This window comes from Triticum urartu, chromosome 5A, assembly GCF_056163025.1.
Source record: "Triticum urartu cultivar PI428250 chromosome 5A, HENAU_Tu73, whole genome shotgun sequence".
Lineage (NCBI taxonomy): Eukaryota > Viridiplantae > Streptophyta > Magnoliopsida > Poales > Poaceae > Triticum > Triticum urartu.
The window spans coordinates 506,626,153-506,698,241 of NC_141877.1; the positions used below are offsets into that span (position 1 = coordinate 506,626,153).

Below are 72,089 nucleotides of genomic sequence, written 5' to 3' on the forward strand. Positions count from 1 at the left end.
GACGCGCGTCGCGGAAATGATAGTATATGTGTGTGTATGTATTTGTGAAGCATGTTTAAACAAAAGCCGTAAACGCATCACCCATCACATCTCATCCAGCTAAAGCTTGAAGAGCAACCAAGAGATGCGCGTCGCGGAAATGATAGTAAAACAAATAGGGGCGCGCCATGAAGCTCCCTTGTGCTCCGGTGCAAGTGTCAGCGTGAGAGTGTGACATACACATACTCCTTCTCAGCCACTTGCCATTTCCAGGAAACCACCGCTTGCCTTCGCCTATATATGCTCCCCGCCTCCATTCCCCTTCTTCTCAAACAAGCTCCATCCACCGATCCATCAAAACCTCCCAACACAGCCGCTGATTCTTCCAGTACTCCCGCTCCACACCTCCCACGAGCGTCTCCGCCAGCTCTCGACTCAGATGGACGTCGCCGACATCGCCTCCCCGTCCGGCCAGCAGGAGCAGGGCCACCGGACGGTGTCGTCCGAGCCGCCGAAGCGGCCCGCGGGGCGGACCAAGTTCCACGAGACGCGCCACCCGCTGTACCGCGGCGTGCGGCGCCGTGGCCGCGTCGGGCAGTGGGTGTGCGAGGTGCGCGTGCCCGGGATCAAGGGCTCCAGGCTCTGGCTCGGCACCTTCAACACGGCCGAGATGGCGGCGCGCGCGCACGACGCCACCGTGCTCGCGCTCTCCGGCCGCGCCGCCTGCCTCAACTTCGCCGACTCCGCCTGGCGCATGCTGCCCGTGCTCGCGGCCGGCTCCTTCGGCTTCGGCAGCGCGAGCGAGATCAAGGCCGCCGTCGCTGTCGCCGTGGTCGCGTTCCAGCGGAAGCAGATTGTTCTTCCAGTCGCCGTCGCCGTCGTGGCGCTCCAGCAGAAGCAGGTCCCGATCGCCGTCGCCGTGGTGGCGCTCCAGCAGAAGCAGGTTCCGGTCGCCGTCGCCGTGGTGGCACTCCAGCAGCTGCCAGTTCCGGTCGCCGTCGCCGTCGTGGCGCTCCAGCAGCAGCAGATCATTCTTCCAGTCGCGTGCCTGGCGCCCGAGTTTTACATGTCGTCCGGCGACCTGTTGGAGCTGGACGAGGAGCAGTGGTTTGGCGGCATGGAGGCCGGGTCGTACTACGCGAGCTTGGCGCAGGGGATGCTCGTGGCGCCGCCGGACGAAAGAGCGAGGCCGGAGAGCGGCGAGCAGAGCGGCGTCCAGACGCCGCTATGGAGCTGCTTGTTCGACTAATTTAGCGATACTGTCAAGTTGTAGATAGTCGCCTTCTTCTCGATTTGGGAAAAAGCAGAGTAGTACTAGAGGTATTTGTCGAGTTCCCGGCTTCTACTTTTGGGGAAAAGGGCTACTCCTATATTTGCTTAATACAGAAATTATTGGTACTGAACTCGAGTGCGTACCGTGCACTCCATGAATCCACATCAAATATATATTTTTACAAGGAAAGCAGACAAATCAAAGGACGTCACTGTTCGTTGACAACCTGTGAAAATGATGGATTTGGACGGCTTTGCAAACAAAAATCCCTTCACTTACGTTTCCAACCTCAACAATGGTATTTTTTTTTTCATACTAGATTTTAACATCGATTTCAACTAGGATTTCCACATGGTGTTACAAAATGGATTTGAAAACTGGTCGTTAGTTAGGATATAATGACATCAATCGACATTTTTTTACCGGTAGCACCTTCTTAAAGCAGCGGAAGATCGGTTTAAGATAAAAAGGTTGGGGGGGGGGGGGGGGGGTGGTCAATGGCCACTTAAAAAAGGCGGCAACTGTTTAATGGGTACCAACTTTTTATGTGTTGCTCACTTTATTTTTCATAAACAAAAACATGTATACAAAAGTTAAACACAAACTAGAATAAAATCAAATAAAAGTTTTTCTAGGTAAAATGAATAAAAGTCATTCACATTACCCTTAAAAATATGAAAATATATAAAACAAATGATGGAAAAAACTTAGATAAATTGCACAAGAATTGTACCATTTCACAATATGACAATTCGCAAGAACAAGCACATGGCTTTACATTTTTTTTGACAATGGTATGTTGCATAGTACTACTCCCTCCGTTCCAAAATTCTTGTCTTAGATTTATCTAGATACGGATGTATCTAATACTAAAATGCGACTTGATACATCCGGATTTAGACAAATCTAAGACAAGAATTTTGGGACGGAGAGAGTACTTATTAGTGTACGATGGAGATTAATTGTCATATTTCATGTTGATGGTATATGACAAGCGCACCCACACACTCACACAAGCCCACATGCACGAGACACAAACATACACTCAAAGAAAGAATATCCGAGTAGAAAAAGAAAGAAAAAACAAGCAAACACACACACAAAAAGGAAAAAAAATGTGATTGAACTAAAATAATACTCCCTCCTTCCCTAAAAAAACTCTCTCGGTCCAAAATAAGTGTCTCCAGTCTTAACTTTAATACGAAGTTGAGACACTTATTTTGGGACGGAGGTAGTAATTCAGTTGGCCGGATGATACAAAAAACACGAAAATAATGGTTGTTGATGATTCCAAAAGTAGATCCTATCCATTCATACGTTGTAACCATATGAGGCCCCGCTTGGATTGTGTGTAAAATTAGAGTGTTCCCTGGTATTTAGCTTAAGATTGAATTGAATATTGGGCAGCACACAAAATTTACATCCAATCTAAAGCGGACATAGGCGGCAAACCTCAACAATGACATTTTTATCATACTGGATTTAACATCAATTTCAACTAGGATTTCCACATGGTATTACAAAATGGGTTTGAAAAAGGATTATAATTGCAATTCGAACAAACTAATAGTAAGATCCTCTACTAATTGAACCATATACCCGAAACAGTATCAATCTGGACGTTAATTATGGATATTATCGTCAAGCATTTGATGTAATGATCACTACAATATGTGTTTTAGGGGTGTAAGAGCATCTACAACCACATATGGCAAATCCGCCCCCCTAAACGCCCGCGCGGGCGCGTCCGCGGGTAGTGACCGGGCACGCCTCAAATTTCACTTCTTGCATCCGGACATCTCATACTAGATTCTTATATCCATACAAAGACATGCAAAAGAAGTAGAACCTACGTACTACGTCAATCTTACCTACTCCTCGTCGGAGATCACGACGATCTCCGTGCCCGGCTCCGGCAGCATGTGCGGCAGCTGCAGCTCCGGCAGCATGTGCGGCAGCTGCAGCTCCGGCAGCATGTGCGGCAGCTGCAGCTCCGGCTCCTCCGTCTGCTCCACTTCGGCCTCCTCCGCTCCGGTCTCCTCCGCCTCTATCTCCGCGTCGAGCTCGTCGAAGAGCGCGTCGGTCTCCGCCTGCTAACGCCGGAGGAACGCCCTGTTGGCCATCACATAGGCCTCATCCTGGATGGACTCCAGGATGGTCTGCTGCTCAGCCATCTCGTCGGACTGGGCGACGGCGAACTCCGCCTCCGCCTGCTCCATGTTGAAGGCCGACACCTGCTGGTCTGGCTCCTCCGCCTCCATCGGAGACATCTTCTCCTCCTCCTCCGGCTAAGGTGAGTCTGGAGGCAGCCCGACAGCGATGTGGGTGACGTGCGCGGCTTACCTCGCCCGGATCTGCTGCTGGATCTCGTAGCGGCGCACCGTCGTCAGCACGACATAGTAGGTGATCTTGCTCCGGACCATGGTGGAGTGCCGGAGCGTCTACAAAGCGCTGGAGCGAGAGTGGGAGGACGTGGAAGGGCTCGGGCTGGTGGCGCGGAGAGGGGGGTGGGTTAGGGTTGCGGGACGCCAGCCGGCTTAAATAGCCGGATGTCGTCTTGGGCGGCGAGCCGGAGCGACGCCACGCAGCGTTCCCACCGCGCCGATGGACGCAACGTCCATCGAACCGCTGGGTTTCCGGGCGTTTTCGTGTGGGGCCACGCCGTCAGGCCGACGTGGCGGGCGTGCCCGGGTGCGCCCGGGCGCCCTATTCGCCCCATGTTTGGGCTGGATATGGGAGCCGCCGATCAGCCCGGGCGTTTGAGGGCCGTTTGAGGGGCCCGTCTGAGTCTAAATTTCATGACCGGGCAGCGACCGGGCGGTCTGCCCGGACGTTTGAGACGGGTTTGAGGGGTTCGATTGTAGATGCTCTAACACTAGAATATATGTATGCCCTCGTTGCAACACACGAGCAATTAGTTAGTTAGGATATAATGATATGAATCGACATTTTTTAACAGTGGCCCCCTCTCTATACCTAAATCCTGGGCGGCCACTGTTTAATGGGTATCATATTTTTATGTGTGAGTCACTTTTCTTTTCTTGATAAACAAAAACATGTATACAAAAGTTAAACACAAACTAGAATAAAATAAAAAAAACTCTAAGTAAAACGAATAAATGTCATTGGCACTACCCTTACAAATATGAAAAATAATAAAACAAATGATAGCAAAAACTTACATAAGTTGCAGAAGAATTGTACCTTTTCATAATATGACAATTCGGAGGAAACAAGCACATAGTTGTACATTTTTTTGACAATGGTCTGTTGCATAGTACTAATTATTTGTGTATGATGGACGTTAATCGACATATTTCATGTCGATGGCCTTTGTCCGAAAATACTTTTCATCAAAATGGATAAAAAGAGATGTATATAAAATTAAAATACATTTAGATACATCTTCTTTTATTCATTTAGATGACAAGTATTTCTGAACGGAGGGAGTATATGACAAGCGCACCCACACACTCACACAAGCCCACATGCATGAGACACAAACATACACTCAAAGAAAAAATATCCGAGTAGGAACAGAAAGAAAGAACAAGCAAACACACACAAAAAAGGAAAAAAAATATGATTGAACTGAAGTTGAGAGTTGAGACACTTGTTTCAGGACAGAGGTAGTAATTCACTTGGCCGGATGACACGGAAAAAGCAAAAATAATGGTTGTTGATGATTCCAGCAATCGATCCTATCCGTTCATGCGTTTTGACCATATGAGGGTCCGCTGGGATTGTGTGTAAAATTAGTGTGTTCCCCGGTATTTATCTCAAGATCGAATTGAATATTGGGCAGCACACAAAATTTACATCCAATCTTCCCACACAAAAAAATATACATCCAATCTAAAGCGGACATAGGCGGTAAACTTTGATTGGTTCATTATGTGTGACGGAGGAAGGTGGGCCAAAGTAAGCTTAATTAAATGGTCGACAGGTCGATTGAGGCCCAACCAAATCAGCCGCGGAACCTCGGGGATCTTATTCTGGGGTCATGTCTAAATCCTGGTGAGCTGTCTGTGGAGGCCGGTGAGTGTGAGCCATCAGGGCATCTTCAGCCGCGCTCGAAGGCCTCCTCAGACGATTTTTTCGCGCCGGCGCCAAAAAACGATTCAGTCATGCTTTCAGAAGCCTGATTTTCGCCGGGCTGAGCCGAAAACAGCGTGGGCGAACCCAGGCCAAACCCGGCGCGCTGGGGCGCTCGGGGGCGCCGGGGCGAACTGTTTTGACGCGAAACAGCCGCGGGCCCGCCGCGTCAGCGACATGGCGCCTCAAACTAGCAAGACCCACTCCATTGGTAATTCCATCAATAACACCCTTATCAAAAAACTCCGTTTGGACAAAAAGTTTTTCCGTCATCCCATTTTGAGGACTTACAGAAATACCTCGCTCTGAATTTGGAATCCAAAAATGTTGGGATTGTATTAATGGGGATCAAAAACTGCTAATTCGTATAAAGCCATTGAGCCAGCCCAACCAGAAAAGTACAATTCCAATCGAAACTTAAGAAACAACAACCAAAATTTAAGAAACAACAACCGGAACTTAAGTTCCGATTGTTGATGTTTTATTCGAAAAAAGTGGATTTCTATTCACAGGCTGCAAAATTCAGAATAAATTGGAACCGTTAACTAGAATTCTCTTTTTTTTATTGCAGTAGTGAACTACTCTTAAATCGGTATTATTCCTTAAAAAAGAAAGAGTACGGGAATGATGTCCTGAATAGAAGAAGCGGGAATAGGAAGATTTTTTATTCCTTTTGTTACTCTTTTTTTTTAAGCAAAGGACGCCCGAATATACCATAAAATTCAAAGTTTTCGAGATCTTTAAAAAAGTGGATTAATCGGACGAGGCTAAATTTAACAATTCCTGAACCCTTTTTATCTTTTCTGTATCGGGGATCGTCAAAATAAGCAAAAATAATAAGTAAAAAAGAAGTAGGAACTAGAATGAACAGTGCAGTAGCAATAAAAGAAGGGCAATCACTCGTTCTTAAAACCAGCATTCTTAAGATCAAAGAGTCGGGCGGAAAAAGGGGAGAGCTCCCCGTTCCTGGTTCTCCTGTAACTGGATTCCCCGGAACCACAAGAATCCTTAGAATGGCTCCATCCCTTTCCTTTTGACATCCCCATGCCGCCACACCACAGGGGGAAAGTAAAGGCCCTTCCCCCTTTGGAAGGCTGTGGGCGAGGAGGGATTCGAACCCCCGACACCGTGGTTCGTAGCCACGTGCTCTAATCCTCTGAGCTACAGGCCCAGCTGTCTCCACTGGATCTCTTCCCGGGGGTACAACAAAAGAAAAAAAAGGAGGTATTTGTTGGCAGTAGATGGATTTTACTAAATTGAAAAAGGGAACGGAATGCTCAAACCAGAACTGCTAGAGGAACGAATTTTCAATAGCATAACTTGGGCTCCTAGAATATGGCGCCCCCCAAACTTTGGTAACTCCAACTTCAACTTCAATTTTATTAATAACTACTTATGAGACCTTTTTTGGCACATACCCGTTATCTCAAGTTTTTGATCAAACGAATCCATTGACACAAACTGTTCATGGGCGTCAGCCTATAGGTTTTCTGGTTTTTTTAATTTCTTCTTTGGCAGAATGTGAAAGATTACCCTTTGATTTACCAGAAGCGGAAGGTCAAGGAAGTTGGTGAACTGATGACAGGGAAGCCGGCGACCGAAGCCCCGGTGAACGGCGACCGTTATAGTCTTCCCCCAACGGCCTCGGTTCCCATGGGGAATCAATGCCAAAACTGCCGCCGGTCAGTCTTGCCATTGATTCCTCACGGGCGGCGCGTCACGGGACGGCGCGCCGACGCCTCCCCTCCCTCGCACGCGTACACACGGGTGCGGCGCGGCTATATAGCCGGTGGCCTGCACTCGCCTGTGCCCACACCAGCCCCGCCCCTCGCCGCCGCCCAGCTCCTCCCTCTCCCTACCTCTCCCGAGCGCCGCCACCCAACCCCTCCCTCTATCTCTCTACCTCTCCCGTCGCCATGGCGGAACGCTACCCCGGAGACGAGGCGGCGGCCAACGGCTTCGGCCGCCGTTCGCTCCGCGAACAGGAGTCCTGGCTCCTGTTCCAGGCGAACATCCCGACGCCGCTGGACAAGCGCGCCGGGCCGACGGGATGGAGGCTCAGCGCCGGAGGAGTGCCCATTCCCCCGTTGCCCGACGCCGTGGCGAAGCCGACATACTTCGCCGAGGAAGTCGAGGTCGTGCGCGCCTCCCTCACCGACGCCCAACTCTTCCTCCCCCAGTACGCCGCCGACAACCAGGCGGCTTGGGCGGCGTATTTCAAGCGCCGCCAGCAGCAGTGCTTGGCGTCCATCAACGGCGCGCCGGTGGTTGGCGGCCGGCAGAACAGCGAGGGGCGCCACCTGTGGTGGGGCGTCCCCGGCCGCACACTCGAGGGCGTGCTGACGTACCTCGAGGGCGGCAACGACCCGCCGTTGGCGTACCCAGCGAGGGCGGCCGCCCCGGCGCAGCACCGACGCGCTGGGCCATGGGCGCCAAGGAGGTTCGGGTCCTCCTCCTCTTCTTCCTCCTCCCGATCTTCATCGCACTCCTCCGGCACTCCGGCCCTTCTCGGCGTCAAGGCCGAGCCCGCGGCGGAGACGCCGGCGCACCCGCAGCACCGGCATCGTCATCAACGAGGGCGGCCGGCGCGCCTCCTCGTCGGCTCCTCCTCCGCGCTTCGTCAAGCCAAAGACGGAGCCGGGGCTCGCGCCGGTGAAGACGGAGCCGGGGCTTGCGCCGGTGAAGAAGGAGCCGGCCGCGCCGGTGACGATGGAGCTCGACGACGACGAAGTGGCCCTGAAATGGGCGCGCAGGGACTCCATAGCGATGGAGAAGGAGCGCCTGGAGAAGGCGAAGGAGCGCCAGCGTGCCGCCCTTCTTCGCTTCGCAGAACGTCGACGCGGCCGCGACGAAGGCGGAGTCGTCGTCATCTACGACAGCGACGACGACGACGATGCGCCGCCACCAGTCCGCCATGGCGACGCCGGGCAGGGGTCCAGCAGGGGCGCCCGCGTCAAGGAGGAGAAGGCCGACGACGATGATGGCGGCGACGGCGGCGACTTCAGCCAGTTTTTCCTTTAGATTAGTTTATGTATATGTGCTATGTAATGAAAATCCGCGAACTTCGCTGAAATATGCCGAAATTTATCGTGTTTGGCCGAAATTTATCGTGTTTGGCCGAATTTCATCGTGTTTAAGCCGAACTTCGCCGAACTTTTTTTATTTTAAAACATGTCTGGGGCGGTCCTGTGGCCGGTGGCTGGGGACTAACTCGGCCCCAGAACCAATTTTTTCGTTGGCTCATCCCCAGACGGTGATTTTAGACGCCCCTTAGGATGTCAACGGCTGAAAATGCTCTGAGAAAGCATACACTCGTCACGCTCCGCTCCCCGCGGCCTCTCCAACCTAAATTAATTCCGGTGGCCAAGTGGCAAAATGCCAGGATATTTTTCTTCCTTTTTCGGGAAACAATGATGCCGGGTTGACACGGAGTGATGCGACGGCGACGAGGAAATAGTGAAAATTACTATATTCTCTTTTGCCCATATTAATTGACGCTGTTTAACACAACGTTATACTGCACTAGAGCAGCGTAAATTAATATGGATTGGATGGTGTAACAAAATACAACTCTGGTAGGCCGGTGAGAGTGAGTCGCGAGGAAGCAGGTGCTGAGTGCACTTATCACCCCGGCCCTCTCCATCTTAGATTAATCATAAAAGAAATCTTAGATTAATCTGGTGAGATGACAGGCTGGCAAGTGATGTGCCCCTTAAGGTAGTACTCCCTCGAAGTTAAAAACGCTCATAGGCTGGTTATAGTCGGGAGTAACTTAGACTAATGTCATACATATGATACTAGTATAAAGTGTCATAGAAGTAGTATCATAGTAATATGGTTGCATTTATTAGCTTATAGACTCAACATTTTTTGGGAAGCGCTATGTGATGGTAACATAATATGTTACTCTAAACACCTCTCTTCTTATTAATTAGGTGCCATATAAGCAAACTTGTCTTGATATGTGTTATGTTACGAGCTAAGTTACTTTCATTATGACTAGGCTTATATTACGAGATGGAGAGAGTAATAGATATTTATACTATGGATGACTGTTTCTAAAAAGAAAATGGGTCTTGTCTTTATGATGAAATTCTTAGAAGAAAAGGATAAATCGAAACATTGCGACTACGGCAAAACTCGGGACAAAGTACCTATGTGGTTGTATTACGTATACTTACATGTTGTGCAATGGGTACATCATTCATCCGGGTTTATAATTTTCTTCATATTTTGCGTTGAACTTTTGACCAAAAAATTGACCAGTGTTGAATATATGGTTTTGTGAATGTATATTATATAGCCTGGCTCACCTTCTATTTATTGTATAGTTGAGGTTGTAGCTCACTTTATACTTCATATATACGTGCGTTTTGCACCGATCAATATATCATGAAACATTGCCAAACTCTCGTTTTCAACATGATATCATACCTAAGATCCTAACCTTAACCCTGTGCCGCCGCCGACGAACACTACCGCCGCCGCCACCACCCGCCGCCGTCGCCGCCGCGTACCCCACGCTGCCACGACCGCCGCCCCGCTTCCGCCCCCCAACCCGCAGCGCCGCCCTTCGGCCGCGCCGCCTCCCATCCACCGTGCCGCTTTTCGCGTGACGCCGCCGCCCTTGTCTCCCCATGGCCTCCCCTGGCTCCTCCGGCACCACCCGCAGCCGCCGCATCAATCCGTTCGAAGGCCCTGATCCCGTCGTCATCCGCAACCTCAACATCCTCGCTCAGGTTCCCGTCGTCCTCGACCACCTCACCTCCACCTACTATGCATGGAAGACGTACTTCTCCCTTGTGTTTCGGGAGTACAACATCTGGGATCACATCGATGGCACTGTGGATTCCCTCTTCATGCAGGACGATGAGGAGTGGATGTCCATCGACGCCACCCTCATTCGTTGGTTCTACACCACCATCTCGAAGGACCTTTTCCACACGGTGGTCTCCGCCGATGATGATGCTCATGCCGTTTGGACCAAGCTCAACGGCCTTTTCACCGACAACGCGCTCCAACACAAGGTTTTCTTGCACGACGAGTTTTTTGGGTGCCAGCAGCTTGACTCGTCTGTCGATGATTACTGCATGCGCCTCAAGAAGCTTGTTGACGAGCTCCGTGACCTTGGTGAGAAGGTCTCCGACGAGCCTGAGCGACGAATTCAGGAACGCCGCCTCCAACATCCCCCTCATCACCAAACGGACGTTCCCCAAGATCGTCGCCTACCTGAAGTTGGGAGAGAAGCGGATGCGGATGTCACGCGCCCGGGCCAGCCACACCGCCCTCACCGTCGGTACTCGCGGCGGTGCGCCGCCCTCCGCTCCGCCGAGGCCCGCCCCGGGCCCCTTCCTGGCGCCGCCGCCACCCGGGTTCCCCTACCCGCAGCCGCAGCCGGCTCCTGCCGAGCAGCAGCAGCAGCGCCGCGGGGGCCGCCGTGGCCGCAAACAGCAGGAGTAGCAGCAGCCGGCTGCGCCCGGTGGGGCGCCGCGCCAGCAGCTCCCCCCGGTGCCCTGGCAGGCCGGCCAGAACCCCTGGACCGGGGTTGTGCATGCATATTCCATGCCTATACCGCGTGCCCCCGCTCCGGGCCTCTTCTGTGCCCGCCCGACCGCTCATCAGGCGCTTCACGCGGCCCCTCAGGCGTACCAGCCCGTGCCGCTCTACGGCCCCTCTGCGGTCTATGGGCTGCCTTCGGCCGGTGGGTTTGTGGCGCCCCCGCCTCAGCCGGCGCCGTCCGCCCCGGCTCTCTCACCGGTGCCTTGGGACCCCGCGCTCCTTGTGGCCCTCCACACCGCCCCCACGCCGCAGCAGTACACTGGCATTGGCGACTGGTATATGGACACCGGAGCTACGGCTCACATGCCCGCCAACCCCAGTAACCTTCTCGCCGCTCACCCCATTCACACCGCTGCTCGCATTACCGTGGGTGACGGTTCTTCCATGCCTATTACTCATGTTGGCCATGCTGCTTTTCCTTCTAACTCCATGCCATTATATCTTTCTAATGTGCTTGTCTCTCCTGACATCATTAAAAATCTTGTTTCCGTTCGTTCTTTTACATGTGAAAATTCTGTTACCGTTGAATTTGACATGTTTGGCTTTTCTGTTAACGATGCCCGTACCCAGATGGTGCTCCACCGATGTGACAGCCCTGACGAGCTCTACCCGATCCACTCCTCTACCTCCTCCGTCGCTGCACCCATGGCGCTTTCCGCCGAAGTGGACCTTTGGCACGCTCGTCTCGGTCATCCCAACACCGCCACCCCTCGTCATATTCTCCGAAGTTTTTCATTCACGTGTAATAAGATCGACAATCACACCTGTCATGCCTGTCGTCTCGGCAAACATGTTCGTCTTCCTTTTAGCACTTCCTCGCATGTTGCATCATACCCGTTTGAGTTAATTCATAGTGATGTTTGGACCTCTCCTGTTGCAAGTAACACGGGCTATATTTATTACCTTGTCATACTTGATGATTTTTCGCACTATGTGTGGACCTTCCCATTGCGGCGAAAGTCGGACTCTGTTGCCACTCTCACTGCTATTTACTCCTATGTCTCCATGCAGTTTGGACGTCCCATTCATGCGTTGCAAACAAACAACGGGAAGGAGTTTGATAACCTTGCGATCCACAACCTTCTCGCCTCACACGGCATGATATTTCGTCTCACTTGCCCATACACTTCGCAACAAAACGGCCGCGCTGAGCGTGTGCTTCCCACTCTCAATGATTGCGTTCGCACCCTCCTCTTTCACGCCAACATGCCACCACGTTTTTGGCCCGACGCGCTTGCCACCACATCACTACTCATTAACATTCATCCTTGTCGCCCTCGCGGGAATTTTGCACCTCATCACCTCTCGTTTGGCATGCCACCTTCCTATGCTGAGCTCCGCATTTCGGTTGCCTGTGCTACCCCAGCATCGCTTCCACTGCTCCTCATAAGCTTGCCCCTCAGTCTGTGGCCTGCATCTTTCTCGGCTACCCCCCCAACACCAAAGGCTACCGCTGCTATGATCCTATCTCACATCGGGTGATCACTTCACGACACATTTACTTTGATGAGATGGTTTTTCCGTTTCAGCAAGTACCTTCGGATGTTGCGGCTTTGCCCGCTCTCGGTGACGGTTGCTCCCGTGCCTCTCTTGGGCCGCCTCCCGGCTTTGAGGGTGCCCCCCCGCGCCACGGGTCGAGTTTCTCCTCGGTTGGCTGCCCTAGGGGCCGCACCTCCCTCGGCGCCCGCGACGCCCCTGGCGTCCCCGGCCTCGACCACTCCAGCGGCCTCGCCCGCCGCCTCGCCGGCGGCCTTGCCCGCCACGCCCTCGCCCACGGCGGTCTCGGAGGAGGCGGGCTCTTCTTCATCGTCGCCCGTCTCCACTCCGGACCCGCTGCCCCGCCTGATGACTCGCTCTCGGGCTGGCACTCTCCGACCGAGCACGCGGTACCCCAGCGATGAGTACCTTCTTGCTGCTTCCGTCTCTGAGCCGTCTCCTCTGCCATCGTCAGCTCGAGCCGCCCATCGGGATCCTCATTGGCTTGTTGTGATGCAGGAAGAGTTCGACGCGCTCCAGTGGAACCGTACCTGGCAGCTCGTCCCTCGGCCGCCCCGTGCCAACATCATCACGGGCAAGTGCGTCTATCTGTTGGAAATATGCCCTAGAGGCAATAATAAAATGGTTATTATTATATTTCTTTGTTCATGATAATTGTCTATTGTTCATGCTATAATTGTGTTATCCGGAAATCGTAATACATGTGTGAATACATAGACCACAACACGTCCCTAGTGAGCCTCTAGTTGACTAGCTCGTTGATCAACAGATAGTCATGGTTTCCTGACTATGGACATTGGATGTCATTGATAACGAGATCACATCATTAGGAGAATGATGTGATGGACAAGACCCAATCCTAAGCATAGCTCAAAGATCGTGTAGTTCATTTGCTGTAGCTTTTCTGAATGTCAAGTATCATTTCCTTAGACCATGAGATTGTGCAACTCCCGGATACCGTAGGAGTGCCTTGGGTGTGCCAAACGTCACAACGTAATTGGGTGACTATAAAGGTACATTACAGGTATCTCCGAAAGTGTCTGTTGGGTTGGCACGAATCGAGACTGGGATTTGTCACTCCGTATGACGGAGAGGTATCTTTGGGCCCACTCGGTAATGCATCATCATAATGAGCTCAATGTGATCAAGTGGTTGATCACGGGATCATGCATTACGGTACGAGTAAAGTGACTTGCCGGTAACGAGACTGAACAAGGTATTGGGATACCGACGATCGAGTCTCGGGCAAGTAACGTACCGATTGACAAAGGGAATTGTATACGGATTGATTGAATCCTCGACATCGTGGTTCATCCGATGAGATCATCGTGGAGTATGTGGGAGCCAACATGGGTATCCAGATCCCGCTGTTGGTTATTGACCGAAGAGGTTTCTCGGTCATGTCTGCATGTCTCCCGAACCCGTAGGGTCTACACACTTAAGGTTCGGTGACGCTAGGGTTGTAGAGATATTAGCATACGGTAACCCGAAAGTTGTTTGGAGTCTCGGATGAGATCCCGGACGTCATGAGGAGTTCCAGAATGGTCCAGAGGTAAAGATTTATATATAGGAAGTCCAGTTTTGGCCATCGGGAAGGTTTCGGGGGTCACCGGTATTGTACCGGGACCACCGGAAGGATCCCGGGGGTCCACTGGGTGGGGCCACCTATCCCGGAGGGCCCCATGGGCTGAAGTGGGAGGGGAACCAGCCCCTAGTGGGCTGGTGCGCCCCCCTTGGGCCTTCCCCTGCGCCTAGGGTTAGAAACCCTAGGGGCGGGGGCGCCACCCTTGCCTTTGGGGGCAAGGCAACCCCTTGGCCGCCGCCCCCCTAGGAAATTGGATCTCCTAGGGCCGGCGCCCCCCCTAGGCACCCTATATATAGTGGGGGGGGGAGGGGGAGAGGGAGGGCTGCGCACCAAAGCCCCTGGCCTCTCCCTCTCCCTCCCGTGACACTCCTCCGTCTCCCTGTGCTTGGCGAAGCCCTGCTGAGATCACCGTTGCTTCCACCACCACGCCGCCGTGCTGCTGGATCTTCATCAACCTCTCCTTCCCCCTTGCTGGATCAAGTTGGAGAAGACGTCTTCCCAACCGTACGTGTGTTGAACGCGGAGGTGCTGTCCGTTTGGCACTTGGTCATCGGTGATTTGAATCACGTCGAGTACGACTCCATCAACCCCGTTCTCTTGAACGCTTCCGCGCGCGATCTACAAGGGTATGTAGATGCACTCCTCTCCCTCGTTGCTAGATGACTCCATAGATTGATCTTGGTGATGCGTAGAAAATTTTAAAATTTTGCTACGTTCCCCAACACTATCGGCACAAGACTCGTCCGGATGGCACTCTCGAGCGCTACAAAGCTCGCTGGGTGGTTCGGGGTTTTCGGCAATGCGCGTGCGAGGACTTCACCGACACATTTGCCCCGGTTGTTAAACCGGGCACGAAACGCGCCGTGCTCCAGGTAGCCGTGTCCCGAGCTTGGCCTGTGCATTAGTTGGACGTGTACAATGCCTTCTTGCATGGCCACCTGGCTGAGCAGGCGTTCTGTGAGCAGCCCACCGACTTCGTCGACGCCACACATCCAGATCATGTGTGCTTGCTTTCCCGTTCTCTCTACGGGTTGAAGCAGGCACCTCGGGCCTAGTACCAGCACATCGCCGCCTCCCTGCAGACGCTCGGATTTACATCGACTCGCTCCGATGCGTCCCTCTTCGTGTATCATCACGGAGTTGACACGGCCTACTTGTTGTTGTACGTCGATGGCATCATTCCGACGGCATCCACTGTCGCGCTCCTTCAGCGGCTCACAGCTCGTCTTCGTGATGAGTTTGCCCTGAAGGATTTGGGTCCTCTGCATTACTTCCTTGGCATTGAGGTCGTTCGGCGGCCAGATGGGTTCTTCCTGCATCAGCAGCGATATGCCCATGAGCTTCTCGACCGAGCTGGCATGCTTAACTGCAAGCTCGCTCCCACGCCCGTCGACACCAAGGCCAAGGTTTCCGCTTTGGAGGGTTCGCCTGCATCTGATGCAGCATTCTACCGCTCCATTGTGGGTGCCTTGCAGTACTTGACCCTGACGCGCCCCGACTTGCAGTATGCTGTTCAGCAGGTCTGTCTTCACATGCATGCTCCGCGTGACTCTCACATGGACTCTGGTGAAGTGTATCCTCCAATACATACGCGACACCTAGTCCTTGGGACTTACGCTGACGGCCTCCGCCTCCATCGACCTCGTCGCCTACTCTGATGCGGACTGGGCCGGCTGCCCGGACACACGGCGCTCCACCTCGGGGTACTGCATCTACCTTGGGCCGTCCCTGATCTCTTGGTCCTCCAAGCGACAGCCCATCGTCTCCCGCTCGAGTGATGAGGCTGAGTATCGAGCAGTGGCTAACGCCGTTGCTGAATGCTCTTGGCTCCGTCAGCTGCTCCAGGAGTTGCTTTGTGATGTTCACAAGGCCACAATCGTCTACTGCGACAACGTCTCCGCCGTCTACCTCTCCGCCAACCCGGCCCACCATCGTTGAACGAAGCATATTGAGCTCGATATACACTTCGTTCGTGAGCAGGTGGCTCTTGGGCGCATCCGGATCCTCCATGTCCCAACGGCGCAGCAGTTCGCCGACGTCATGACAAAAGGACTGCCTACTTCTGTCTTCGAGGAGTTCAGGTCCAGCCTTTGCGTCTCCGGCGACGCTTCGACTGCGGGGGGGGGGGGGGGGGGTGTTGAATATATGGTTTTGTGCATGTATATTATATAGTCTGGCCCACCTCCTAGTCATTGTATAGTTGAGGTTGTGGCCCACCATGTACTCCATATATACGTGCGCTTTGCACCGATCAATATATCGTGAAGCATTGCCAAACTCTCGTTTCCAACAACCACCAAGACACAAGTCACAAAAAATATATTATTGAATTTGCATTTGAAATGAAGTTTACAGTGATGATATTATTTTTAGTATTATAAACCGGCCTTCAAAATATAGAACTCTCTGAAAAATTGGACAGAAGTTCTTAACCAACTACCAAAACAAAAATTTACGCGTGGGTGGATATGAACGGAAGAGCTTAGAGTACACGTGTAGCTCGGTGAGACAAAGGACGTGGAGCACACGCGCTTTTGCTTGCGGATGCAGGTGGGTGATTAACCCTGGCTGGCCGGTTACCCGCCACCGCCAGTAATCATCCAACTAAACAAGCGGTGAGCGTTAGCAGAAATTACTATAATAATAAACCAAGAGAGGAAGTGGAACGCGCGCCATGAAGCTGCCTCCTTCTGCTGGCGCCAGGTAACCACCTACGACCTGCCTATATATACTCCCCCCTCTCAGTTCTCATTTTTCTCAGACAAAACCTCCACCGATCCATCGATCAAACCTCTCTACACAGCTGCTGATTCTTCCAGTGCTCCACACTTGAGAAGCAGCAGAGATCTCCGCAAGCTCTTGACCTAGATGCCGTCTGGTCAGGAGGAGCAGCGGCACAGGACGGTGAGGTCGGAGCCGCCGAAGCGGCCCGCGGGGCGGACCAAGTTCCAGGAGACGCGCCACCCGCTGTACCGCGGCGTGCGCCAGCGGGGGCCCGCCGGGCGGTGGGTCTGCGAGGTGCGCGTGCTCGGGATGAGGGGCTCCAGGCTCTGGCTCGGCACCTTCGTCACCGCCGAGATGGCGGCGCGCGCCCACGACGCCGCCGTGCTCGCGCTCTCCGGCCGCAAAGCCTGCCTCAACTTCGCCGACTCCGCCTGGCGGATGCTGCCCGTGCTCGCGGCCGGCTCCTTCGGCTTCGGCAGCGCGCGGGAGATCAAGACCGCCGTCGCCGTCGCCGTCCTCGCGTTCCAGCGGCAGCAGATCGTTCTTCCAGTCGCGTGCCCGGCGGCGGAGCCGGCCGTCGCCCCGAGCGGCGCGCTGTTCTCCATGTCGTCAGGCGACTTGCTGGAGCTCGACGACGAGCAGTGGTTTGGCGGCATGGTCGCCGGGTCGTACTACGAGAGCTTGGCGCAGGGAATGCTCGTGGAGCCGCCGGACGCCGGAGCCTGGCGAGAGGACAGCGACAACAGCGGCGTGGCGGAGACGCAGACGCCGTTGTGGAGCTAATCGTTCAGCTAAGCAGACCAAAGTTTTACTGTACATATTAGTTTGGGAAGAAACAGAGTAGGCAGTTTGTTTCTTCATTGTGTATAGCAAGTTTCCGCTTTCTATTTTTGGGAGAAAGGGCTAGATTGCTTATTTACACCCATCAATTATAATTGTCATGAATCCAAATCAAATAGTAATCCTCTTTTCTAAAATATAAGAATGTTTTTAACACTATACTAGTGTCAGAAATATTATTATATTATGGAACGGAGAGTGTAGTTTGAAAAAGGAAACTTATTAAATATTTTATCAAAAGAAAATGATACATCGAACAACGTCACTGTTGGTTGACAACTTGTGAAAATGATGGATTTGGACGGCTTGCAAATTGATTCCAAAACTAGAAGGTACTACACTCCGCACTATTTCTTTTTTTAGAAACTCCATACTGTATTCGTCCATTTGTGCTGACCAGAACTGGCAAGCGGACCGGAAAAAGGAATCTATATCTATACTACTATTAAATAATCAAACAAAAACTTTTTTAAACACACCTCATAAAGTGTACACAGATCCAATACCAACGCATGATTAGACCCACTAAAATCAATCTAACGGTTAGCTTTAACCTAAACCATTTTCTGTGTGCACTTAGCAATTTACATTGACTGATCGTACTCCACCGTGAAGGAAAATATGAAACTCCACGCCTAAGCAATTAGGAAACTAATAATCACGGGTGCATCCTATTTTAGAAAACTAAATCAGAGTGCATCTATCCTATTAGGAAACTAATCTCAGACAAATTCATCCTATTAAAAAACTTATCTCGGACACATCCATCCTATTAGGAAGCTAATCGCGAGCCACCTGCCGCCATCATGCACGCTAGCCACGATGGGGGAAGCGCGAGGAGCTTTGTCTTCCTCCGGGAACACACGTGCTATCGCCGCCACCGTCTTCTGTTTGGAGGCCAGGCGCTCTTCTGCCGCTACTGCGACGACTTCATCCATGTCCAGGGCATGCTCTCCGGCAACCATCGGCATCCGCGTTGACTTCAGCTCCGTTCGCAGCACCCACGCCGACAAATTGTCTGTTCAGTGGGTGCACGTGCATTACATATTAAATAAGAATCATGAGGCTTCAAGCAATCTAGAATTATAGATTTGGGATTATCTTAGGTTACCGATTGTTGTACTGAAAATGTGTAATTATATATGGCATGTACATAAGAATGCAGTAATCTTGTCTTACAAAGTAGGATCAAGAGGGATACTGAAGAAGTCAAGATGCAGAGTCTATTTTCCATGATTACTTCTCATGTTCATGTCGGCTTCCTTGGGCTTTACTTCGTACCACCATATGCATTAAACTGGACCGTATTAAGAGGTAACGCCATCCCCTTGATTAGAATTGCCTTATTTGTGCTATTTGATCAGTGTGTGTTTTACGTATGACGTTGTTTTACCTGGAATTAAGGTGGGTTGCACTTGCCTAGGCACTATCTCCAGGGATAGCTTGGAAAAAAGAAACGGAGGGTGTAGTTTAAAAAAAGAAACGTATCAAATATTTTATGAAAAGAAAATGATACATCGAACAACGTCACTGTTGGTTGACAGCTTGTGAAAATGATGGATTTGGACGGCTTGCAAATTGATTCCAAAACTAGAAGGTACTACACTCCGCACTAATTTTTTTTAGAAACTCCATACTGTATTCGTCCACTTGTGCTGACCAGAACTGGCAAGCGGCAACCGGAAAAAAGAGTAGATACAAAGAACGGGCAACCGAACTACCCTAGCGACGACACGTACTAATTTGGAAATTCAAACTATGAACAATTGGACCTACATGCAATCATTTTTTATCAATAATCTATTGTTTGAGAAAAATATGTTCTTTTTTAAGCGGTAAACAGTAAAACAATTGTTCTACGGTGTTTTTAGATATAAGTATCAAATGGAATAAGATAAGTACATGAAAGAGAAAGAAAAAAAGAAGATAAACAAGGGGTGCAACTATGCAATGAGATTATGAAATCAACTTTCTGACATCAGCTTCATAGATGTGAGCCAATCCAATCCTTCGAAGCATCTAAATTCTTGCTTTTTATCCCGGGCTTCAGATGGGAGAGATGTTACTTGAGCATGAATTTCCAGAAATTCCTATTCGACGCATTCTGCGTCAAGATGTCCCTACTTCGCACAGGAGCTCGAGCGATCGCTCCGATTGGGCCGGCCCGTTTAAGCGTTCCTGGTTTTGGGAACCTTCCAGAGGTTCCAGCCGGTTTTTTTTCTGGTTTTGCGAATCTTTTAGAAGGTTCCCTGAACCGGGTTTTTACTTTTACCGATTTTATTGTTTGTTTTTTGGTTTTTGACGATTTTTTCCCATATTTTTTGTTTTTATGTTAAATTTTCTTATTTCTTTCTTTCTTTCTTTTCTTCTTCCTTTTCTGTTTCTTTTTATTCATTTTTTACTTGATTTTACATTTTTCACGTTTTTTCCTTTTTCAATAAGTTCATGTTTCAAGATTGTTCGAATTTTGTAAAAAATGACCGTGCTTTTAGAAAATGTTCAGTTTCTCAGAAAATGGAAGTGTTTTAAAAAGTTGTTCATAAATTCAAAAAATGAGCACTTGTGTCTGTATTGATGTTTTAAAAATAAAAATGTAATATCATTTTTTATAAGGTATTTTTAGGGGATTTTTACAAAGTATGAAGATGTGAAGTTGATGAAGGCAGCGGCGGCCCGGTCCCAACATAGATTTAGAACCGTGCAAGCCCATGTACACGAATATACGGCCCATGGGCTATGTCATACGTCCCACCACCCACATCCGACACGCCAGTTCGGTTGCACTGAAAAAAAGAAGCCCAGTTCGGCTCGAACGCTGTGTCGCCGCACCCGCACCCTATTGGCTGACCGGTCCTTGCCCTATGAACAGTTTCTCATATACATACGCATACACTCACCCCTATAAATGCATACAAGCACACCCTACCCTTATGAGCACTCTTGTAACCCCTATACTCATCAAATACAATCAAGCAGTACATAGGGTTTTACCTTCATCAAAAGGGCCTGAACCTGGGTAAATATTGTATCCCACTTGTCCCTTGTTACCATCAATCCTCATACACACAGTTCAGAACCCCCTACCCGAGATCTGCCGGTTTTGACACCGACAAGGACAGATGCCAAAGCAAATTTGCGGGTTAGCGTTGGATATGTCCTAATGTGGATAACCTTGTCTCTTGTTCTGTTTACACAGTAGTTCTCTCTCCTACTTTGTGATAATAGGATGGACAGTGTTGTAATTTTCACTTCGTAGGAAACGAAAGCTTTCACTCTGCATCTAAGAATACTTATAGAACCTATATTCAGTTTATAGTTTTCAAACAAACTACGCCCCAATTTAAAGTATTTACCTTGCCTTTTGATAGAAACAAAATTGATCACATGACCTAAAAAATAATTCGATCACATCGTCACATATGGATAGGTGAGTACACATATTTGTATAAAATATTTCAACAATTGACTTAAATTTGTACAAAAAATCAAAGAAATTATCTCAGGAAGATGTAGTCAGAACCTAAGCTATAAATTGGTCTCAGAAACAAAACTCACAGCATGATGGATTTTAAGTGTGATATGTGATCCCACAAAGATATGGTCAAACATGAGGTCTACAAAATGATCTCAGAAGCAAGTATAAACAAAAATGAATAGCGGCTTTAAATTTGTACAAAATAAAGCAGATGGATTATATTGGATACATATCTCGAACACTGCAAAACAGATATATGTACCTAGAATAACTCACACACTATGTCAACAATAACAAGCAAGTCACGAGATTGAGAGGCATAATAATTGCATTGTCCGATAATAAACTCACCACTGATTTGAACTTTCACAAGCAACAATCAGTGTCCAAGAAGCCTAACAGTGTGTTAAATAAAACTTGAGAAAACACTACCCAAAAAATCGTTAAATTAGGATTAGGGGTCAATGGCCCCCTCCCCCCTTTTCCAATAGTTATTTCTATTGAAGCAATTGTATCTTATAGTCATCATTTGTATCTGTAATCACATCAAAAAGTGAAGAGCCGCTATCGCACATTGTGCTCCGAGTACAAACACGGCGATGCCGATCAAAATGAGGATACCGGCTAATGCCAAAGTCTTCATGGTAGTAGTGCCCATTCCTCCGGACTACATCGTAGACTAACCTATGTGAACACGAAGACTACAATGGTACTCGCCCAGTAATACTTGTCGAAGAAATGGATAAAAGTGGATGTATCTTCTAATATACACATGATTGTAATATATTCCTAAGTAGCAGATTAGTCAATATGCCTAGTCATATGTCTTACATAATGGTATAATGAGATCACATGAAAGAAGATCAATAACCAAGATATTAAGTGAGAAGATCTACATGAAAGGTGTATCCTTCCATACATGGACAGATGGCATCACTACATACTAATGTCCAGATTAAGTGAAGAGACATAGCATGAATACCCAACAAACCACATAACATGAAAAAGATGGTATACTCCACACACAACTAGAAGGCACAGACTATTCATTAAATAAATAAATAGACTCATGTAACGCCCACGATGCGGCTATATATCCCACGTGTCGAAGCACGACTTAGAGGCATAACCGCATTGTAAGCAATGTCGCAAGTGAGGTAATCTTCACACAACCCATGTAATACATAAGGGAAAGAGATACATAGCTGGCTTACAATCGCCACTTCACACAATACATGAATAAAGCATTACATCATCCAGATACAATCAAGGTCCGACTATGGAACCAAAATAAAAGAAGACTACCTCAAATGCTACACAGATCCCCGATCGTCCCAACTGGGCTCCACTACTGATCGACTGAAACGGAACAACACAATGGACAAGAACTTCATCGAGCTCCTCCTCTAGCTCGGTTGCGTCACCTGCACGGTATCATCGGCACCTGCAAACTGGTTTTGGAAGTATCTGTGAATCACGGGGACTCAGCAATCTCACACCCTCGCGATCAAAACTATTTAAGCTCATAGGTAGGGAAAAGGTATGTGAGGTGGAGCTGCAACAAGCACTAGCATATATGGTGGCTAACATACGCAAATGAGAGCGAGAAGAGAAGGCAAAGCACGGTCGAGAAACTATGATCAAGAAGTGATCCTAGAACAACCTACGTCAAGCATAACTCCAACACCGTGTTCACTTCCCGGACTCCGCCGGAAAAAGACCATCACGGTTACACACGCGGTTGATGCATTTTATTTAAGTTAGGATTTAGGTTTTCTACAACCGGACATTAACAAATTCCCATCTGCCCATAACCGCGGGCACGACTTTCGAAAGTTCAATCCATGCAGGGGTGTCCCAACTTAGCCCACCACAAGCTCTCACGACCAACGAAGGATATTCCTTCTCTCAAGACAATCCGATCAGACTCGGCATCCCGGTTACAAGACATCCTCGACAATGGTAAAACAAGTCCGGCAAAGCCGCCCGAATGTGCCGACAAATCCCGATAGGAGCTGCACATATCTCGTTATCAGGGCACACTTAGATGAGACATCCTACGAGTAAAACCAACCCTCAAGTTGCCTCGAGGTGGCCCCACAGTCTACTCGGTTTGGACCAACACTCAGAGGAGCACTGGCCCCGGGGGGGGGGGGGGTTAAAATAAGATGACCCTCGGGAGCGCGACTCCCAAGGGAAAAGTAGGTGGTGGTGAGGCAAATGGTGAAACCAAGGTTGGGCCTTGTTGGAGGAGTTTTATTCAAAGCGAACTGTCAAGGGGTTCCCATTATAACCCAACCGTGTAAGGAACGCAAAATCCGGGAACATAATACCTATATGACGGAAACTAGGGCGGCAAGAGTGGAACAAAACACCAGGCATAAGGCCGAGCCTTCCATCCTTTACCAAGTATATAGATGCATTAAGATAAATAAGAGATATTGTGATAACCCGACAAAATATCCATGTTCCAAACATGGAACAAGCTCCAATCTTCACCTGCAACTAACAACGCTATAAGAGGGGCTGAGCAAAGCGGTAACATAGCCAAGCAACGGTTTGCTAGGACAAGGTGGGTTAGAGGCTTGGCTTAACAATATGGGAGGCAGGATAAGCACGTGGTAGGAATCACAGCATAGGCATAGCAAAAGAGCGAGCATCTAGCAAGCAAAGATAGAAGTGATTTCGACGGTATGGTCATCTTGCTTGAAAGTTCTCCGAGAAGACGAAAAAGCTTGATCCTCGTAAACGTACTCAACGGGCTCCTCGATCACGTACTCGTCTCCCAGCTCTACCCAAGCAAGAACAACAAGCAAAGAGAGACACAATCAACCACGTGCAATGCTCAAGCAACATGATGCAAAACATGGTACGATGTGCGGGATGCGGTATGTGATGCATATGCATGATTTGGAAAGGAATGATTGAACCTGACCTCAACTTGGAAAACCAAGAGTGCCACTGGAAAGGTGAGTTGATTTCGGTCGAAATCGATATAAAGATCGTCGGAATCGGATGCACGATTTGGAAATGGCAAGCAAAACAAATATGGCACCGGTCTGCGATTAACATCACATAGCCATCCAAATGCATCAAGATAAATAAGCAACTGCACTCAAATATAACAACAAAATACATGGCAGAGATCCACTCAAGATGCTTGACAAAAGATGAACACTGAGCTACGGCTAATTCAATCAATAGCAGGTTCAAACAAGCATGGCAAAAGTGCAAATGATAACAGGTTACAGACTTAGTGAAATCAACAGCATGTCAGGAATTTAACATCAGGAAGCAAAGTTTAGAGCACGATAACTACATGCTATAGGAACATATCATGGCAAAGCAAGGCATGGCATGAAGCTACTCAAAGCATACAATAAAAGTCCCTTACTGATCATGACCAAAAGGGATCAGAAAATACAATTGCAACCACGTGAACATAGCAATTATCGTTAACAGATTCAGACTTTGTGAAAAACTGGAACATGCAAAACAGAGATCAAGTAGGCATGTTTACGAGCTCGATGCACTCACTACAAAGCATGGCATGACAAACTAAGCATACACCCAGCATACACCCAGCAAGTAGGCATGACAAACTAGGTACATGGCAAGAACAACAACATAGCATGCATGGATCGACAACAACAAGCTTGGCAAAATTGCTAAACATGTTAACAATCTGCCAAGAACATTTTATAGCAAAAGTAGAGCTCGATTGACTCAAACTAGGTTGCTTCATAATTGCAAACAAAGACATGGATGGATAGAGTACCACAATATCTGCAAAACATCCTTACTGATCATGCTCAAAAGAGGCATGGATCACTAGGAAACAACATGAACACATGGCATAAAAATAAGGACAGGGCAAAGACTTAGAATATTTCTAAGTCCCTGAAATTAGCAACATTGAGTAAGCTACTTTGCATGCTTGTGCTAGTCACCACAAAGATCACAAAAATACATGGCATACACCCCTGTAAAGATAACATGGCATGCTTCAAAACACATGTAGGGCTCAAGGTCATAGCATGCACACATTAATCATGACAAAAATGACAAAAGTGCATTTGCTGAAACTGAAACAGATCTGAAACTAGCATCACATAGCCCTCTTCCAACTGCATTTCGGGCATCAAGATGAGCTCAAATGAAAATGATGCAATGAGATGAAATGGAGTACTCTTCGAGACGAACATTTTGATATGCTACACACACGAATCGGAGCGACGATGATGAAGTTATGGCATGTCAAAGTATGCAAAATAAAAAGGGGTTTCGGGTGAAAAAGTCAACCGAGGTGGTTCTAGATCCAGATCGGATCTCGCCGGGTACTATAGCAATGCACGATTCCCGAGGATGGCCGACCGGAGTTTCTCGTCGAGGGGGCACCGGAGTTGACGAGGGAGGCCGGAGGAGGAGTCGACGGCGGCTGGAGAAGAGGTGGGGGGCGCCGGATTTGGGCCGGAACGGGGGAGGAGCTCGCCGGAGCTCCTAGCGGCGAGGTGCGGCAGGGCGGCGGAGGAACGGCGTCGGCGGCGAGGCGACATGCAGCTCGACGACGACCGGCGAAGGAGGGGCGGCGGAGCCGGCGTGCTCGGGCGGCAGGCTGCGGCGTCGGGCGCGGGGCGCGACCCGGCTGCGCGGCGAGGAGGGCCCGGCTCGGGCCGAGCGGGCCGGCGGCGGGGGAGCTCCCGACGCGACACGTGGCGAGCCCTCAGTGGCGCGGGGCGGTGTCTGGCGCGCTGCGGGGAAAAATGGCTAGGGTTAGGGGGAGGAGACCCGGGATTTCGAGGAGGGACCTATTTATAGAGGTAGAGGGAGCTAGGGAGCTCCAAATGAGGTGCGGTTTGCGGCCACGCGATCGTGATCGAACGGCCTAGGTGGTGGAGGAGGTTTAGGTGGGTTTTGGGTCACTTTGGAGGGGTGTTGGGCTGCAACACACACGAGGCCTTTTCGGTTCCTTGGTTAACCGTTGGAGTATCAAACGAAGTCCAAATGGCACGAAACTTGACAGGCGGTCTACCGGTAGTAAACCAAGGTCGCATGGCAAGTCTCGGTCCAATCCGAGAATGTTTAACACCCGCACACGAAAAGAGGTAGAAAGGGACACCGGGTGACATAGGAGCGCCGGATTGCAAAACGGACAACGGGGAAAATGCTCGAATGCATGAGACGAACACGTATGTAAATGAAATGCACATGATGACATGATATGCAATGCATGACACACAAGCAAAGACAAGGCAACAACAACGAATAACTGTTAGACACCTGGCACATCGGTCTCGGGGCGTTACAACACTCCACCACTATGAGAGGATCTCGTCCCGAGATCTAGAATGGCACCGAAGGGAAAAACAGAAGAGAAAAAGAAGAGGTAAAACTAAGTTGCTTCTTTGACAAACGAGTGAAACCAAAGAACCTTGAAAAGGTTAAATCATTTCGAGGGAAGAATACAACGGAGATGAACGAAGTTGAAAACACTCCGTTAGAAAAAAGGAACAAGGAAGAACAACTTCGGACATCACTCCGATTGAAAAGAAAAGGAATTGAATAAGAACTTGATAAGATGAGAATATACTTGATAAAATCACAAAACACTGCCTCCGGAACTATTGAATGAATGGAACAAGGGGTAAGAAAGATCTCAGACAGCACTCCAGTTGAAAAGAGGTGCAAGGCTTGATAAGGCGAAAAGAACTTGAGCAAAAGGGAACAACACTCCGGTTAACTGGATAGGCATGAAAAGAACAAGGTCCTAACAAGAACAAGAAGAAGGGTTGAAGAGAGCAACAACACAATGCCTCCGGAAGAAAAGAGAGAAATGGAATGGAATGAACAGAGGAGAAAACAACATCTTCTACCTTAAATGAGCTTGCAAAAGCATCTTTAGGAGAAGGTTCGATCGGAGTTGTTGGAAAATCAACAACGAAAAGAACAAGGTTGTAGTGGACTTATGGAAAACATCTCGAAATTATGAGGTGAAATTCTGCCACTACTGTAAACAATAGATTGGATTGGTATGAACAAGAAGACGAGGAACTTGTTCACCGGAAGGATAAATGAAGAACTTGGGTCATTTATAAGCAGTATAATTAGCAACAATCCTTAGGGAAAAGCTTTAGGTGAAAAATAACCCAAGATAATTCCAATGAAGAGATTGATGGATTTAAAATACCTCATTCTTGACAACATGTGAATCATGAAACATGAACTCAAATTATCAAGAATGACATAATACCATCTCGAGAAGATAAGAGAGAAACAAATGCACTCCGGATTGCAAGATGAAGAATACTTGAGCTCCTTAGAAAAGAATCTCAATGAAAACTTCGAGAAGGAATTAAATCCTTTATGAACCATCATGTAGAGCCTCCATGAAGAACTCCGGTAATGAAAAGGATGAGCAAACAAAAGGAAAGAGAAGTTGAAAACACAAGGTGAATCCTTGTACCGATTTGGACGAATCTCCGTGGTGAAATAATTGAAAAAGGTTGGAACTCCGGGAAAAAGAGAAGATGAAACAAATGAAATCAGGAATTCGATGAGCCTCCGGAATAGGGAATTAAACACTTGGGTGAAACACGAATAAGAATTACGTTATGCTTATCCTTCACCAATTTAAATTGATGACAAGCAACGGATTTTTGCATACTACTTATTCTCGTTGAAAAAGATTAATAGAGGTATAGCATAAATTTGAGAAAGTCTTCAAGAAACCAGCGGTAGGATTGGAAAGAACGAGTGACTTGATACGGTAACGAAAGAAGAGATCTCTTGAACGAACCACCGTAAGAAATTGAAAAAGAACGAAGTAAAGGGATGAATCACCGGGTAAGAATTGTGAAATGAACGAAGATACTTGAGACAATCTAGATACATGAGAATGAAGGGATCACGAACTAATTAGAGATCACTTGAACGATGCATCGATAAGATTGGAGAATGATAACTGACAACTGAGAATGAATAAACCTGAATTGATGGACTCCGGAATGAATATTAGAAAGGTTGAACCGACGATGAAAAGAAATTGAAAGATCTTGGAGAAAGACATTTGACCGATGACAATTCATTCTTACGTCAAACTTTAGAAGATTTGAGAATAACTCCGGGAGAATAAGAAGAGTCAGGTAAGATCCTGGGAAAAGACCTGTGGGTTAGGGCCCACTCAAGAGAAACACTGTTGAAATGATTTAAAAGAGAGATTGCACCGGTTGAATTAGATGGCTCAAAATAGATAACATCCTCGAAAGAGCTTGAATGAAAGCAGAGTGGAAAACACAAATCTACGAGATATCTTCAGCACTCCGAAACAATTGAATAGCAAGAAAAGAATGAATATGAGGTGCACCGGCATGAGAAGGTATTTGAAACGATAAAAGGATATGATCGACAAATCTTGACCGTAATCCACCGGAGAAGAAAAGAATGAATAATGATGAACTAGTAGAGCATCTTCAAGTAAGAACATTGACTGAAAAGAACGAGGAGACTTCACATGAATAAAATGGATATTTGATTAAGAAATCTGAATCCTTGAAGAAAAAGGGTGGGAGGGCGGGAAAAGCAAAGACAACTTGGGGACGGATGAAACAAACAACGTTGAGAAGACTTGAGTTGATCTTGCGGATGTTGAAAAAGATTGGATCCACTTGAAGAGAAACACACCGGTTGAAAATGATTGACATGACAATCTCGATTATCATGAAGGATTGGTATTCACATAGGAACATGAGAACACCCCTTAGGAAAGGTATGGAATCAACATTTGACTTTGAAGCAACTCGAATACCACAACTCAAAAGCAAAATGAAGGATTGGCTTGCAAAATAAGCCGGAACAAACATATGATAGAGATTTCGTCCGAAGTTTTTGTGGTGGGGCCTACACGGGCTCGATCGTACAGCACCATCATGTACAAGGCAGTGCACATGACATACGAAGCGTCCCCGAGTCAGCATAGCCAAGGACTCTTTAAGGCACAACGAGACCACTGTAAAACCAACCGTGGATAGGCGGACCACTAGACGTCGAACCCCAATTTCATATCATACATCTGTCAGAAAGATATCCTAAGAGCTACTTGAATTCCCACTTATAAACTTCCGAAACTTTCCGGTTATGCAATCAGGTGTTGGGGATACAGGGGAAGCATAATATCTCACCCAAATCTAACAAATCCTACATCCAGCTGTATCCATCCTTCAACACATAACCAAGAAACCTTCGGAAATCGTTTACCTCAACCTTCAAAAAGCATCCGTTATACGAGTTATGGCAATACTCCCGAACTCCCGCCCCAGTACTGGGTGGCATCGAGGTTATCTCACCAACAACTGCATAAAAGAGATTTTCGATGTCGGCGAAACTCAGGTATTCCAGAACTGCAACGAAAAAATTGTGACGACAACACCTCAGAGCTCAACTCCCCGGGACACTGCCACAACCCCTAAATGTCAGGAGGCACCAAGAAAAATGTTCTCGTCACAAAACCATCGAAACGATTCCAAGATACCCGCGTGATCCTAACTTTTTTTAGTGAAATTTAAGAAGAGAAGAGTCAAAACCCTACGTCAGGATGCCTCACCAGAGCGACGAAGGGACTAAGGAGTAAAAAGAATCCTACTCTCCGATATATATAATCCTAAAAGACTCAAAACATTTTTCTAGACTCAACAACGACAGCGATTCGATCAAGCAGGGGGCTCCTAAGGTCGGGGAAGGCTCTGATTACCAACTTGTAACGCCCACAATGCGGCTATATCTCCCACGTGCCGAAGCACGACTTAGAGGCATAACCGCATTGTAAGCAATGTCGCAAGTGAGGTAATCTTCACACAACCCATGTAATACATAAGGGAAAGAGATACATAGCTGGCTTACAATCGCCACTTCACACAATACATGAATAAAGCATTACATCATCCAGATACAATCAAGGTCCGACTACGGAACCAAAATAAAAGAAGACTACCCCAAATGCTACACAGATCCCCGATCGTCCCAACTAGGCTCCACTACTGATCGACTGAAACGAAACAACACAATGGACAAGAACTTCATCGAGCTCCTCCTCGAGCTCGGTTGCGTCACCTGCACGGTATCATCGGCACCTGCAAACTGGTTTTGGAAGTATCTATGAGTCACAGGGACTCAGCAATCTCACACCCTCGCGATCAAGACTATTTAAGCTCATAGGTAGGGAAAAGGTATGTGAGGTGGAGCTGCAGCAAGCACTAGCATATATGGTGGCTAACATACGCAAATGAGAGTGAGAAGAGAAGGCAAAGCACGGTCAATAAACCATGATCAAGAAGTGATCCTACAACAACCTACGTCAAGCATAACTCCAACACCGTGTTCACTTCCTGGACTCCGCCGGAAAGAGACCATCACGGTTACACACGCGGTTGATGCGTTTTATTTAAGTTAGGATTTAGGTTTTCTACAACCGGACATTAACAAATTCCCATCTGCCCATAACCGCGGGCACGGCTTTCGAAAGTTCAATCCCTGCAGGAGTGTCCCAACTTAGCCCATCACAAGCTCTCACCGGGCGCCCATATACGAGCTTCTGATAATGAGGATATCTTTGCTTTGATGGGGTCAAGACTTCAGAAATATAATACACTGGGCGCTGAACTTTGAAGGTTTTCCCTTCTTCTTCCCGCTCGACTGTAAGTATCATACTGACGACTTGTCCTGTGGCTGCAATGTAAAGCAGCAAAGGCTCCTTGCTGATTGGGGCAGCAAGCACCAGCTGGGTGGAGAGCAGAGCTTTGAGCTCTGCGAATGCTGCGTCAGCTTCAGGAGTCCACTCGAACTTGTCAGACTTCTTCATTAATCGGTAAAGAGGCAATGCCTTTTCACTGAGACGAGATATGAATCGACTTAGGGCGGCCAAGCAACCAGTAAGCTTCTGAACATCATGCACTCGCACAGGACTTTTCATTCGGAGTATAGTACCGACTTTTTCTGGATTGACGTTGATTCCCCGTTCGGAAACGAGAAAACCGAGTAACTTTCCGCCAGGAACCCCGAATGTAAATTTTGATGGATTAAGCTTGATATCAAACCTTTTAAGGTTGGCAAAGGTTTCAGCAAGGTCAGTCAGCAGGTCGGAGCCCTTCCGTGACTTGACCACAATATCATCCATGTACGCCTCCACATTCCGACTGATTTGGGTGAGCAAACACTTCTGAATCATCCTCATGAATGTGGCTCTGGCATTCTTGAGGCCGAATGGCATGGTAACATAATAGAAGCACCCGAATGGAGTGATGAAAGCTGTTTTGATCTCGTCAGGCCCATACAAACGGATCTGATGGTACCCGGAATAGGCGTCTAAAAAAGACAGTCGCTCACATCCCGCAGTCGAGTCGACTATCTGGTCGATGCGGGGGAGAGGAAAATGATCTTTCGGGCAAGCCCGATTGATATGTTTAAAGTTAATGCACATGCGAAGTGACTTGTCCTTCTTGGGGACCATGACAACATTGGCGAGCCACTCGGAGTGGTAGATTTCTCGGATGAACTCCGCCGCTAAGAGCCGAGCCACCTCTTCGCCAATGGCCTTTCTCTTCTGGACGGCGGACCGTCGGAGATGTTCCTTGACAGGTTTTACTTTTGAGTCGACTCTTAGGCAGTGCTCAGCCAGCTCCTTGGGAACACCCCACATGTCAGAGGGCTTCCATGCGAAAATGTCCCAGTTCTCACGGAGGAACTGGATGAGCGCTTCTTCCTATTTGGAGTCGAGTGTTGTCGAGATATGAGTTGGAGCAGCGCTGGGGTCGGTCGGGTGGATGTGAGTTGTCTTCGTATCGCCAGTCGACTGAAAAGCTGACTCTGTAGCGGGCTTCTTGGCTCGCAACAAATCACTCGGGTCTGCAGTCTTCTGGTATTCCTGCAACTCCACCACTGCCATCTAAGCATCGGCGATCTTCGAACCTTTCTTAAAACATTCTTCCGCTTTCTTCCGATTGCCCATAATAGTGATCACACCTTTGGGGCCAGGCATCTTCAATTTGAGATACACATAACACGGTCGGGCCATGAAGCGTGCATAAGCTGGCCTGCCCAAAATAGCGTGGTAGGCACTCTGGAAGTCTACAACTTCAAATGTCAACTTCTCTTTGCGATAATTCTTGGAATCACCGGAAACCACATCAAGAGCAATTTGGCCGAGTGATTCAGCCTTCTTCCCAGGAATGACTCCATGGAAACTCATGTTGCTGGCACTGAGTCTGGACATCGGAATGCCCATCCCTTTCAACGTCTCAGCATACAATATGTTCAAACCACTTCCGCCATCCATTAGGACTTTGGTCAGTCGAGTGCCTTCAACAACTGGGTCGACCACCAAAGCTTGCCTCCCAGGGGTGGCAATGTGCGTTGGGTGGTCGGACTGGTCGAATGTTATGGCAGTCTGAGACCATTTCAGGTAACTAGGTGTCTCTGGAGCGACCATATTCACCTCTCGGTTAATAACTTTCACTCGACTTTTGCTTTCAACATCGGCAAAAATCATCAGAGTGGAATTGACCTGAGGGTATCCGTCGTCACTGTCTTCTTTGTCCTCGACCTTGTCCGACTCCTTTTCCTTACCTTTGGGCTGCTTGCCCTGGAACTGCTGGATCATGAGTCGACACTGTCGAGTGGTATGTTTCGGGTAAATGAAATTACCCTCTTCATCTTTCTTTGTGTGGACGAGACATCGTAAGTCCAACACATCATTTCCGTCCTGGTCTTTAACCTTTTTGGGGTTCCAAGGTCCTTTAGGTTTCCCTTTAAACTTTCCTTGGGTTAAAGCCAAGGCTTCCCCGGGAGCCGCTGGCTCGGCTTTCCGCTTCTGTTTCCGATTGGAATTTCCTCTGGTTTCTTGGGCGACCGACTTGAGCTTGCCACTCCTGAGTCGATCCTCATCTTCACCATTAGCGTACTTGGTGGCAATCTCCATCATCCGATTTAGGGACATATCTCTGGTTCGACCGAATTTCAAATTCAGTTCTCTGTACTTGACGCCTTCCTTGAAGGCACAAACTGCTTGGTGGTCAGGCACATTCTCCACCGAGTGATGTAACGTGATCCACCTCTGGATGTAATCCCTCAAAGTTTCATTCGGCTTCTGCACGCAAGACCGCAGTTCCGTCAGCCCTGCCGGTCGCTTGCATGTGCCTTCAAACGTGGTGACGAACACTCGGGAGAGATCTTCCCAAGTGTAAATGCTGCTAGGCGCTAACTGTTTCAGCCACGCTCTGGCCGAGCCCTCCAACATGAGAGGCAGGTGCTTCATGGCCACTTCATCATTGCCGCCGCCAATCTGGACGGCCACTCGGTAGTCCTCAAGCCAAGTATCGGGCTTGGACTTGCTAGTGAACTTACTGACTCCAGTCACCAACCTGAAGTTGGAAGGAATTACAGCGGCCCTGATGGCTCTACTAAAGGACTCTGGCCCCGAAACATGTACTCTGCTGTTGGTAGGTGCATCTCTGTCGTGACCTTCTCGGTGAGCCCTGTTCCTGTCGACCAAACCTTGGACAAGAATGGATCTCGCATCAAAGCCTGGCCCTCTGGGGTCGACTGGAATCCTTCGCCCACCACTATGAGGGCGCCTGTCATCTTGCTGGCGAGGCACATACGACCCGCTCCTCGGGGGAGGCGTGGGCACTCGACGTCGACCGTCACGATCGACTCGGTGATCATACTGCTCATGGTTCCCATACTGGTCACGCCGGTCTCCATGTCCCTCACGCCTCGGGGGCGATCTCGGGCTGTGAGCCGACTGGACTGTGTCCGCGGCAACGGATCTGCTATGAATCCTGTTCCGCGACTGAGAAACAGCGGAATTCTGGTCTCCTGCTGTCCGGAGTAACGCTCTGATCTGCAGCAAGCCTCTGCCAGCCTCCGACTGGGAAGGCTGAATCGACTTCGCTATACGGGCCGCAGCTGCTAAATTCTGAATCAGAGTTCGATATACCTGCGGGGGCGGGAAGAGCTGACGCCGACTGGATTCGGGAACCCGTTGTCGCGCATGCTCGTCGAGTGCTCGCTGGAGGTTCTCTAGTCGAGTGTGCTCGGCCAAGTTTGCCAGGCGTGCGTCTTCCAAGGCGCGAGCCTCGGGGGTTTCTCCAACGATAGGAGTGTGCAGTGCATCCACGTTCCAGCGGCGAAGTTCTTCTCTCTGCAGCGACGTGAGAGGCTCGGGAAGATACTCCTCATGGGGACGCGACGGGTCGCCTCCACCCGCGCCTCCGTCGGTGCGGGGAAAACCGGGAGGACTGGGCGGTCCATCGACCATCAGAACCTCCGCCGCCGGATCGCTGCTGTCGCACTCGGATGCGGTCTCTGCGGAGCCAGTCGACAGGTCGAACAGGCCGTAGAGGGATTCATCGAGCTCGATCGCCGCGACTTGAGGGGTGGCCGACTGACGTGCCTGTAACGCCCCGTGACCGATGTGCCAGGTGTCCTCTAGTTATTCGCTGTTGTTGCCTTGTCATTTGCTTGCATGTTGCATCGTGTCATGTCATCATCCGCATTGCATCATCATGTTTTCGAAACTTGCATCCGTCCGGGTTCCCCCAGTTCCCTCTATTGTCCGTTCTGAGCCCAGACACACTTGCACGCGCCCGCGGCATGTCCGAAATAGTATTTTATAAGTGGTCGGAAAATGTTCTCGGATTGGGTTGAAATTTGGCGTGCTGTCTTATTATAGTGTAGGTAGGCCGCCTGCCAAGTTTCATCGCATTTGGAGTTCGTTTGACGCCCCAACGATTAACTATAGCGGCATTATAGCCGGGCACACGTCGCACGTTTTCGGTCTCCAAAAACAGTCGCCGGGCCGTCCTCTCTTCTCTTCTCTCAGCTCGAGACCGTCTACACAGCTCACTACCTACCGCCAGGCCCTACCTAACCTCTCTCGTCAGCCCGCGACCCTCCTCGCGCGCGCGCCCGAAAGCTGTCCCGGACCCGACCCAGGCAGTCGTCACCCTTGTCGCCGGCCTGCTACCTCCTTCCTCCTCGAGTCCCCTCCTGGATCCATGCCGCCCCGGCCTTCAACGCGCCATCGCCGGAGTCCAAGCCGCGCGAAGCCACCGCTCCATCCTCTGCTTCAAGCTCTGAACGAGCGAGCGCACCAGCGAGGTCGGTTGACCGCGTCGCTGCCTCCAGATCCGGGCCCAGTTGCGCGCCCCCTGCCGGCCTCCCCTCTCCACCAACCGGGCCTTGGCCCATGTGAGCAGCGCCCAGCCCCTATCCTGTTTTTGTTGGGCTAGGTGGTTTCAGCCCATGTACATATTCTTTCCCCCTGAACGAATTTTTTTCCAGAGAATGCTGTTTTGCAGATAGGTCCCTAAACTTCATACATATAATAACTTATTAACCGTGCATCTCATGTAAAAACTTAATATATGAAAGTTGCTTAGAATTTCATCTAGTTTCATATTATGCCTTTTTCATCCATGTTTAACATGTTTTAAATGTTGTTTGATTAATTTTTGCTCTATGTCATGTTAAAATGTTTTAATTCATAACTAAATAACCGTAGCTCCAATTTTAATAAACTTTATATGCAAATGGGGTGGAATTTTGCCTAGTTTAACATGGTAGCATCATCTTGCATGTTTAACAACTCTAAAATAATGTTTAGGGCAGAATAGTACCAAACCTAATATGTGCATATGAGGATTTTCCGGAATTGTTGTTCGTTGTCTCCGGCCTCATTTAAGCTTGCCTAGATAGGTAGTTTTCATTTGCTTCACCCTCTTGCCATGTTTAACAACATTTAATATTGTTGGGTACATAAACAAGATCAAACTAAATAAGTCATGTGGGGTTTCGTCAATATGCAACGGAGTTGCATAATGAGCTCAACTTAATTTGTAGGATTGTTTGTGCACTTTGCCACGCCATGCCTCATTAAACCGGACATGCATCATACTTGATTGTGCATCATGCCATGATTATGTGGTGGTTGTTTACTATGTTGTTTGCTACTTTCCGGTGTTTGCTTCTTCGGGTTGGATTCGATAACGTCGCGTTTGTGAGGACCCGTTTGACTACGTCCGTTTGTCTTCTTCATGGACTCGTTCTTCTTCCTTGCGGGATTTCAGGCAAGATGACCATACCCTCGAAATCACTTCTATCTTTGCTTGCTAGTTGCTCGCTCTTTTGCTATGCCTATGCTGCGATACCTACCACTTGCTTATCATGCCTCCTATATTGTTGAACCAAGCCTCTAACCCACCTTGTCCTAGCAAACCGTTGTTTGGCTATGTTACCGCTTTGCTCAGCCCCTCTTATAGCGTTGTTAGTTGCAGGTGAAGATTGAAGTTTGTTCCTTGTTGGAACATGGAGATGTTGTTCCTTGTTGGAACATGTTTACTTGTTGGGATATCACAATATCTCTTATTTAATCAATGCATCTATATACTTGGTAAAGGGTGGAAGGCTCGGCCTTATGCCTGGTGTTTTGTTCCACTCTTGCCGCCCTAGTTTCCGTCATATCGCTGTTATGTTCCCGGATTTTGCGTTCCTTACGCGGTTGGGTAATAATGGGAACCCCTTGACAGTTCGCCTTGAATAAAACTCCTCCAGCAATGCCCAACCTTGGTTTTACCATTTGCACTAACAACCTACCACCTTCCCTTGGGTTCTGCAGACTCAAGGGTCATCTTTATTCTAATCCCCCCGGGCCAGCGCTCCTCTGAGTGTTGGTCTGAACTGAGCTGCCTGCGGGGCCACCTCGGGGAAACTTGAGGGTTGGTTTTACTCGTAGCTAGTCTCATCTGAGTGTGCCCTAAGAAAGAGATATGTGCAGCTCCTATCGGGATTTGTCGGCACATTCGGGCGGTGTTGCTGGATTTGTTTTAACTTGTCGAAGTGTCTTGTAGAACCGGGATACCGAGTCTGATCGGAATGTCTCGGGAGGAGGTCTATTCCTTCGTTGACCGTGAGAGCTTGTCATGGGCTAAGTTGGGACACCGCTGCAGGGTTTTGAACTTTCGAAAGCCGTGCCCGCGGTTATGGGCAGATGGGAATTTGTTAATGTCCAGTTGTAGAAAACCTGAAGTTGACCTTAATTAAAATGAATCAACTGCGTGTGTTACCGTGATGGTCTCTTTCTGGCGGAGTCCGGGAAGTGAACACGGTGTTGGAGTTATGCTTGACGTAGGTTGTTTTAGGATCACTTCTTGATCATACTTTTATCGACCGTGCTTTGCCTTCTCTTCTCGCTCTCATTTGCGTATGTTAGCCACCATATATGCTAGTCGCTTGCTTCAGCTCCATCTCATACCTTTACCTTACCCATAAGCTTAAATAGTCTTGATCGCGAGGGTGTGATATTGCTGAGTCCCCGTGGCTCACATATACTTCCAAAACCAGTTTGCAGGTGCCGATGTTACCGAGCAGGTGACGCAACGAAGCTCGAGGAGGAGCTCGATGAGCATCTTGTCCTTTATGTTGTTTCATTCTAGTTGATCAGTAGTGGAGCCCAGTTGGGGTCGATCGGGGACCTTGTCGCATTTGGGGTTCTTCTTTTATTTTGGCTCCGTAGTCGGGCCTTGATTGTACTTGGATGATGTAATGCTTTATTCATGTAATTGTGTGAAGTGGCGATTGTAAGCCAACTATGTATCTCTTTCCCTTATGTATTACATGGGTTGTGTGAAGATTACCTCACTTGCGACATTGCTTTCAATGCGGTTATGCCTCTAAGTCGTGCTTCAACACGTGGGAGATATAGCCGCATCGAGGGCGTTACAAGTTGGTAATCAGAGACTTCCCCGACCTTAGGAGCCCCATTGCTTGATCGTTATTAGCGGTCGAGTTGTGTCTAGAAAAATGTTTTGAGTCATTCAGGAATTATATATCGGAGAGTTTAGGAATTCTTTTTACTTCCCAGTCTCCTCATCGCTTTGGTAAGGCATCCTGACGTAGAGTTTTGACTCTTCTCTTCTCAAATTTCACTAAAAAAAATTTAGGATCACGCGGGTATCTTGGAATCGTTCCGATGGTTTTGTGACGAGAACATTGTCTTGGTGCCTCCTGTCAGGGGTTTTGTGGCAGTGTCCCGGGGAGTTGAGCTCCGAGGTGTTGTCGTCACAATTTTATCGTTGCTGTTCTGGAATACCTGAGTTTAGTACGCCGACATCGAAAATCTCCTTTATGCAGTTCGTTGGTGAGATAACCTCGACGCCACCCAGTACTGGGGCGGGAGTTCGGGAGTATTGCCATAACTTGTATAACGGATGCTTTTCGAAGGTTGAGGTAGATGATTTCTGAAGGTTTCTTGGTTATGTGTTGAAGGATGGATATAGCTGGATGTAGGATTTGTTAGTTTGGGTGAGATATTATGCTTCCCCTGTATCCCCAACACCTGATTGCATAACCGGAAAATTTCAGGAGTTTCATAGGTGGGAATTCAAGTAGATCTTAGGATATCTTTCCGACAGATGTATGATATGAAATTGGGGTTCGACGTCTATTGGTCCGCCTATTCACGGTCGGTTTTACAGTGGTCTCGTTGTGTCTTAAAGAGTCCTTGGCTATGCCGACTCGGGGACGCTTCGTATGTCATGTGCACTGCCTTGTACATGATGGTGCTGTACGATCGAGCCCGTGTAGGCCCCACCACGAAAACTTCGGATGAAAGCTCTATCATATGTTTGTTCCGGCTTATTTTGCAAGCCAATCCTTTGTTTTGTTTTTGAGTTGTGGTATTCGAGTTGCTTCGAAGTCAAATGTTGATTCCATACCTTTCCTAAGTGGTGTTCTCATACTCCGATGCGAATACTAATCCTTCATGATAATCGAGATTGTCATGTTTTGACTGGTGTGCTTCTCTTCAAGTGGATCCGATCATTTTAACATCGCAAGATCACCTCTCGGTTTTCTCAACGGTGTTTGTTTCATCCGTCTCCAAGTTGCCTTTGTTTTTTTTCCTGCCCACCCTCCCTTTCTCTTCAAGGACCCAGATTTCTTAATCAAGTATCCTTTTATTCTTGTGAAGTCTCTCCAGTCCTTTTCCGTCAATGTTCTTATCCGGTGATTCTCATGAAGATTCTAACGGAGCCTCAAGTTCATCATTCTTCGTTCTTTTTCTTCTTCGGTGGTTTCAAGTCAAGCTTTGTTGATCATACCCTTTCCTCATGTCAATGCTTTCTCATGCTGGTGCAATTCTTAATCGTTCACCTCTCGCTATTCTATTGTTCCGGAGTGCTGAAGATATCTCGAAGATTCGTGTTTCCACTTTGCTTTCGTTCAAACTTTTTCGAGAATGTTATCTCATTCAAGTCATTTAACTCAACCGGCGCAATCTATCTTTTAAATCATTCAATGGTGTTTCTTTTTCAGTGGGCCCTAATCCACAGGTTTTTTTACCAGGATCTTACCTGACTCTTCTATTTTCCCGGAGCTACCATCAAATTCTTTTTGAAATTTGACGTAAGAATGCATTGTCATCAGTCAAATGTCTTTCTCCAAGATCTTTCATTTCTTTTCATCGTTGGTTCAACCTTTAAAAATCGTCATTCCGGTGCCTCAATAATTCTTGGTGGTGTTTCTCGTTGTCATTCTCATCTTTTGAAGACCGAAGAAGAGTTTCTCTTTAATCTTGCTCCATTCTCTTCAAGATTCATGGTGCTAGCTTGTTGCCATCCTCTCATAATTATTTTCGATTGTGAGAATCTTTTTTCACCCATCAGGATATATTCAAGGGTATTTTCAGTTCGATTATCCGGAGCCCATCATTTCAGAAGACTTGTTCATTCTCAGCTTTCAGCTCTCGTTCCCAAAATCTCACCGGTGCATCATTCAATATTCTCTAATCAGTTCGTGATCCCTTCGTTCACTTGTATCTAAATTCTCTCAAGTATCCTCGTTCATTTCATAATTCTTCCCGGTGTTCCTCTATCTTTCCTTTGGTCATTATAATTCTAACGGTGGTTCGTTCAAGAGTTCTCTTATTTATCAATTTATTCGATGTTCCAATCCTACCGATGGTTCGTCGAAGACCTTCCCAAGTTTATGTTATATCTCTCTTAATCTTTTCTACGAGAATAAGTAATATGTCAAATCCGTTGATTGTCATCAATTTAATTGGTGAAGGATAAGTATAATGTAATTCTTATTCTTGTTTCATCCAAGTGATTAATTCCTTATTCCGGAGCCTCATCAAAATTCTTGGTTTCAATTGTTTCATCTTTTCTTTTCCGGAGTTCCAAGCTCTCTCAATTTATTTCATCGCGAAGATCCATCTAATCATTGCAAGGATTCACCTTGTGTTTTCAACTTCTCTTTCTTCTCGTTATCCTTTCGTTACCGGAGTTCTTCATGGAGGTTCTACATGATGGTTCATCGAGGATTTAATTCCTTCTCCAACTTTTTCATCGAGATTCTTTTCTAAGGTGCTCAAGCATTCCCCATCTTGCAATCCGGAGTGCAGTTCTTCCTATCTAATCTTTTGAGGTGGTGTTATGTCATTCTTGTCAATTTGAGTTCATGTTTCATGATTCACATGTTGTCAAGGATGAGATATTTTAAACCCATCATTTTCTTCATTGGAGTTACCTTGGGTTATATTTTCACCTAAAGCTTTCCCTAAGGATTGTTGCTATTTATGGTGCTTATAAATGATCCAAGTTCTTCATTTATCCTCCAGATGAAATAAGTTTCTCGTCTCCTTGTTCTTACCAATCAAATTCTTTTTCCCGTGAGTGGCAGGTTTTCATCTCTTAATTTGAGATGTACTCCACAAGACCATATCAAGCTTATCCTTTCATTGTTGGTTTTCCAACAACTCCGCTCGACCCGTTTCCTAGGGATGCCTTCTCAAACTCTTTTGTGGCAGAAGATGGCATTTTCTTCTCCATTCTTTTATTTCAATTATCTATCTTCTATTCTTTTGTTCCGGAGCCATTGCGATGTTGCTCTTTTCTCTCATCATCTTGGATCATGCTCTTTTCGTGGTTATCCATCTAACCGGGGTGTTGTGTCATCTCTTCTAGTTCTTTTCGCCTTATCAAAGCCTTGCATCTCTTTCAACCGGAGTGCTGTCTGAGATATTTCTTACTCGTTCCATTCATTTAATAGTTTCGGAGGCAGTGTTTTGTAATGTCATCAAGTATCTTCTCATCTTATCAAGTTCTTATTCAATTTCCTTTCTTTTCAATCGGAGTGCTGCCCAAAGTTGCTCTTCCTTGTTTCTCTTTTCTGACGGGGACTGTTAACTTCATTCATCTCCATCGTATTCTTTTCTCAAATTGGCTTAACCTTTTCAAGGTTCTTTGGTTTCACTCGTTTGTCAAAGAAGCAACTTAGGTTTACCTCTTCTCTTTCTCTTCCGTTTTCCCTCCGGTGCCATTCTAGATCTCAGGACGAGATCCTCTCGTAGTGGTGGAGTGTTGTAACGCCCCGTGACCGATGTGCCAGGTGTCCTCCAGTTATTCGCTATTGTTGCCTTGTCATTTGCTTGCATGTTGCATCATGTCATGTCATCATCCGCATTGCATCATCATGTTTTCGAAACTTGCATCCGTCCGGGTTCCCCCATTTCCCTCTATTGTCCGTTCTGAGCCCAGACACACTTGCACGCGCCCGCGGCATGTCCGAAATAGTATTTTATAAGTGGCCGGAAAATGTTCTCGGATTGGGTTGAAATTTGGCGTGCGGTCTTATTATAGTGTAGGTAGGCCGCCTGCCAAGTTTCATCGCATTCGGAGTTCGTTTGACGCCCCAACGATTAACTATAGCGGCATTATAGCCGGGCACACGTCGGGCGTTTTCGGTCTCCGAAAACAGTCGCCGGGCCGCCCTCTCTTCTCTTCTCTCAGCTCGAGACCGTCTACACAGCTCACTACCTACCGCCAGGCCCTACCTAACCTCTCTCGTCAGCCCGCGACCCTCCTCGCGCGCGCGCCCGAAAGCTGTCCCGGACCCGACCCGGGCAGTCGTCACTGTTGGATCCGGATCATCCCCAAACGTCTACAAAACGTCACCGTTTTATTTGGGCTTCCTAGCTGTTTTATTCGCGATCGTTCGATTGCGATCGTAGGGACGTGATAGCCCCTACCCAATTCCTAGTTGCTATTTATAGCAGATGAAACCCTACCTAAACTAGCCAAACCCTAACTTCTAGGCACTTGTCCCTGCCGCCGCCGCCGCACTTTTCCCCAAATCCCCATCGGGATCTCTCCCACAGCCAACCAGCTTCATCTCCTCCCCATCCATTCATCCAGTCGATCCCCCTCCTCGTTTTGCAAACCAGGCCAACCACCGAGCACCTCCTGGATCACCACACCGCCTCCACCAGCACTTCTCTCGATCCCCAGCCACCTCTCTGCTCCGAATTCCCCAGGCCTATCCCCGCTCGCCTCCTTCTCCCTCTCGGCTACACAGGAGCAGAAGCAAGCTATGGATGCCTCCCCAAGCTCCAGTTCAACTCGCCGCCGTCGGGAACCGGTTTCCCGCGGCCGGATCCGTCAAGTCCGCGCCCTGATGCTGCTCTGCTTCTTCTCGAGCAGAGGACCGCGCCCCTGTCAAGCCCGCCTCCTGACGCCAAGCGCCTCCGCAAGCCGCTGCCGACGTGGTCCCAAGCCGCCCTCGACTCCTCTGTGCCCTCGTCGCCGACCTCCCCTGCCGCCTGGACAAGTCCGGCCTCCCGCAGCACCTTTCGCCCCTGACCGCGGCCGCGCCGCCGATCGCCAGCGAACCAGCAGGGAGCCGCCGTCGCCGTTTGCCTTGTCGCCGGCCTGTTACCTCCTTCCTCCTCGAGTCCCCTGCCCGGATCCATGCCGCCCCGGCCTTCAACGCGCCATCGCCGGAGTCCAAGCCGCGCGAAGCCACCGCTCCATCCTCTGCTTTGAGCTCTGAACGAGCGAGCGCACCAGCGAGGTCGGTTGACCGCGTCGCTGCCTCCAGATCCGGGCCCAGTTGCGCGCCCCCTGCCGGCCTCCCCTCTCCACCAACCGGGCCTTGGCCCATGTGAGCAGCGCCCAGCCCCTATCCTGTTTTTGTTGGGCTAGGTGGTTTCAGCCCATGTACATATTCTTTCCCCCTGAACGAATTTTTTTCCAGAGAATGCTGTTTTGCAGATAGGTCCCTAAACTTCATACATATAATAACTTATTAACCGTGCATCTCATGTAAAAACTTAATATATGAAAGTTGCTTAGAATTTCATCTAGTTTCATATTATGCCTTTTTCATCCATGTTTAACATGTTTTAAATGTTGTTTGATTAATTTTTGCTCTATGTCATGTTAAAATGTTTTAATTCATAACTAAATAACCGTAGCTCCAATTTTAATAAACTTTATATGCAAATGGGGTGGAATTTTGCCTAGTTTAACATGGTGGCATCATCTTGCATGTTTAACAACTCTAAAATAATGTTTAGGGCAGAATAGTACCAAACCTAATATATGCATATGAGGATTTTCCGGAATTGTTGTTCGTTGTCTCCGGCCTCATTTAAGCTTGCCTAGATAGGTAGTTTTCATTTGCTTCACCATCTTGCCATGTTTAACAACATTTAATATTGTTGGGTACATAAACAAGATCAAACTAAATAAGTCATGTGGGGTTTCGTCAATATGCAACGGAGTTGCATAATGAGCTCCACTTAATTTGTAGGATTGTTTGTGCACTTTGCCACGCCATGCCTCATTAAACCGGACATGCATCATACTTGATTGTGCATCATGCCATGATTATGTGGTGGTTGTTTACTATGTTGTTTGCTTCTTTCCGGTGTTTGCTTCTTCGGGTTGGATTCGATAACGTCGCGTTTGTGAGGACCCGTTTGACTACGTCCGTTTGTCTTCTTCATGGACTCGTTCTTCTTCCTTGCGGGATTTCAGGCAAGATGACCATACCCTCGAAATCACTTCTATCTTTGCTTGCTAGTTGCTCGCTCTTTTGCTATGCCTATGCTGCGATACCTACCACTTGCTTATCATGCCTCCTATATTGTTGAACCAAGCCTCTAACCCACCTTGTCCTAGCAAACCGTTGTTTGGCTATGTTACCGCTTTGCTCAGCCCCTCTTATAGCGTTGTTAGTTGCAGGTGAAGATTGAAGTTTGTTCCTTGTTGCAACATGGAGATGTTGTTCCTTGTTGGAACATGTTTACTTGTTGGGATATCACAATATCTCTTATTTAATTAATGCATCTATATACTTGGTAAAGGGTGGAAGGCTCGGCCTTATGCCTGGTGTTTTGTTCCACTCTTTCCGCCCTAGTTTCCGTCATATCGGTGTTATGTTCCCGGATTTTGCGTTCCTTACGCGGTTGGGTAATAATGGGAACCCCTTGACAGTTCGCCTTGAATAAAACTCCTCCAGCAATGCCCAACCTTGGTTTTACCATTTGCACTAACAACCTACCACCTTCCCTTGGGTTCTGCAGACTCAAGGGTCATCTTTATTCTAACCCCCCGGGCCAGCGCTCCTCTGAGTGTTGGTCCGAACTGAGCTGCCTGCGGGGCCACCTCGGGGAAACTTGAGGGTTGGTTTTACTCGTAGCTAGTCTCATCTGAGTGTGCCCTGAGAAAGAGATATGTGCAGCTCCTATCGGGATTTGTCGGCACATTCGGGCGGTGTTGCTGGATTTGTTTTAACCTGTCGAAGTGTCTTGTAGAAGCGGGATACCGAGTCTGATCGGAATGTCTCGGGAGGAGGTCTATTCCTTCATTGACCATGAGAGCTTGTCATGGGCTAAGTTGGGACACCCCTGCAGGGTTTTGAACTTTCGAAAGCCGTGCCCGCGGTTATGGGCAGATGGGAATTTGTTAATGTCCGGTTGTAGAAAACCTGAAGTTGACCTTAATTAAAATGAATCAACCGCGTGTGTTACCGTGATGGTCTCTTTCTGGCGGAGTCCGGGAAGTGAACACGGTATTGGAGTTATGCTTGACGTAGGTTGTTTTAGGATCACTTCTTGATCATACTTTTATCGACCGTACTTTGCCTTCTCTTCTCGCTCTCATTTGCGTATGTTAGCCACCATATATGCTAGTCGCTTGCTGCAGCTCCATCTCATACCTTTACCTTACCCATAAGCTTAAATAGTCTTGATCGCGAGGGTGCGAGATTGCTGAGTCCCCGTGGCTCACAGATACTTCCAAAACCAGTTTGCAGGTGCCGATGTTACCGAGCAGGTGACGCAACCAAGCTCGAGGAGGAGCTCGATGAAGATCTTGTCCTTTATGTTGTTTCATTCTAGTTGATCAGTAGTGGAGCCCAGTTGGGGTCGATTGGGGACCTTGTCGCATTTGGGGTTCTTCTTTTATTTTGGCTCCGTAGTCGGGCCCTGATTGTACTTGGATGATGTAATGCTTTATTCATGTAATTGTGTGAAGTGACGATTGTAAGCCAACTATGTATCTCTTTCCCTTATGTATTACATGAGTTGTGTGAAGATTACCTCACTTGCGACATTGCTTTCAATGCGGTTATGCCTCTAAGTCGTGCTTCGACACGTGGGAGATATAGCCGCATCGAGGGCGTTACCGTGCCACCGCGTGTCTCACCCACCGCTGAAGTCTCGACCGACCGGAGCGGTTGCGCCGGCGGGAGACGGGGAGGGAGGACAACACAGGAGCCGACCGGTAGGGGGTCGACGGTTGCCGCAGGAGAACGCCGCGGACGCACGCGCTAAAGTGCGTTGCCCCGCGAACAGGGAGTGCGTCCACGTCGAGCGGAGCCTCCTGGAGCCAAGCAGAGTCGTCGACGATGAACGTGAGCGCACCGAGACGGATCTCGCGGCCCTCCACCAAAACTCCGCCGAAAACCATGATGATTCGGGTCGGAAAAGGTCGCAACTCCTCCAACAAACGCTAAAACACCTGCCCCACGGTGGGCGCCAACTGTCGTGGTTCCAAGTCTGACAGTAGTGTAGGGGGGTAAGTATGGAGAGGCAAGATCTTAGCTGTGGAGAAGTTGTAAGAACGCAAGGTTTACGAGTTCAGGCCCTTCTCGGAGGAAGTAATAGCCCTACGTCTCGGAGCCCGGAGGCAGTCGACTGGATTATGAGAGTATGAATTACAGGGGTGCAAACCCCTTAGACTGAGGAGGGGGGTGGCTTATATAGAGTCCGCCAGACCCCTCCGGCCCTCAGCTATGCAGGGTTTTAAGTACATTAAGGTCGGGCGTTACTGGTAACGCCCCTAATAAAGTGCTATGATAACCATAAAAGCTACTTAATGACCGACCGTTAGCGTGCGGAGTGACTTTAGGTCTCCTGGCCGTCGGGTGGTTGGATCTTGGTCGAGTGGTTGCTTCTTGGTCGAGTGTCTTCGAGTCTGTTGAGTGAAACACCGCCAAGTCGATTGAAATGTGATTTCTTCTGGAGATGTCCTTGGGTAGGTCAGTTTGGACAGGTCCATGACCCTACCCTAGGTACATAGCTTCATCAGCCCCTCGCAAGTTGTGATGCGTCGCTATGGTTAGATTTTCCTCATGTAAGGAACAACTGTTTGAATATATATTGTATACAGTAATAACGATTAGGGCATGCATTGGATATCCATTATCAGCTAATTACAGTAAAACTTGCTTTTGCCGTCATGCAAATAACTACTGGATTTTTTTGTGAGCAATTGTGTGGCTCGAAATGACAGCACTATGCGTTCATATTTAGAATCGGATTCATTTTATTTGTTCTTGATTGAAAATATTACCGCCTTCAAATAAAATCCGCCAGGGAGTTTATATGTCTCGGTTTAAGTAACGGGCATCAGGGCCGGTCCTGATATTTCACGGCCCAGGGCGAAATTACAACCCGGGGCCCCTACTATAAAGATCAAAATAATAATCTCATTTCTTTTTAGATTCATTCTTTTACCTAACTTATTATTGTCTATTGTTCCAAAATAAAACAAAAACTGTAAATAGTGTATTCCTTTACTTAATTAAAAAAATCGAATACCTGATAGTGGGCAAACATCAAGATGAAAGGTTTAAAGTTTAAAAGCTTCATTTGCAACAATAAAATATCATTTACCTACCCGACGGCTACGGGAGTCTGAGTGGATTTATTATATAACCATGTTTGATTGAAGTTATGTGTGTATAGCTGAGACCTTCTTTCAATTTTTAAGTTAAATTTGCAGTCATGATGATTTGGAGAGAGAATGCATAGAACGACAATCGAACACATAGTAGGCAACTTTTCAATAGATAAGGCGATTGGTGTTGTGTCGAAAAGTCCAGATTGAAGTAAGAAATAGAGCAACAGGCACACGAAATTAAAATTTTGTACTGCATCATATGCGAGACCTTCCAAGATCTGACTGCTGCTGCACCATATGAACATGCCAACTAGAAAGAGGAGGTTAGGGATGACCTTATAAGTGGGGTGGCTTCGTCTTTCACATGAGAGGCATCTCACGAACGGGGGATAACACAACAGGACCGGGGACGTGGACCAGCCAGCCGCATGGCGGAGAGCGATATACATCGGTGTCGCGACTCGTGATCGGGGTCCTCGGGGGAATAGGATCGTCGCGAAGCGGCGAACTCGCGATGGGAAGAAGGAAAACATGGATTTCTCTGTGCGTCTAGGTCGATGCCTCCTTATGGTCTGGGCCATGGGCTCCTTGCGAACCCTGGAAGGGGCCCTAGATTTCGGGGGCCCTGGGCGGCCGCCCCCTGCCACCCCCTCAGGGCCGGCCCTGGCGGGCATGGAATAGGTTTGCTTAGAGCATCTCTAGCTGATCCCTAAAAAATAGAGAAGTAATTATTTGCATGACAGTAAAAGCGGATCTCTAAGTTTACGAGATCGGCTAGAACCGATATTTGCTCACAAAGACCTAGTGGATATAGCCGATCCTCTAAAAATTGTGGAGCTTGAGAGGAGTAAACCCCTAAGTATTCGTACGTTCTAGCCGTTCCCCTAAAAATTGTGGAGCTTGACAGGAGTAAACCCGTAAGTTTTGGTAGGTTCTAGTCGATCCCCTAGAAATAGCGGAGTAAAATTTTGTTTTTGCCAAAGTATTCCAATTCCAATTTACTTAATGCATTGCAACTACATATTAGCACCCATATGAAAACCAAACATAATAAATAAGTTTCACACAATTCATGAATATTGCAAATTCATAGTTTACAAACCAAATTATTCAAATCATGCCAAGAACAATTTCAAAGATATCATCTTCTTCTTCCTCTTCTGAAGATGATGAGTCGAAGATCATCTCTCGCAAGCTCTTTATCTTCCATTCAAACGACTCGTTTCAATTCATTTGTACAAAACAAAACGAGACAAGAACAGAAAAAAAAACCTAGGCAAACCATCGAACACTTGGTAGGCGATGATGGTGTATCGGCCGGTCGGCGAGGTTGAGGTCGAACTAGCGGGTGACGACGCGTGGGAATGGCCTGCAAGGGTGCGTACGCACGGTCAGATGCGGCAGCCGCCAACAAGAAAGAAGATCTGAGGCGATATCCGACGAATCGATCGAGTTGGTAGCAGCAGCGATTCACCTCGATTCCGGCGACGACATCAATCGGCGAAAGGCTCAGACTCAGGCAAAAGGGCAGCGAGTGCCTAGGGAGGTGACGAGGTAGCGGCGACGGCGGTGGATAGTCATCGGGCGGTGCGTCTGCGACGAAGCAATGGGTGGGGAGGTGGTAAAATGCCCGCAAAGTTTACTCTATGCAGGAACACATCGACCATGTCCAGTAGGTCGCCTCCTCCACTGCCCTTCTTAACGGATTTGCATGCAATCTCTCGGAGTAGCGGCCCAGGCGGAAATCAACAAAAACATGCTGTTATATACATGTTTGTTGCTGATTTTTGATACTCGCATGGATGTTTGTTGATGATTGTTGTTGTATACATGTTCGTGATCTATTAAGAAAAGAAAACAGTGCCAATTGCTTTATTTTGCAATGTAATTTTCTATAATATTCAAGTACTATGTAACAAATTCCTCCAAAAAAATTGCACCTATGGAATTTAAAATTCCACCGATTAATGGTCAACCAATTCGTCCAGCTAATGGACCGATTCACCGATTAATCGCTACTCCCAAACCGAGCGTGCAGCTACCAGTTGTCGATTTCCTCAACATTGGGGAGTGCCAGTGGGGTGAGATCCACCCCGGGGATGGTCAAATTCAGTGACCTGCCCGCCAGATCCTTGGCGACAACATCGGAGCAAGCGCGGGGCGGCGACTGGAAACAATGGTTGGAGAGGAGAGGGAGAGGATGGAGAGGAAGATGTCAGCAGTGGAGAAGTTCCGCTGGCGCCGTCGGACGTTCGCTGGCGATGGCGGCGAGGAGTGAGGGGCGGAGGTATACTCGACTGCTAGGGTTTATGGTCCCTGCTGTCGCTATTTTTGTTTGCTAGGCTTAACTATTCAATTTGTCATATTGGCAAGTGAATTGTAGTTTTTAATACCTGGATGGTTGAATGTATCAAGTTGGAAATGTGGTAGCTCACACTCCAACACAAAATCTTTCTTCATTAGAAAAAGCTGCAGGATAGAACTTTAGCACAAGCATGCTTGTCTTTGACTTGTGAACTGCTGGACGATTTTGTTGTCACCGCAATGAGATTTCATGTTAATGCCATAAATAGGATGGGACGATCCAGGTCTTTGATTTAAGTGAGATTAGACGGCAGACCAATCGAGGGGCCCTCGATCGGCCGGCGTGTAGCTCTGCAATACTAAAAGAGTACGTGAAACTACCTGCTGATGCGTACATGTTGATAATGGACGCAGCTCCACTGCACCTTGCCATTGGTTCATTGACATGCGGGTCACTGGTCTCCACTCCAGTTATATATACGTCCCATCCTCCTGTCAAGCTCCACCACCTCTCCGGCTCACTAGCTCCGAACACACAACTACCTCGCTATACCACAACCCGCTCTCGACGAGTGATGGACACCGCCGGCGCCTGGCCGCATTTTGAAGGGCAAGAGTACAGGACGGTGTGGCCGGAGGAGGAGTACCGGACGGTGTGGTCGGAGCCGCCGAAGCGGCGGGCGGGGCGGAACAAGTTGCAGGAGACGCGCCACCCGGTGTACCGCGGCGTGCGCCGCCGTGGCCGGGAAGGGCAGTGGGTGTGGGTGTGCGAGCTGCGCGTGCCGGCCGCCGGAAGCCGGGTTTACTCCAGGATCTGGCTCGGCACCTTCGCCGACCCCGAGATGGCGGCGCGCGCGCACGACTCGGCCGCGCTCGCGCTCTCCGGCCGCGATGCGTGCCTCAACTTCGCCGACTCCGCCTGGCGGATGATGCCCGTCCACGCGGCCGGGTCGTTCAAGTTGGCTGCCGCTCAGGAGATCAAGGATGCCGTCGCCGTCGCCCTCAAGGCGTTCCAGGAGCAGCAGCGCCCTGCCGACGCGTCAAAGGCGCCATCCTCCACGGACTCGACGTCCGAGGAGAGCGCGCCGTCCATCACCTCCAGCGACTTGTCTGGGCTGGACGACGAGCACTGGATCGGCGGCATGGACGCCGGGTCGTACTACGCAAACTTGGCGCAGGGCATGCTCATGGAGCCGCCGGCCGCCGGAGCGTGGCGGGAGGACCGCGAACAGGACGACGGCGTCGACACGTCGCTGTGGAGCTACTAGTTGGACGGATTTGGATGTGTAAAGTTGTAGAGGGCGAGCAGCACTGTGTTTTTACCAGATGTGGGAAGAAGAGAGAGTAAGCGTCGGGGGAAAGGTTTCCCTCAAATGTGAAAGCTCTCGGTTTCTATAATCAGTGCACCCATACACCTGAGCTTCTTTGTTTATTCAATAAATACTGTACATGAAGACACGAGCAGTAGCACTAGACTAGATCAATCATTCGCTCCATAGACATGGACCAATGGCATTAATGGACGACACAGCTCGATGTAGTAGTACTGTTTTTGGACGGCCCCGCAATATACTCCTTCAACGCGAGGTACTGTTCGTTCATGTGTGATGGCCAGAATTGGCAGGCACCCAGGAATATCTCAAGTAGCCGGTAACTTCCGCTGGGACCAGGTGTTCATTTCTACTTCCTCCGACTTGATACATTTGTTTGACCGTCATGTAATTCCGGACGATTGAAGTTTTTATCTATTTTGACGGAAAAGACATAACCTATGTCTATTTTGTTAAGCTGAAGAAAACCGAGAAAATGAGGAAAAGAAAGACATGACAAAACCACTTTATATGACATTGACAGCCACTAATCGCTCATAGACGATGTCTTCCTTTGCCATGAAAGCAACGTCCAAAATGATGTAACCAGCTCACCCCCTTGAACCCTGCAGCTGATCTTTGTATGACTGGGCCAGGATTTTTTTTTTGTTTCTTGATTACTGTATTTGTCTAACTGTTTCTTGGTTATTGTACTGGTTCAAAGTTCTGAAGATACTCTAGTAGTCACATGTATGGGTACACTGATCATACCCAAGTAGTGAGTCAGATTTAGTTTGTTCATTTTTCACATTTTTAAGGAATGAAACTGTGGAGATACTCTTTGCAAATTCTCTCTAAATACACACAATTCTATGTCTATGCACTTATCCAGATTATATTTTGTACCCTTTTAACATTCTGCAACATCATATGGTGAGCAAATAGTTTTTGTTTTATGCAACATGTGTGCATCTCTGACCATGCAACTTTTCTCTTGTTATGGGTGTGCTCATGGGGGTGTACAACACTGTTGTTTGATGTCACGTGTGGTACTGCTTGTGTTAGTTCGATTTTGACATCTCTTGAAGAACCAGGACCGTTTGATGTTTGTGCGTTAGTGTGGATTTTTGGTGAGACGTGATGCACATTGTGGGGTGATGCTTAATGTGTCCCTCTGACTAAAAATTCAGCGTGACTTCATTTTGTTTGGCGTGGATCGGTGGCTTACTCTATTTTTCCAGCTTTTATAAAATAAATTCAATTTTGGTTTTTTGTGTCTGCCTTTCTAGGATCGTAGCAGAAATATCCCAAAGGTTAATTAACCTTGTCTCTGGATCTTTGCTAGTTGATTGCTAATCATACCAAGTGCTACTCTACTAACTTATTCTTTCCAAAACTTATGAACTATGTCAATTTATCTATCCATTCATGGTTTACCTTATTTGCAGGAAAACAACGAAGTGGCTTGGTATATGCATAAAGTGGTCAAGTTATGAGATTGCAATCAATATAGTCTACTCAAAGGTACCTTAAGTTACATGCACATTACTTACTTTATGATTAAAATCTTGTATATATTTGTATATCTGCATACGCAAATACTTGAAGCTTGTATCTTGGTGTAGAGGTGGCAGATTGATAGAAGCTAGCAACATACACTGCTAAATTTATTCCCTTGATTTTGAGTGCACCAGCCCATCTGATAGCACATTGTTTGGGTGTAAGTACTTATTTTTACTTTCAATTTGCAAGTTCCCTAGTTCCATATCTGCATACCAGTTCCCTATTTACAAGTCTAGAGAGCAAACTATTTTGTTGTTTATGTAGATGGCAGCCATGGTTTCTTCCAACTGTGTTATCTGCTTTGCGTGTGGAGTAACACTTTCATGTTGTGTCAACAGGACATGGCATGCATTAGTATATGCAATCAAGCAATAATAAGATAGACACGACACTTGTTTATTTATTTAACATGGTCCCTCTCATTGCTTCTTCTAGCTACCAACCACTTGTACAATGCACTATCCAAAACTAAAAGCATGTATACTTATCGAGTGAGTTGTAACGCCCCGAGACCGATGTGCCAGGTGTCTTCCAGTTATTCGTTGTTGTTGCCTTGTCTTTGCTTGCGTGTCATGCATTGCATATCATGTCAGCATGTGCATTTCATTTACATACGTGTTCGTCTCATGCATCCGAGCATTTTTCCCGTTGTCTGCTTTGCAATCCGGCGCTCCTATGTCACCCGGTGTCCCTTTCTACCTCTTTTCGTGTGCGGGTGTTAACCGTTCTCGGATTGGACCGAGACTTGTCATGTTGCCTTGGTTTACTACCGATAGACCGCCTGTCAAGTTTCGTGCCATTTGGACTTCGTTTGATACTCCAACGGTTAACCGAGGAACCGAAAAGGCCTCGTGTGTGTTGCAGCCCAACACCCCTCCAAAGTGACCCAAAACCCACCTAAACCTCCTCCACCACCTAGGCCGTTCGATCACGATCGCGTGGCCGCAAACCGCACCTCATTTGGAGCTTCCTATCTCCCTCTAGCTCTATAAATAGGTCCCTCCTCGAAATCCCGGGCCTCCTCCCCCTAACCCTAGCCATTTTCCCCGCAGCGCGCCGGACACCGCCCCGCGCCACCGAGGGCTCGCCACGTGTTGCGCCGGGAGCTCCCCCCCACCGGCCCGCTCGGCCCGAGCCGGGCCCTCCTTGCCGCGCCGCCGCGCCGCGCCCCGCGCCCGACGCCGCCGCCTGCCTCCCTCGCGCGCCGCCCGAGCACGCCGGCTCCGCGGCCCCTCCTTCGCCGGCCGCCGTCGAGCTGCACGTCGCCTTGCCGCTGACGCCGTTCCTCCGCCGCCCTGCCGCACCTCCCCGCTAGGAGCTCCGGCGAGCTCCTCCCCCGTTCCGGCCCAGATCCGGCGCCCCCCACCTCTTCTCCGGCCGCTGTCGACTCCTCCTCCGGCCTCCCTCGTCAACTCCGGCGCCCCCTCGACGAGCAACTCCGGACGGCCATCCTCGAGAATCGTGCACTGCTACAGTACCCGGCGAGATCCGATCTGGATCTAGAACCACCTCGGTTGACTTTTTCACCTGAAACCCCTTTTTATTTTGCATACTTTGACATGCCATAACTTCATCATCGTGGCTTCGATTCATGCGTGTAGCATATCAAAATGTTCGTCTCGAAGAGTACTCCATTTCATCTCATTGCATCATTTTCATTTGAGCTCATCTTGATGCCCAAAATGCTGTTGGAAGAGGGCTATGTGATGCTAGTTTCAGATCTGTTTCAGCAAATGCACTTTTGTCATTTTTGCCATGATTAATGTGTGCATGCTATGACCTTGAGCCCTACATGTGTTTTGAAGCATGCCATGTTATCTTTACAGGGGTGTATGCCATGTATTTTTGTGATCTTTGTGGGACTAGCACAAGCATGCAAAGTAGCTTACTCAATGTTGCTGATTTCAGGGACTTAGAAATATTCTAAGTCTTTGCCCTGTCCTTATTTTTATGCCATGTGTTCATGTTGTTTCCTAGTGATCCGTGTCTCGTTTGAGCATGATCAGTAAGGATGTTTTGCAGATATTGTGGTGCTCTATCCATCCATGTCTTTGTTTGCAATTATGAAGCAACCTAGTTTGAGTCAATCGAGCTCTACTTTTGCTATAAAATGTTCCTGGCAGATTGTTAACATGTTTAGCAATTTTGCCAAGCTTGTTGTTGTCGATCCGTACATGCTATGTTGTTGTTCTTGCCATGTCTAGCTTCTATGCCATGCCTACTTTCTGGGTGTATGCTTAGTTTGTCATGCCATGCTTTGTAGTGAGTGCATCGAGCTCGTAAACATGCCTACTTGATGTCTGTTTTGCATGTTCCAGTTTTTCACAAAGTCTGAATCTGTTAACGATAATTGCTATGTTCACGTGGTTGCAATTGTATTTTCTGATCCCTTTTGTCTCATGATCAGTAAGGGACTTTTATTGTATGCTTTGAGTAGCTTCATGCCATGTCTTGCTTTGCCATGATATGTTCCTGTAGCATGTAGTTATCGTGCTCTAAACTTTGCTTCCTGATGTTAAATTCCCGACATGCTGTTGATTTCACTAAGTCTGTAATCTGTTATCATTTGCACTTTTGCCATGCTTGTTTGAACCTGCTATTGATTGAATTAGCCGTAGCTCAGTGTTCATCTTTTGTCAAGCATCTTGAGTGGATCTCTGCCATGTATTTTGTTGTTATATTTGAGTGCAGTTGCTTATTTATTTTGATGCATTTAGATGGCTACGTGTTGTTAATCGCAGACCGGTGCCATATTTGTTTTGCTTGCCATTTCCAAACCGTGCATCCGATTTCGACGATCTTTATATCGATTTCGACCGAAATCAACTCACCTTTCCAGTGGCACTCTTGGTTTTCCAAGTTGAGGCCAGGTTCAATCATTCCTTTCCAAATCATGCATATGCATCACATACCGCATCCCGCACATCGTACCATGTTTTGCATCATGTTGCTTGAGCATTGCACGTGGTTGATTGTGTCTCCCTTTGCTTGTTGTTCTTGATTGGTTAGAGCCGGGAGACGAGTACGTGATCGAGGAGCCCGTTGAGTACGTTTACGAGGATCAAGCTTTTTCGTCTTCTCGGAGAACTTTCAGGCAAGATGACCATACCGTCAAAATCACTTCTATCTTTGCTTGCTAGATGCTCGCTCTTTTGCTATGCCTATGCTGCGATTCCTACAACGTGCTTATCCCGCCTCTCATATTGTTAAGCCAAGCCTCTAACCCACCTTGTCCTAGCAAATCATTGTTTGGCTATGTTATCGCTTTGCTCAGCCCCTCTTATAGCGTTGTTAGTTGCAGGTGAAGATTGGAGCTTGTTCCATGTTTGGAACATGGATATTTTGTTGGGTTATCACAATATCTCTTATTTACCTTAATGCATCTATATACTTGGTAAAGGATGGAAGGCTCGGCCTCATGCCTGGTGTTTTGTTCCACTCTTGCCGCCCTAGTTTCCGTCATATCGGTATTATGTTCCCGGATTTTGTGTTCCTTACACGGTTGGGTTATAATGGGAACCCCTTGATAGTCGCTTTGAATAAAACTCCTCCAGTAAGGCCCAACCTTGGTTTTACTATTTGCCTCACCACCACCTACTTTTCCCTTGGGAGTCGCGCTCCCGAGGGTCATCCTATTTTAACCCCCCCCCCCCGGGCCAGTGCTCCTCTGAGTGTTGGTCCAAACCGAGTAGACTGCGGGGCCACCTCGAGGCAATTTGAGGGTTGGTTTTATTCATAGGATGTCTCATCTGAGTGTACCCTGAGAATGAGATATGTGCAGCTCCTATCTGGATTTGTCGGCACATTCGGGCTGGCCTGCCAGCGGTAGTGGGAATTCTCTCGTTCCCTGGTCAAAAAAGGGTTGGTTGGATGCGGGATCTACTCCACGAGGAGCGGTACGGACGTAGATGATATCATCACGACCTCTCTTTGCGTACCGCTAGGGATGCTTAACGCCACTTCACCAAGTGATTTTGTCTTGTCAAAGTAAAATACTCGGGGCAATCTACTCATATCAAGCGGGTCTTAGCGGAGTCCAATTTATCAAAGTTTCATTGTGACCTTTATTCTGGTTATAGTCGTCAGCGACGCTCCGTTGTCAGAGATCTTGCATAACAGGGACACAACTGGTCGAGTGGCAAAATGGGCGATTGAAATCCTTCCTCTAGACATCAAGTTTGAGGCAAAGAAAGCTATCAAGTCCCAGGCAATCGCGGATTTCGTCGCCGAGTGGATTGAACAGCAACTGCCGACTCAGGTTCACTCGGAGCATTGGACCATGTTCTTTGACGGTTCCATGATGCTAAATGGTTCCGGCGCCGGAGTGGCGTTGGTCTCCCCCAGAGGACATAAAACTCAGATATGTTCTTCAAATCCACTTTGATTCCTCTAACAACGAGGCAGAATACGAAGCACTTTTATATGGGTTGCGCATGGCCATTTCACTCGGCGTCCGTCGCCTCATGGTCTATCGCGACTCAGATTTGGTGGTCAATCAAGTGATGAAGGAATGGGACGTCAGAAGTCCAGCCATGACTGGTTATTGCAATGCAGTGAGAAAGCTGGAGAAGAAATTCGAGGGGTTAGAGCTTCATCACATACCCCGACTGAAAAATCAAGCAGCTGATGATCTGGCAAAAATAGGTTCCAAAAGAGAAGCCATTCCCAGCAATGTGTTTTTGGAACACATCCACACACCATCAGTCCAGGAGGATCCCTTCACTGAAGAGGCCCCGCAGCCAAAAAGCGCCACGGATCCGACTGAAGTTGAAGTTCCAGCTGTGGTCGACCTGATCATGGAAGTCTTGGTTATCACTCCCGTCTGGACAGAACCGTACATCGCGTACATCCTAAGGAAAGAACTCCCAGAAGACGAAGAAGAGGCTCGACAGATCGTTCGTCGATCCAAGGCCTTTACAGTCATAAAGGGACAGTTATTTAGAGAAAGCGCGACTGGGGTCGGCCAAACGTGTATTACACCAGAAGAAGGTCAGATGATCCTTAACGATATCCACTCGGGGACCTGTGGTCATCATGCGTCCTCTCGGACCATTGTGGCTAAAGCATACCGAGCGGGGTTCTTCTGGCCAAGAGCCAATGAGATGGCAAAAGAGATAGTCGACAAATGTGAAGGATGTCAGTATTACTCCAATATGCCGCACAAGCCCGCATCAGCCCTGAAAACCATTCCACTCGTCTGGCCCTTCGCTATTTGGGGGCTGGACATGGTTGGACCACTGAGAGCAGGCAGGAGCGGCTTCACTCATGTGCTGGTAGCAGTCGACAAGTTCACCAAATGGATTGAAGCCAAGCCTATCAAGAATCTTGATGCTTTCACCGCTATCAGTTTCATCAGAGAGTTGATATTCAAATATGGAGTTCCACACAGCATCATCACCGACAACGGGTCAAACTTCGATTCCGACAAATTCAGGGCCTTTTGCGCCTCTCAGGGCACTCGAGTCGACTATGCTTCGGTCGCTCACCCCCAGTCGAATGGGCAAGCAGAAAGGGCGAACGACCTGATTCTCAAAGGACTGAAACCCCGATTGATGCGCGATCTCAAGCACGCAGCAGGTGCATGGGTCGATGAGCTTCCATCAGTCCTTTGGGGATTAAGAACAACCCCGAATCGATCGACCGGAAGAACCCCATTCTTTCTGGTCTACGGAGCCGAGGCAGTCTTACCGAGTGACCTGCTTCACAACGCTCCCCGAGTCGAGCTCTACTCTGAACATGAAGCAGAACAAGCCCGGCAGGACGCAGTCGACCTCCTAGAAGAAGAAAGAGAAATGGCCTTGATTCGATCGACCATCTATCAGCAAGACTTGCGTCGATTCCATGCCAGAAACGTGAAGAGCCGAGCCTTCCAAGAAGGAGACTTAGTCCTCCGAGTGGATCAGCAGAAACCACACAAGCTCGCTCCTACTTGGGAAGGCCCCTTCATAGTCACCAGAGTCCTCCACAATGGAACATACCACCTCTACAATGTCGATCGCCAGATTGATGAGCCACGAGCCTAGAATGCGGAGCTACTCCGCCCCTTTTATACTTGAGTTATCATTCAGATAAGATGTAATAAGAAAAAACTCCTGTAGTTTATTTATCAAAGACAAGAGCATTATAATTTTCCCAGTGATTATTATTATTTTTGTTTACGTAAGAAATCCCCCAGTGGGTGGCTTAGCTGCGAATCCGCTTCGCCTAAGTTTATAAAAACGATTTCCTACCGAGTGGCGAGCCAGTCTCCCACTCGGAGTCTTAGCTACGAATCCGTTTCGCCTAAGTTTGAAAAAAAAATCCTACCGAGTGGAGAGCAGACCTCCCACTCGGGGGCTTAGCTGCAGTCCAGTACTCGCCTAAGTTCTCTCGCTTGAGGACTTAGCTGCAGTCAGGCACTCGCCTAAGTTTGAAAAATCCTACCGAGTGGAGAGCAGCCCTCCCACTCAGGGGCTTAGCTGCAGTCCAGTACTCGCCTAAGTTCTCTCGCTTGAGGACTTAGCTGCAGTCAGGCACTCGCCTAAGTTTGAAAAAAATCCTACCGAGTGGAGAGCAGCCCTCCCACTCGGGGGCTTAGCTGCAGTCCAGTACTTGCCTAAATTCTCTCGCTTGTGGACTTAGCTGCAGTCAGGCACTCGCCTAAGTTTGAAAAAATCCTACCGAGTGGAGAGCAGCCCTCCCACTCGGGGGGCTTAGCTGCAGTCCAGTACTCGCCTAAGTTATCTCGCTTGAGGACTTAGCTGCAGTCAGGCACTCGCCTAAGTTTGAAAAAATCCTACCGAGTGGAGAGCAGCCCTCCCACTCGGGGGCTTAGCTGCAGTCCAGTACTCGCCTAAGTTCTCTCTCTTGAGGACTTAGCTGCAGTCAGGCACTCGCCTAAGTTTGAAAAAATCCTACCGAATGGAGAGCATCCCTCCCACTCGGGGGCTTAGCTGCAGTCCAGTACTCGCCTAAGTTTTCTCTCTTGAGGACTCAGCTGCAGTCAGGCACTCGCCTAAGTTTGAAAAACAAAAAATCCTACCGAGTGGAGAGCAGCCCTCCCACTCGGAGGCTTAGCTGCAGTCCAGTACTCGCCTAAGTTCTCTCGCTTGAGGACTTAGCTGCAGTCAGGCACTCGCCTAAGTTTGAAAAATCCTACCGAGTGGAGAGCAGTCATCCCACTCGGGGGCTTAGCTGCAGTCCGGTACTTGCCTAAGTTTTCTCGTTTGAAGACTTAGCTGCGGTCAGGTACTCGACTAAGTACGAAACACATCCCGCTCTGCAGTAACAAGCTGCAGATCGACGGCCACCTCCTCCTTGGAGAGCTTCGCCACAAATACAACGTGCACTCCATCCTGCTCTGCAGTAATGAGGTGCAGGTCGACTGCTACCTTCCCCTTCGGAGCCGCGCCACAAGTGCAAAAAAGTTGTCTCGAAAGAAGAACTATTTCCACTCGACGGGGGATTCATAAAGATATTCAACGATAAACCGAGTTCAGATAAATCCTAAAGGGTCCGGACCATAGGTCAAAGTGCTCAGGCATTCAGCCTGAAAGAGTTTAACGGTTACAAAGACCACTCGGCATTCCGAGGCAAATTTAAGGTGGGGCATAAAAGTTTGTTCACTCCGTAGGAGGAGGGCTGGCAGGCTCGACGAACTCGTCCAGGTCGACGCCATCAGCAATTCGAGTGGCAGCAGCAATGAAACTCTCCATAAAAGTTCGGAAGTCGTGCTTCTGGGTGTTGGCGACCTTGATTGCGGCCAGCTTATCTTGGCGCACCTCCTTGCAGTGGACACGCACCAAAGACAGAGCCACATCAGCGCCACACCGAGCAGAAGACTTCTTCCACTCCTGCACTCGGTCAGGGATTCCGTTAAGTCGAGTCATCAGAGACTCAAGATCGTTTTGGAGTGTAGCCTCTGGCCAAAGTGCCGGGTCGATCCGTGACATGGCGACCTTCAGTCGAGCCAAGTAGTCCACGGCACCGTCGATGCGAGATTCCAGCGGAGCAGATTCATGGCAGTTTCATCTTTCACGGGAGAGTTGATTGGATCCAAACCTGGTTTGATCCGCCCAGTCTCCTCTTCAAAGTTCTGGCAAAACTCTGCATTCAAGATCCAAGGATAAGTCAATTTTCGTACACTGAGTCGACACAAAAAAAATCAGTCGGAACAGAATGTGCACCTTCAAGCTTGATGAACAACTTCTTGGCAAGACTTCTCAGATAGCTCTCCAGATCATCCCTCCTGCGAGCAATGCTTTCCATTTTCTCGCCCTGGACGAGATTCGCCTTCTTCCAGCGCGAGCACTCCTTGTTGGAGTCATTCAGAGCAGACTTCAGCCTGGTATTCTCTTCTTCCAACTGGCCGACCGAAGCCAGCTTCTGTTCGGCCAGAGCGACTCTGTCGTCAGCTTCCTTTCGGGCAGCAGCCAGATCCTGGTCCTTCTTTTCCAGAGCTTCTCTCAGCTTTTCTGCAAAGAAATGGTGCTTGATTCAGAAAGAGCAGAAGGGTACTCAAGCCCAAGGCAAACTAGTCGACAAACTCGTCTTACCATTGGCTCCATCCTTAGCCTTTTGCAGTTCTGTCTTGGCCAGCTCCAAGTCAAGGTTCAGTTGGATCTGCTGTTTCTCCAAATCAGCAAAGCGAGCTCCCAGATCACAAGATTTCTGCAATCAAAGAGGAGAAGTTATTTTACAGCAAAAAACAACAAAGGCAATAAATACTAAGACTACGGTCGACTGCCCGCAGTCCACCATAGTCTCGGGGACTACACCCAGTGGGTGCACTTTGCGTGCCCCCACCGGTTCTGATCCCACTCGACCGGTCTGCCGAAGTCGAGTCCAGGAAGTAAAAAAAAGGCAGAAAGAGAGAAAGTAGAACTCAGACTACAGTCGACTGCCAGCAGTCCACCGTAGTCTCGGGGACTACACCCAGTGGGTGCACTTTGCGTGCCCCCACCGGTTCTGATCCCACTCAACCAGACCAAGTGGAAGAGACAAACTACCAGTTTGGTTTATACATTCAAAAAAATACAATGACTACAGTCGACTGCCAGCAGTCCACCGTAGTCTCGGGGACTACACCCAGTGAGTGTACTCAGCGTGCCCCCACCGGTTCAAAAATTTCAATCGACGCACCCAGTGGGTGTACGGATGCAAAGATTTTTGGAAAAGAGTCTTTAGATAACATATCCTAACAAAACAAGCAGTGACCAATTAACCTGACATTGCTTTGGAGGGCCAAACTGGCGTCGTAGGCAGCCTGACTGGCGTCCCGCACCATCCTCATCTTCTCCATCATGATGCCCGTCTGACATATGGCTTCCTTGGCAGCATTCGCTTCGTCCTCCGGGACATGATGGGTTGCAAAAACCGAAGGTGGATCGACGGGAGCCTGAGCAGTCGACGAAGAGGGCAAGGAACTCGACAGTGGCACAACAAAGGTAACAGAACCCCGATTGGCGTCGCCAGTGTCCTGAACGACTGGTTTCGTCCTTGGCGTCGACTGTGGTGCCTCGCTTGTAGGAGCCTGCCTATTCTTCCTCGTCAAAGGCCTCTCGGGCTCTTCATCATCATCAGGGAGGTCAATAACGTTGGGAGCTATGCAAAGTTCAATCATCAAAATCACATCACCCAATGGTACACGTTGCAGTTGAATCGACCAAAATAAAGACAGTACGGCAGGAGTCATACCTAGTTTTGACGTGGCCGCATCCTGCATCACCTCATCATCATCCCTGTAAGCTGAGGTCCTAGAAGTGGCAGCGCTGACAGTTCCAAAGTTCGTCCGGTTAAAACAAGAAAAACAAACGGCGCTGAGCGTCGAGTGTATACAGAGGAAGACACTTACGCAGAAGCGACGGGGATGTCAATTTTAATCTTCGGCAACGCCTTCCGGATTTTCGGCTCCGCAACTTTGGGGTGCTTGGGCACCTTCTCGGTCGGGGTTGGTGAAGAGATCCGAGGACACTTTGAAGATTGACCAGCTTGAGCAGTCGCCTTTTCACGGACGCTCGGTCGTTCTTGGGCAAGTTTGGATCACCTCTCCCTGCGAGGAGGCGACTCGACTTCTTCTTCGTCGCTTGAGTCTTCGCTTTCTCCATCCTCTTCACCATCAGAAGTCCACTCGCCACTGTCGCTGCCGCTCGCCTCGCCTTCCAAGTCTTGCCCTTGCTCTCCATTGGGCATCGACTACATTTTAATGAGGGCCTGAAAAAATAACAATCAAAAGACATTCAGTCGACCGCAAACGGGACATCACATGGAGAGTCGGAAAGTTACTTACAGAAACATACCTGCTCCGGCTGACGCGAGTTGTCGAAAGGAGTCACCCTCCTGGATCCCCGAGGGTTGTCTTTGTTGCTAGTGATTCCTCTCAACCAGCTCTCCAAGGTATCCTCACTGACCTCCTCCGGGTGGATCCGAGTGGTATCTTCGAGCCCAGAATACATCCACATCGGATGATCGCGCGCCTGAAGGGGTTGGATGCATCGATCGAGAAAGACCTCCAGCAGATCCATCCCGGTCACTCCATCGCGGACGAGCCGGACGACCCGTTCGACCAGCTCCTTGACCTGCGCCTTCTCTTCTGGAACTATCTTCAGGGGAGCAGGCTTCTCCACTCGAGCCAAGGAGAAAGGAGGAAGCCCAGTTGACTGGCCAGGGGTCGGCTGATCCTTGCAGTAAAACCAAGTCGACTGCCAGCCCCGGACCGAGTCAGGAAGGATCATCGCTGGGAAAGTACTTTTGCTCCTCATCTGGATCCCCAGACCACCGCACATCTGGATCACCCGAGTCCTCTCGTCACTCGACTTGTTCTTTTTGACCGACTGGGAACGACAAGTGAAGATATGTTTGAAGAGCCCCCAGTGCGGTCGACAGCCCAAGAAGTTTTCGCACATAGACACGAAAGCGGCCAGATAGACTATGGTATTCGGAGTAAAATGGTGGAGCTGAGCCCCAAAGAAGTTCAAAAAACCCCGGAAGAAAGGGTGGGGAGGCAGCGAGAACCCACGATCTATGTGAGTTGCTAAGAGGACGCACTCACCCTCTCTGGGCTGCGGCTCAGTTTCGTCTCCCGGGAGCTGAGCCGACTTGTGGGGGATAAATCGCCCTTCCACCAGGTCGTCGAGGTCGTCTTGCGTGATTGCCGAGCGGATCCAGCCCACCGGCAGGCCGGACCTCGAAAGGGATCCGCCCCGGTTGGTCCGCTTGCCCTTCGCCTTCGCGGTTGCCTTCTTCGCGCGTTCCAGCGTCGCCGTCTTGTCCTTCCCCATGGTGGCAGTTCGAGCTCGAGCGGAGATCCGGCGACGAGACGGGAGTAAGGGTGGCGGAGAAATCGGGAGAAAACAGAGAGAGAATGGTGGCGTGCGGAACAGAGCCCCGGCCCAACGCCTTATATGAGGCTGCTTCCGAGTGGCTGACTGGTAGGCCCGGACGGCCCTATCAAATCCCGTGGCGATCGCGCGCGCGATACGTGGCGAAAAAGGTGGCGCAGGGATCGAGGCGGCTCCGCGCTATCCCATCCGTTTACTGCGGCCTCTCCCGTCCCGCGCGCTTCCCGAAATTTGGACCCCACGAAATCCGCGGGCAACAGAACAACTCGTCGGACCGAAGATCTCCTCCGCACCGTCACTCAGAACTCTTCAAGTATAAGAACTCACTCGACAAAACCTAAGAATGGATCAAGGCGACTGGAAAGAAAGTTGTTGTCATTACTCTGGTCCATTGATCCGAAACAAGGTATGCTCACGACATGAAAAATGAGTCGGAGATGTGCTCAAACCCTTTCCTACTCAAACCTCGATCCATTCGGGGGCTAATGATGAAGCTATGTACCTAGGGTAGGGTCATGGACCTGTCCAAACTGACCTACCCAAGGGCACCTCCAGAAGAAATCACATTTCAATCGACTTGGTGGTGTTTCACTCGACGGACTCGAAGACACTCGACCAAGAAGCAACCACTCGACCAAGATCCAACCACCCGACGGCCACGAGACCTAAAGTCACTCCGCACGCTAACGGTCGGTCATTAAGTAGCTTTTATGGTCATCATAGCACTTTATTAAGGGCGTTACCAGTAACGCCCGACCTTAATGTACTTAAAACCCTGCATAACTGAGGGCCGGAGGGGTCTGGCGGACTCTATATAAGCCACCCCCTCCTCAGTGTAAGGGGTTCGCACCCCTGTAATTCATACTCTCATAATCCAGTCGACCGCCTCCGGGCTCCGAGACGTAGGGCTATTACTTCCTCCGAGAAGGGCCTGAACTCGTAAACCTTGCGTTCTTACAACTTCTCCACAGCTAAGATCTTACCTCTCCATACTTACCCCCCTACACTACTGTCAGACTTGGAACCACGACAGGGGCCACTGGTAATTAGGAACGAGAATGGATGAGTGAGGCGACAGCTGGCTTGGCGACAAAGATTTAAACAGGAAACTGAAAAGAAAATAATCTAACCACTGACGCATCCGGCCAGGCCACTGGTAATTAGAAACGAGAATGAATGAATGAAGAGACAGCTCGCCTGGCGACAAGGGTTCCAATAACAAATTACTAATGGGACAAGGAGTCTAGGTTACGGTGGTAATTAGAAACGAGAATGAATGAGTGAAGGGACAGCTCACTTGGGGACAAGGATTTGAATAAGACATTAATGGGACAAGGAGTCAAGGTTACGAGATCTTTAAGCGGACCCAGAGTGATTGTCGTCCATATCTTCTGGATTAACGTCCAGATCTAAGAATCCGATTACAATAACCTAATGGTCCTTTTGGCGTAATCCAATGGTGCCTACTTTAGAACCAATTGCGAGACGTCCAATCCATCATATTTCCTTTTCGTCGCATCAATCCATTATTTTGACAAGTTGTCAACCAGCAGTGATGTCCTTTACTCCTTTTCTTTTCATATAAGATGTACTAGTATATACACATTCGAGTATTTGATTTGGGTTCGGACAGTAGACGATATTCGGGTTCAGTGGGAATAATTGTACTCACGTCTCGTTAGGAAAAGGAAATGGGCAAGGTACTACTAAGTGAACCCAAGAATAGAAACCGGAATCTTTCACAATCAACGAACACATATGGCCGCAATGGGGGGTATATAACTCTCCGTTTCTTCCCATATTTAGGAAAACAGAAGTGGGAGTGCTACACATTAAAGTATGTAAAATTTTACACCGCTAAGTTGAACATGTAGCTCCCTACCTGTGCCTCGCCGCCGCGCTCTAGCGTCGGGCGGCTACAAGAGCATCTCCGACTTCCATGCCACGAAACTAGAGCCGTTTTGGTCGCAATCGAGGACGACAACTCCCGGCCGATCAGGCGATTCTGCTGGAATGTCACAACGGCGATGGAGGCGCCCTTGATCTCCCGCGCTGTTGAGCGGCCCCCGGCCCGGCTGGCAGCATCCGCCCAGGCTGAGTCGGCGAACTTGAGGCTGGCCGCACAACGCGTGGTCACTGTGATTATCGGGTTTAGGTCGTGTTATAGCTGGTTGGGGCTCACGCTCTGCAGTGGATGTTTTTCTTGTTTTAACACCCACTCAATGTGTGGGTTTGGTTGTATCAGGGTTGTAGATCGCAAACTCCCGGGTCGAAGCTCTTTAGGTCGTGGTAGTCGTGTTGGGTTGACTTTGTACTGGTCGTGCCATCTATGACGATGTATATTGTCATTTCTTAATGAATACACATGCAACTCTTGAGGCTGGCGGCACGGCCGAAAAACGCGAGCATGGCAGCATTGTGGGCACGCGACGCCATCTATGAGGTGATGAAGTTGATGAGCCAGAGCCTGGAACCTTTCTTGTGCGGTGGGGGCCCGGTCGGCGCCGATGGAGTTGGAAGAGGAAGAGAGCGAAAAGAGATGGGAGAGTGTAGGGTACCATGTAGGCGTATACTATGTCGTTGCTGCTCTAGAACTACAGTACTTTATGTATGTTTAGCCCAAAAAAGCGGTGAGTGAGGCACGGGCGTATAAGGAAAGGCGAGCATTTTCCTCGGCCTTCTTTTTGTTTGGATGAGGTAGGTAGGGGGTACCAACCAGAAATTCCGACGGACACCCATCTGCCCAGTCCCGCAAGCCTCCCAATTACCTTGCGGCCCGTAAAGTCATTGGAACCCGCACAATACCGTACGAGGGAACAATAAATTTTAAGTTAGTTTTGAAAACCTGGACTTTCTCAGAGTAAATTTCTCAAAACTATTACATTTATGGTTAGGGTACTCCAAAACTACTGATTTTGTCAAAAACCATAAAAAATCACCAACTCTACGGCAAGTGGGTAACAAATCGCACTAATCCAGAAATAATCCTCATCTAACAGTGGAACTGATGGGTGGGACCCATCTGTCAGGCTGATGTGGCAAAAACTAGTCCTAGTCAATCTGTTGACCTGCTGAGGTGGATGGGGTCCCACCTGCCAGCCTCACATCTCACTTCTTCCTCCTCCTTCTCAGATCTCTGTTCCCCCCTCTCTCCCCTGGCATTAGGGCGAGGCAGTGGAGGAGCCAGCAGTGGGACGCTAGGGAGGCGAGGGCGTTGGCGACCTCGCGGAGGCTGGAGAGGCGGCGGTGCGCGCGGCAGAAGGCGACACTGCGGAGACCATCGCTGGAGATGCGGTCGCGCGGGTCGGGGCCAATGTGGAGCTCGCCGAGATCCCCATGGCACGCTGCGAGGATGACGAACACGGCGTCGGTGTGGTCACGGTAGCCGGAGAGGCGGAGCATGCAGAGGAAGGAGGCGGCCTTCACGGCGGTGTGACCGGCGATGTGGAGGCTGTGCAGGTGGGCCGCGCATCGGGGCGCCAGGGAGGCCGCGGCGGCGGAGGTCTAGCGCCGCCCACGGGCATGGCGAGGCCACCAGCGCCCGCTAGGCGTGGAAGGTGGTGGCGAGGCCACGCGGGCAGACTAGGAGGGAGTGAGGGACGGGCGTGCTTGTAGCTGCGGTGGCGGCTGGGTCGGCGACTGGATCGAGCAGAGGATGGCCGGCTCCTCTCCCTCACCGGCCATGGAGCTCCAGCGGCAGACCAGGAAGGACGGCGGTGCGACGCGACCAGGAGGCGGGCAGCGATCAGAGAAGGTTGCAGCAGCGGCGGCGCGATGCGACCAGGAGGCGGAGGAGATAGAGATAAGGTAGGAATATAGGGGGAGAAGACAATGGGGATGACATGTGGGACCCATGGCCACCTCAGCATCCTATGCACATAGGCGTTCCATGTCACCCTGACGTGTGCGTCAAATCTGTCAGTTTTGCTTTTAAACGCGTCTAATATGCAAATCAGTGGCATTTGTTAGTCACTTGCCGTAGAGTTGGTGGTTTTTTGTGGTTTTTGGCAAAAGCGGCAGTTTTGAAGTATCCTAGTCATAAATGTGTTGGTTTTGAGCAATTTACTCACTTTCTCGATCGAGGGTTCTGAAACTTACGAGTTTGTCGGTCGCTTGCACCAAGTTTCGGAAGCTGATACTTAAATTTACTATTTTGTCGGTCGCAGATTCCAAAACGTAAGATTTTGTCGTTCCCACGTCTAAGTTTCAACGGTCGAAACTTAACAAAGTTTAAAAACAATTGTCAATGTTCAAAATGAATCTTATTGTTGGGGAACATAGCATGCAATTTCAAAAAAAAAAACCTACGTTCACACAAGATCTATCTTGGAGATGCATAGTAACGAGAGAGGGAGACCACGTACCCTCGTAGACCGAAAGCGGAAGCGTTAGGTTAACGCGGTTGATGTAGTCGGACGTCTTCACGATCCAACCGATCCAAGTACCGAACGTACGACACCTCCGTGTTCAGCACACGTTCAGCTGGATGACGTCCCTCGATCTCTTGATCCAGCAAAGGGTCGAGGGAGAGTTCCGTCAGCACGACGGCGTGGTGATGGTGATGTGATCCGTGCAGGGCTTCGTCTAAGCAGTACAACGCTATGACCGGTGGAGTAAACTATGGAGGGGGCATCGCACACGGCTAAGAGAACTATTGTTGTGTCTTTGGGGTGCCACACACCCCCGTATATAAAGGAGGAGAGGAGGAGGTAGCCGACCCTAGGGGTGGTGCGCCATGGGGGGAGGCCTACTAGGACTCCACTCCTAGTAGGTGTTGGAAATATGCCCTAGAGGCAATAATAAATTAGTTATTATTATATCATATTTCATTGTTCATGATAATCGTTTATTATCCATGCTATAATTGTATTGATAGGAAACTCAGATACATGCGTGGATAAATAGACAACACCATGTCCCTAGTAAGCCTCTAGTTGACTAGCTCGTTGATCAATAGATGGTTACAGTTTCCTGACCATGGACATTGGATGTCGTTGATAACGGGATCACAGCATTAGGAGAATGATGTGATGGACAAGACCCAATCCTAAGCCTAGCACAAAGATCGTGTAGTTCGTATGCTAAAGCTTTTCTAATGTCAAGTATCATTTCCTTAGACCATGAGATTGTGCAACTCCCGGATACCGTAGGAGTGCTTTGGGTGTACCAAACGTCACAACGTAAATGGGTGGCTATAAAGGTTCACTACAGGTATCTCCGAAAGTGTCTGTTGGGTTGGCACGAATCGAGACTGGGATTTGTCACTCCGTGTAAATGGAGAGGTATCTCTGGGCCCACTCGGTAGGACATCATCATAATGTGCACAATGTGACCAAGGAGTTGATCACGGGATGATGTGTTACGGAACGAGTAAAGAGACTTGCCGGTAACGATATTGAACAAGGTATCGGGATACCGACGATCGAATCTCGGGAGGTACAATACCGCTGGACAAAGGGAATTGAATACGGGATTGATTGAATCCTCGACATCGTGGTTCATCCGATGAGATCATCGTGGAACATGTGGGAGCCAACATGGGTATCCAGATCCCGCTGTTGGTTATTGGCCGGAGAGTTGTCTCGGTCATGTCTGCATGGTTCCTGAACCCGTAGGGTCTACACACTTAAGGTTCGATGACGCTAGGCTTATTAGGAAGACTTGTATGTGATTACCAAATGTTGTTCGGAGTCCCGGATGAGATCCCGGATGTCACGAGGAGTTCCAGAATGGTCCGGAGGTAAAGATTTATATATGGAAAGTTGTTGTTCGGGTTCCGGGAAAAGTTCGTTTTTTTCCGGTATTGTACCGGAAAGCTTCCGGAAGGTTCCGGAGGATTCCAGAGGGGTCCGGAGGTCCAGAAAATGTTCCACCACGTCCAATACAGAAGCATGGGCTGTAGGGGGGCGCCCTAACCTTAATGGGCCAAGGGCACCATCCCCCCCAAGGCCCATGCGCATGGGAGAGGGGAAACCCTAAGGGGGAGGGCCTCCACTTGACTTGGGAGGCACTCCTCCCCCCTTGGCCGCCGCCCCCAACCCTAGATGGGATCTAGGGGGGCCGGCCCCCTCTCTCCCCATCTATAAATAGTGGAGGGGTGGGAGGGTGGCCACACCCTTGAGCCTAGCGCAGCCCTCCCTCCTCCTACACCTCCTCCTCCTACACCTCCTCCTCCTCCATAGTGCTTGGCGAAGCCCTGCTGGAGAACCACGAGCTCCATCACCACCACGCCGTCGTGCTGCTGTTGGACTCTCTTCCTCAACCTCTCCCTCCTCCTTGCTGGATCAAGGCGTGGGAGACGTCTCCGTTCCGTACGTGTGTTGAACGCGGAGGTGCCGTCCGTTCGGCGCTAGGATCATCGGTGATTTGGATCACGACGAGTACGACTCCATCAACCCCGTTCACTTGAACGCTTCCTCTTAGCGATCTACAAGGGTATGTAGATGCACTCTCCTTCCCCTCGTTGCTAGATTACTCCATAGATTGATCTTGGTGATGCGTAGAAAATTTTAAATTTTTGCTACGATTCCCAACAGTAGGATTCGCCCCCCTCCCTAACTTCCAATGGAAAGGGGTAAGGGGAAAGAGGGGAGAGGGAGAAGGAAAGGGGGGGCGCCCCCCACCCCTTGTCCAATTTGGATTGGGCAGGGGGAAGGCACACGCCTCCTCTTGTGGCCTTCCTCCCTCTCTCTCCACTATGGCCCATGAGGCCCATTAACTTTCCCGGGGGGTTCCGGTAACCTCCTGGTACTCCGAAAAATCCTGGAACCTCTTCGGAATCATTCGGGTGTCCGTATATAACCTTCCAATATATGAATCTTTACATCTTGACCATTTTGACACTCCTCGTCATGTCCGTGATCTCATCCGGGACTCCGAACAAACTTCGGTCACCATAACACATAACTCATAATACAAATCATCATCGAACATTAAGCGTGCGAACCCTACAGGTTCAAGAACTATGTAAACATGACCGAGACACATCTTCGGTCAATAACCAATAGTGGAACCTGGATGCTCATATTGGTTCCTACATATTCATCGAAGATCTTTATCAGTCAAACCGCATAACAACATACGTCATTCCCTTTGTCATCAGTATGTTATTTTCCCGAGATTTGATCGTCGGTATCACCATACCTAGTTCAATCTCCTTACTGTCAAGTCTCTTTACTCATTCTGTAATACATCATCCCGCAACTAACACATTAGTCACATTGCTTGCAAGGCATATAGTGATGTGCATTACCGAGAGGGCCCAGAGATACCTCTCCGATACTCGGAGTGAAAAATCCTAATCTTGATCTATGCCAACCCAACAAACACCTTCGGAGACACCTGTAGAGCATATTTATAATCACCTAGTTACGCTGTGATGTTTGATAGCACATAAGGTGTTCCTCTAGTAATCGGGAGTTGCATAATCTCATAATCAGAGGAATATGTATAAGTCATGAAGAAAGAAATAGCAATAAAACTAAATGCTCATAATGCTAAGCTAATGGATGGGTCTTGTCCATCACATCATTCTCTAATGATGTGATCCCATTCATCAAATGACAACACATGTCTATGGTCAGGAAACTTAACCATCTTTCATTAAGTAGCTAGTCACACATGTACTAAGTTTCCTGTTAATTCAATTCTAGCATGAATAATAAACATTTATCATGATATAAGGAAATATAAATAACAACTTTATTATTGCCTCTAGGGCATATTTACTTCAATATCCCACTCGCACTAGAGCCAATAATCAAGATTACATAGTAATGATTCTAACACCCATGGAGTCTTGGTGCTGGTCATGTTATGCTCGTGGAAGAGGCTTAGTCAACGGGTCTGCAATACTCAGATCCGTATGCATTTTGCAAATCTCTATGTCTCCCTCCTTGACCTGATCGCGGATGGAATTGAAGCGTATCTTGATGTGTTTGGTTCTCTTGTGAAATCTGGATTCCTTCGCTAAGGCAATCGCTCCAGTATTGTCACAAAATATTTTCAATGGACCCGATGCACTAGGTATTACACCTAGATAGGATATGAACTCCTTCATCCAGACTCCTTCATTTGTTGCTTCGAAGCAGCTATGTACTCCGCTTCACATGTAGATCCCGCCATGATGCCCTGCTTGCAACTGCACCAACTTACAGCTCCACCATTCAATATAAATACGTATTCGGTTTGCGACTTTGAGTCGTCCAGACCAGAGTCAAAGCTTGCATCGACGTGACCATTTACGACAAGCTCTTTGTCACCCCCATAAACGACAAACATATCCTTAGTCCTTTTCAGGTATTTTAGGATGTTCTTGACCGCTATGCAGTGATCCACTCATGGATTACTTTGGTACCTCCCTGCTAAACTTATAGCAAGGCACACATCAGGTCTGGTACACAGCATTGCATACATGATAGAACCTATGGCTGAGGCATAGGGAATGACTTTCATTTTCTCTCTATCCTCTGCAGTGGTCGGGCATTGAGTCTGAATCAACTTCACACCTTGTAAGACAAGCAAGAACCCTTTCTTTGACTGATCCATTT

General features: G+C 48.7%; 3 protein-coding genes across 3 annotated transcripts; all 3 read left to right on the top strand.

Annotated features, from left to right (window-relative positions):
- The first annotated feature begins 288 nt into the window (after positions 1-288).
- LOC147972311 (dehydration-responsive element-binding protein 1B-like) lies at positions 289-1,382 on the top strand. The gene has a single exon (XM_087521387.1). The coding sequence runs from the start codon at positions 419-421 to the stop codon at positions 1,226-1,228; it is 810 nt and encodes a 269-aa protein (XP_087377513.1). The 5' UTR covers positions 289-418; the 3' UTR covers positions 1,229-1,382.
- A 15,350-nt stretch (positions 1,383-16,732) lies between these two features.
- On the top strand, positions 16,733-17,687 carry LOC147972312 (dehydration-responsive element-binding protein 1B-like). Its single transcript, XM_087521388.1, has one exon. It carries the CDS (start codon positions 16,857-16,859, stop codon positions 17,493-17,495), a length of 639 nt encoding a protein of 212 aa, XP_087377514.1. The 5' UTR covers positions 16,733-16,856; the 3' UTR covers positions 17,496-17,687.
- A 32,179-nt stretch (positions 17,688-49,866) lies between these two features.
- On the top strand, positions 49,867-50,877 carry LOC147972313 (dehydration-responsive element-binding protein 1B-like). Its single transcript, XM_087523029.1, has one exon. The coding sequence runs from the start codon at positions 49,925-49,927 to the stop codon at positions 50,615-50,617; it is 693 nt and encodes a 230-aa protein (XP_087379155.1). The 5' UTR covers positions 49,867-49,924; the 3' UTR covers positions 50,618-50,877.
- The last annotated feature ends 21,212 nt before the right edge of the window (positions 50,878-72,089 follow it).

What these genes read in the sequence shown, in the direction of transcription:
- LOC147972313 (XM_087523029.1), top strand. Translation starts at nt 49,925, where the DNA reads ATGGACACCGCCGGCGCCTGGCCGCATTTTGAAGGGCAAGAGTACAGG.
- LOC147972311 (XM_087521387.1), top strand. Translation starts at nt 419, where the DNA reads ATGGACGTCGCCGACATCGCCTCCCCGTCCGGCCAGCAGGAGCAGGGC.
- LOC147972312 (XM_087521388.1), top strand. Translation starts at nt 16,857, where the DNA reads ATGCCGTCTGGTCAGGAGGAGCAGCGGCACAGGACGGTGAGGTCGGAG.